The following is a 72,089-nucleotide window of genomic DNA, read 5'->3' as shown; positions in this document are numbered from 1 at the left end:
AAACATCAGAGTTTTTTCATTATAAATGCATCTCTTGCATTTGTAGTGGTTATAATTAGTGATCAATTCAGGCAGGGATATAAACAAAGCACATACCTTGCACAGCACTACAAATGTGAAATGGACATTTCTTGAATATACAAATTCTGATACCTTTTCAATACCCTTTCTTCTGGGCATGTAGAATCTTTGTCTTGCTATACATCAAATCTGACTGAACTAAGAAACACCTCAGATTAAAAAAAAAAAGATAGAATGATGCAAAACAATGTAATTTTAAGTAGAATAGATAAAATTAGAGGGGTAATATTGGATTTGAGGTATATATATTATAAAAAATAGAAGCATTAAAAGCAAAATACTAAAAAGCATAGAAAACACAAGTTTACTTGTTGAATATCTTTTAAAAATAATTTTATAAAAGGCCAATTTCTGGATAATTTTTGTATTACTTAACAAGGGATTATTTCCTTATCCAGTATTAACTATAGTGAAAATTTTAAGTGAAATTCTTGCTCTCTGGCCCCCTCCCCCAACTCTAATTCCTATTGAAAAGTGGATCTATTTTCCTCTCAGTTTCTTCTTTCCCCTTCTGTATCTGCTCTCTTACATAATGAAACACTGGCTTCTTCTAAGTTACCTGACATTTTCGAGTAAAAACATGCTCTCCATTGACCAGAATTCTCCTAGAGTAAAAAACAAGAGTGAATTCAAGGGAGCTTTCCTCCCATTTTTCTCCAGGTGGAGTCAGTGAATTGATGTACTGCCTGGCTTCACTGCAGGTGGGGTGCCAGCATGTCAGGTGTTGCTATGGTGCTAAAAGTCACATTCCCAGGGATCTTCCTCACCATGTCTGCATCTCGGATCTTAGGTACTCCACACTCATTACTAATTAACTCCTGGCTGTACACAAACATCTTCATATTCTCCCTTTTTCTCCCCCCCCCACCTTTAAGAATGCCCATCATTTTGTCTTTGGTTATTAATGTAACTGTAATTGTAGGCTTCTCCATCTGTCCTCAAAATGTATGCTGAATAAGACATGAGGAGAAAGGCTTAAAAAAAAAAAAAAAAAAGATAGCTTTTCCAGCCTAGGCAAGTCATTAGGTAAATTTAAATCAGAAAGCAGAGGAAAAATTTCCATACTGTAGAGTTGGCTTTGTTGCTTAGTCCCCTCACTACAAGGTGAATAAAAGGATGGTACATTACACCAGTATTATGATCAATGATCATGTACATTCAGGTTCAGAAAATGCTTTTACATTCAGACTTTGACTTTTAATGACGGAATTGAGTTTCATTTTTTTTTTTTTTTTTTGGTTCAGAACTCTGCTGACTTATAATAAGCACTTAATAACTGTTGTAAAAATGTCTAGTTCTTTTGTTACATTTAATCCTTTGCTTCCAATTGTATATATGTTTATATATGTAGATGTATAATTAGTATAATAATTAATACCTAGTAACACAATTCTGTAACAGCACTAATGATGATGCAGCTTAATTTTAGATGACTCGTTTCACCATATCTCATAGGTGCTTTACACAAATACACTAAAGAACTGGAGCTGTGTATTGCATTTTTCATTTAAAGTAGGATATCACTTACTCTCGCACATGACTTAACCATCAACATAATTGGTGGTCTTGTATATGGTGTAATGTTACAAGATATTTGAAGACCCCAATATCTACCCTGTGACTTTACTCACCCAGTGGTTAAAACCAGAAGTTTCAGTGTTGGACTCTCCCTTTATTTTCCCCTTTAGTTTGTCTTTCTTTCTATTCCTCTTCCTTGTTTCTTTTTCTTTTATGCCTTCCATTCAATCATTTATTTTTAATCATTTATTCTTATTCCTTTTTTTATTCATTGAGTAAAAACCAGAGGCTGCAAGGAGTATAAGGATCGTATTGGTAAACGGTTTTGTCTGTATTCACCACAAATTCTACTGGGAAGATGTTTATTAATTTAGCTGGTGTCAGTAACTGACTGCTCAGTATGACTAAAGGACATGGAAATAGGTTTTTAAAGTGGGTTATAGAAGAACATGAAGGTTTGGAATAGCTGGTTTGGGGAAGGAACACCCAAAGTGGCAACAAAGAAAGAAGGCCAAGGCACTGCAGCTAAAATGCATCAATTTCACTGTGTTGCCCAGAATTATTCCTTGGACTGGAAAACCTGGATTATTTGACATTATTGTAACCATTTCTTCATCTAGTAATTTTTAAATAAACATTGATATCAGAAACTTTCAATTTTCTATGTTTAGGACACAAATCTTTAGATTTCTGGGCAAATATATTTTCTACTCAACATAACTGTCTCATATCAGTTGATTTCTTCCTGTGATCCCCGTTGTTTTGAAATAAAAATAATAAAATAAATCTGACTAACTCAGTATCAAGGAGATATCAATATGACTCTTTTGCTTACTTTGCAAAATTAAAGAAGTCTGTTGTCCAGATTGGTTAGGTGGTAGATTGGAGGATGGCTTGGAGAGCAGAGACACTAGAAAAGCAGAATCTATTGCAATGCCTAGTTTTCTAAACTTAAATACTGCCTTCTCTCATATTACAGTTGGCATCTCCCTCTGCCAGACGTGAACACATTTTCCTCTAATCTGAGGTGTCTTTGGGTGGGTTACAACCACCAACCTTTTGGCTACTAATTGAGCACTTAACCTTTTGCTTCACCCAGGGACTCGTTTAAACTACATAAACCAGAAACCTGTCGCTGTTGAGCCAATTATGACTCATAGCGATCCTATAGGATAGAGTAGAATTGCCCCACATGGTTTCCAATGAATGCCTGGTGGATTCGAACTGCCCACCTTTTTTGGTTAGCAGCCGTAGCTCTTAACCACTACACCACCATGGTTTCCTTAAACTACATACTTGTCCTTTCATTGACAGAGCAGGTAGAGAAAACCATCTACTTCCATGTGTCTTCCAGAGTGGGAGACAGAGCCCTGCATCAATTACATTTTGAGGTTCCCATCAAAACAGGAAAACTGTTTGCATGTTGGTTAGCTGCATCAAAACAATGTGAAAATACAGATGAGAGGTGAAGCAAATGCCTTTTATAAGAAAACACCAAGTCAGATAGCAATTTCAGTGACTAGCTTGGAGTGACAGCTCAGTTGCAGAAGTTCTAACATCTAACATCTGTAGATCCTTTTTCTTTTCATCACATCACCATGTTTATCCACATCTGTAAGGAATATGGTAAACATAGTACATATTATTGTGTCTGGTATGAAGTTTGTGCTCTGTAAATCCTACGCCGTTTTTCTTTTTCTTGTCTGTTCTGAGCGCTGACTTAAGAAATGAAGGTTTTCCACTAACCTGCATTAAAGATTATTTTTATTATACTTCTAACATACACCTCTAAAAAATGACATCTGTGAAATTGTTATCTTACATTCACTGCCAGCATAAACTTATTTGTCAGTGAATTAAATAGGATCCCAAGGAGAACTTGGAGTCATCAGCTGTTTTAGGCATTATAGTAGACAGCTGATTTCCTGCTTCACTTGCAAGGAAAAAAAACCCTAAGTTTCTCAATTTGAAAAACATGATTACATCTAGTAATTCAGGAAAGTTTGAAAATTCAGTTAAGCTCTACTCCTATTTTATACAACTCAACATAATCTTTTTTTCATAGTTTGGTTCTCTTTTGCCCAGAAAAGAAAGAATTTGAAAACTAGATTTGAAATCATTACAATTTAGTTCACATGACAAGCAGCCCCACCATTATCATCAATTAAAAGGAATTATTTACTTGTGTTTACTTTTGGTAGCTACGGTGGGAGTGACTTGTATAATCATGAGACAGATGATTACCTTCAAGTGTGTTTGTTACAGGAAAACATATGAAGTATAAAGGTAATGCAAAGAGGGAAAGAACACAGTATTTCCTTTATTAAATATATACATAAAATATATATGTTTTATATGTATATATATACGTATACACATGCACATACACACATACTATTGATGTATTTTACAAGGCAATTGGATCAGGCAGTGTTTTATTCTGTTGTACATAGGGTCACTATGAGTCGGATCCGACTTGATGACACCTAACAACAACAATAAGGTAACTAAGGAAACAAGAGAGAACAATGTGACAAGGTAATTCCATCACATAACAACTATTTGAAAGATTTTTAAATGAAGTTTTTGAGTGTGTATCATTGATATATATCTATTCCTCACTCATTGACTTGGTTAGGTTCGAAAGACAAGGTAGTTATTCAAAAATTGGCATTGTGTGAAAATGGAGGATGACCATATCATATCACAAAACAGAGGATGACTACATCCTTACATAACTGCCAAATTACATCATTACATGACTGCCATATTACATCCTAATGTAACTGCCAAACCACTGAGAATCATGGCCCAGCCAAGATTAACCATCTCAGCCAGTGTTATTCCCACCTCACACCTTGGTGTTCATTATGCCAGACATATATCATTAACACGGAAAATAGGTGGATAGTAGATTTTTTACTGTTGTCATAAATGTGAAATGTTGGATAATGAGATAGTTGATAAGTGAGGAATAGGTGTGTATATAAATGACACGAGGTTAAAATGCTTTCATAAAAGCAAGTAACTTGTAGATTCTTACAACAGTGCTTTTGTATCTCTTCAATTTTCCCTGTTAAAACAAACAGAGCTAGTATAATAGGATAGCGAAACAAAAAAATATTCAGAAACTCTACAACAAAACCAGGAAACCAGATATTCCCACAGACGTTAAAATATGAACACAGAGATAAACTATTGACAGCAAGAAAGACCCACATGTGCTGCAACTATGTGCAGGATGCAGCAGAGATAGAACAAAGGGACTCCCAACGGTCCTGTGTGCCCAAGAATGCAAAATGAGCCAATGAATGCTCACTGGAAATCCAACTAAAGGAAATAATACAAGAGCAGAAGTCAAAACTGGGAGGGGCTTTTACAGGCTCAAATTATCAGGTGAGTGCAAGGGGATCATGGTTAAGTTTGGATGCTGGATGAGTCTGAGTTTTGTGAATTCTTGCAATTAACTACAAGATCCTTTCTAGGCTAAAATCCTGCACTGAGGAGAAATTATTGGGAGTAGAAACTATATTTGGCAGGATGAGGACAACAGGAGCAAAGAAAGGGGAGGTCCAGATATAAGCTGGGGAGAGGAAGAGAGCCAGCAGATCTCAGAAAGTGTGCACAGATATTTTTAACACTTCTTGGTAACAAAAGAAACCCTGGTGGGGTAGTGGTTAAGTGCTACGGCTGCTAACCGAAAAGGTCGCTCCTTGGAAACTCTATGGGGCGGTTCTACTCTGTCCTATAGGTTCCCTATGAGTTGGAATTGACTCAACTGCAGTGGGTTTGGTGCATATGGTAACAAAAGGCACTAGAGTCACAAAATTAGTTGAGCCAGCCTTGCCCACCCTCCTCTCCTACAGGAAATCTCATTTCACATATTCATGAGCAATAGAAAAAGCCTCTGGTTAAATCCTCTATTTAGTTAATACTTTAAAAAAGACATGCCCATGACAGGTAACACAACAGAGAATCCCTGATGGAGCAGGAGAGCAGTGGGATGCAGACCTCAAATTCTCTTGAAAAGATCAGACTTAATGGTCTAAACTGAGACTAGAAGGATCCCGGAGGTCGTGGTCCCTAGACTTTCTGTTAGCCCAAGACTGGAACCATTCCCAAAACAAACTCTTCAGACAAGGATTGGACTGGACTACAAGATAGAAAATGATACTGGTGAGGAGTGAGCATCTTGGCTCAAGTAGATATATGAGACTATATGGGCAGCTCCTGTCTGGAGGGGAGATGAGAAGGCAGAGGAGGACAGAAGCTGGCTGAATGGACATGGGGAATATAGGGCGGAGAGGAGGAGTGTGCTGTTTCATTAGGGGGAGAACAACTGGGAGTACATAGCAAGGTGTATATAAATTTTTTTTTTTAACTTTTATTAAGCTTCAAGTGAACATTTACCATTCCAATCAGTCTGTCACATGTAGGTTTACATACATCTTACTCCCTTCTCCCACTTGCTCTCCCCCTGTTGAGTCAGCCCTTCCAGTCTCTTGTTTCGTGCCAATTTTGCCATCTTCCCTCTCTCTCTATCTTCCCATCCCCCCTCCAGTCAAGAGTTGCCAACACCTTCTCCCGTGTCCACCTGATTTAATTAGCTCACTCTTCATCAGCATCTCTCTCCCCCCCACTGACCAGTACTTTTCATGCCTGATGATTTGTCTTCAGGGATGGTTCCTGTCCTGTGCCATCAGAAGTTCTGGGGAGCATTGTCTCTGGGATTCCTCTAGTCGCAATCATACCATTAGGTGTGGTCTTTTAATGAGAATTTGGGGTCTGTATCCCATTGGTCTCCTGCTCCCTCAGGAGTTGTCTGTTGTGCTCCCTGACGGGACAGACATCGATTGTGGCCGGGCACCAACTAGTTCTTCTGGTCTCAGGATAATGTAGGTCTCTGGTTCATGTGGCCCTTTCTGTCTCTTGGGTTTTTAGTTGTCATGTGACCTTGGTGTTCTTCCTTTGCCTTTGCTCCAGGTGGGTTGAGACCAATTAATGTATTTTAGATGGCCGCTTGTTGGCATTTAGTACCCCAGGCGCCACAATTCAAAGTGGGATGCAGAGTGTTTTCATAATAGAATTGTTTTGCCCATTGACTTAGAAGTCCCCTCAAACCAAGTTCCCCAGACCCCAGCCCCTGCTTCGCTGACCTTTGAAGCTTTCATTTTATCCCGGAAACCTCTTTACTTTTAATCCAGTCCAATTAGGCTGACCTTCCTTGTATTGAGTGTTGTCTTTCCCTTCACCCAAAGCAGTTCTTATCTACTGATTCATCAGTAAAAAACCCTCTCCCTCCCTCCCTCCCTCCCCCCTTTGTAACCACATAAGTCTGTGTTCTTCTCCGTTTTTTCTATTTCTCAAGATCTTATAATAGTGGTCTTATACAATATTTGTCCTTTTGCAACTGACTCATTTCGCTCAGCATAATGCCTTCCAGATTCCTCCATGTTATGAAATGTTTCACAGATTCGTCACTGTTCTTTATCGATGCGTAGTATTCCATTGTGTGAATATACCATAATTTATTTACCCATTCGTCCGTTGATGGACATCTTGGTTGCTTCCACCTTTTTGCTATTGTAAACAGAGCTGCAGTAAACATGGGTGTGCATATATCTGTTTGTGTGAAGGCTCTTGTATCTTTAGGGTATATTCTGAGGAGTGGGATTTCTGGGTTGTATGGTAGTTCTATTTCTAACTGTTTAAGATAACGCCAGATGGATTTCCAAAGTGGTTGTACCATTTTACAATCCCACCAGCAGTGTATGAGAGTTCCAATCTCTCCGCAGCCTCTCCAACATTTATTATTTTGTGTTTTTTGCATTAATGCCAGTCTAGTTGGTGTGAGATGGAATCTCATCGTAGTTTTAATTTGCATTTCTCTACTGGCTAATGATCGAGAGCATTTTCTCATGTATCTGTTGGCTGCCTGAATATCTTCTTTAGTGAAGTGTGTGTTCATTTCCTTTGCCCACTTCTTGATTGGGTTGTTTGTCTTTTTTGTGGTTGAGTTTTGACAGAATCATGTAGATTTTAGAGATCAGGCGCTGGTCTGAGATGTCATAGCTGAATATTCTTTCCCAGTCTGTAGGTGGTCTTTTTACTCTTTTGGTGAACTCTTTAGATGAGCATAGGTGTTTGATTTTTAGGAGCTCCCAGTTATCTGGTTTCTCTTCATCGTTTTTGGTAATGTTTTGTATTCTGTTTATGCCCTGTATTAGGGCTCCTAGGGTCGATCCTATTTTTTCTTCCATGATTTTTATCGTTTTAGTCTTTATGTTTAGGCCTTTGATCCACTTGGAGTTAGTTTTTGTGCATGGTGTGAGGTATGGGTCCTGTTTCATTCTTTTGCAAATGGATATCCAGTTATGCCAGCACCATTTGTTAAAAAGACTATTATTTTCCCAATTGACTGACACTGGTCCTTTGTCAAATATCAGCTGCTCATACGTGGATGGATTTATATCTGGATTCTCAATTCTGTTCCATTGGTCTATGTGCCTGTTGTTGTACCAGTACCAGGCTGTTTTGACTACTGTAGCTATATAATGGGTTCCGAAATCAGGTAGGGTGAGGCCTCCCACTTTCTTCTTCTTTTTCAGTATTGTTTTGCTTATTCGGGGGTTCTTTCCTTTCCATATGAAATTAGTGATTTGTTTCTCTATCCCCTTAAAGTATGACATTGGTATTTGGATTGGAAGTGCGTTATATGTATAAATGGCTTTTGGTAGAATAGACATTTTTACTATGTTAAGTCTTCCTATCCATGAGCAGGGTATGTTTTTCCACTTAAGTATGTCCTTTTGAATTTCTTGTAGCAGAGTTTTATAGTTTTCTTTGTATAGGTCTTTTACATCCTTGGTAAGATTTATTCCTAAGTATTTTATCTTCTTGGGGGCTACTGTGAATGGTATTGATTTGGTTATTTCCTCTTCGGTGTTCTTTTTGTTGATGTAGAGGAATCCAAGTGATTTTTGTATGTTTATTTTATATCCTGAGACTCTTCCAAACTCTTCTATTAGTTTCAGTAGTTTTCTGGAAGATTCCTTAGGGTTTTCCATGCATACGATCATGTCATCTGCAAATAGTGATAGCTTTACTTCCTCCTTACCAATCTGGATACCCTTTATTTCTTTGTCTAGCCTAATTGCCCTGGCTAGGACTTCAAGTACGATGTTGAATAAGAGCGGTGCTAAAGGGCATCCTTGTCTGGTTCCCGTTCTCAAGGGAAATGCTTTCAGGTTCTCTCCATTTAGAGTGATATTAGCCGTTGGCTTTGCATATATGCCCTTTATTATGTTGAGGAATTTTCCTTCAATTCCTATTTTGGTTAGAGTTTTTATCATAAATGGGTGTTGAACTTTGTCAAATGCCTTTTCTGCATCTATTGATAAGATCATGTGGTTTTTATCTTTTGTTTTATTTATGTGATGGATTACATTAATGGTTTTTCTGATATTAAACCAGCCTTGCATACCTGGTATAAATCCCACTTGATCAGGGTGTATTATTTTTTTGATGTGTTGTTGGATTCTATTGGCTAGAATTTTGTTGAGGATTTTTGCATCTATGTTCATGAGGGATATAGGTCTAAAATTTTCTTTTTTTATAATGTCTTTACCTGGTTTTGGTATCAGGGAGATGGTAGGTTCATAGAATGAGTTGGGTAGTATTCCGTCTTTTTCTATACTTTGAAATACCTTCAATAGTAATGGTGTTAAGTCTTCTCTGAAGGTTTGGTAGAAATCTGCAGTGAAGCCATCTGGGCCAGGACTTTTTTTTGTTGGAAGTTTTTTGATTACCGTTTCAATCTCTTTTTTTGTTATGGGTCTATTTAGTTGTTCTACTTCTGAATGTGTTAGTTTAGGTAGTATTGTTCCAAGAATTTATCCACTTCTTCTAGGTTTTCAAATTTGTTAGAGTACAATTTTATGTAGTAATCTGATATGATTCTTTTGATTTCATTTGGTTCTGTTGTGATGTGGTCCTTCTCGTTTCTTATTCGGGTTGTTTGTTTCCTTTCATGTATTTCTTTAGTCAGCCTAGCCAATGGTTTATCAATTTTGTTAATTTTTTCAAAGAACCAGCTTTTGGCTTTGTTAATTCTTTCAATTGTTTTTCTGTTCTCTAATTCATTTAGTTCAGCTCTAATTTTTATTATTTGTTTTCTTCTGGTGCCTGATGGGTTCTTTTGTTGCTCACTTTCTATTTGTTCAAGTTGTAGGGACAGTTCTCTGATTTTGGCTCTTTCTTCTTTTTGTATGTGTGCATTTATCGATATAAATTGGCCTCTGAGCACTGCTTTTGCTGTGTCCCAGAGGTTTTGATAGGAAGTATTTTCATTCTCGTTGCTTTCTAAGAATTTCCTTATTCCCTCCTTGATGTCTTCTATAACCCAGTCTTTTTTCAGGAGGGTATTGTTCAGTTTCAAAGTATTTGATTTCTTTTCCCTAGTTTTTCTGTTATTGATTTCTAGCTTCATTGCCTTGTGGTCTGAGAAGATGCTTTGTAATATTTCGATGTTTTGGATTCTGCAAAGATTTGTTTTATGACCTAATATGTGGTCTATTCTAGAGAATCTTCCATGTGCACTAGAAAAAAAAGTATATTTTGCAGCAGTTGGGTGGAGAGTTCTGTATAAGTCAATGAGGTCAAGTTGGTTGATTGTTGTAAGTAGGTCTTCCGTGTCTCTATTGAGCTTCTTACTGGATGTCCTGTCCTTCTCCGAAAGTGGTGTGTTGAAGTCTCCTACTATATATGTGGAGGTGTCTATCTCACTTTTCAATTCTGTTAAAATTTGATTTATGTATCTTGCAGCCCTGTCATTAGGTGCGTAAATATTTAATATGGTTATGTCTTCCTGATCAATTGTCCCTTTCATCATTATATAGTGTCCTTCTTTATCCTTTGTGGTGGATTTAAGTCTAAAGTCTATTTTGTCAGAAATTAATATTGCTACTCCTCTTCTTTTTTGCTTATTGTTTGCTTGATATATTTTTTTCCATCCTTTGAGTTTTAGTTTGTTTGTGTCTCTAAGTCTAAGGTGTGTCTCTTGTAGGCAGCATATAGATGGATCGTGTTTCTTTATCCAGTCTGTGACTCTCTGTCTCTTTATTGGTGCATTTAGTCCATTTACATTCAGCGTAATTATAGATAAGTAAGTTTTTAGTGCTGTCATTTTGATGCCTTTTCATGTGTGTTGTTGGCCATTTCATTTTTCCACATGCTTTTTTGTGCTGAGATGTTTTTCTTAGTAGCTTGTGAGATCCTCATTTTCATAATGTTTAACTTTGTGTTTATTGAGTCGTTACGTTTTTCTTGGCTTTTTTCTTGAGTTATGGAATTGATATTCCTCTTTGTGGTTACCTTTTTATTTACCCCTATTTTTCTAAGTAAAAACCTAACTTGTATCCTTCTATATCGCCTTGTATCACTCTCCATCTGGCAGTTCAATGCCTCCTATATTTAGTCCCTCTTTTTGATTATTGTGATCGTTTATCTATTGATTTCCATGATTTCCTGTTGTGTGTATTATTTTGTTTATTTATTTATTTTTTAGAATTAGCCTTAATTTGTTTGTTTTTGTGCTTTCCCTATTTGAGTTGCGTTGATATCAGGACGTTCTGTTTTGTGACCTTGTATTAGTTCCTTCTCCGTCTCTAAGTCTGTGCTTGTTGTTCAGAGTTCGTAGATTGTTATGTATGTGATCGATTCCCTTGTTTTTCCGAGTCTTTGTTGCAAAAGGGATCCACGGTAGTGTCCACCTAGTCCGCCATCTTGGCCCCGCCCGCTAAATTTTTGTATGAGAGACTGACTTGATTTGTAACCTTTCACTTAAAACACAATTAAAAAAAAAACATACCCGTATAGGGTTTGAAAAGTACAGCGTAATATTTCGAAAGAAGCTAAAATATTAAGGAAATGATAAAAGTATAAAATAACAGCATCAATTGGAAAAGAAAATACGCATTAGGTGATTAAAGAAAATGAAGATTTGAAAAGAAAGCTGTCAGAACTCTGAAAAAAATTGGAAATAAAAGAAAAATATATTTTACAAATGAATAGTAAATGAGAAGACACATCAGAAAAGTAAATATCATAGATTTTTCCTTAAGAAAAACAGAAAGTGGTTAGCAGCCATATTTGTTTCAATTACAAAAAGAAAAAATAAAAAAGTGAGATAAAGAGAATTTGAGTGAAAGTGATAGGTATAGAAAATAAACAAAAGCTGCCAAATGTATACATGATAGGAGTCACAAAGGAGAATGCTAACACGATGGAATAGCATCAATACTGAAAATCATAACCGGAGATCTTTCTAACAACAAAGAAGACTTAAAGCTGTGTATAGAAAGTTCACACCATATACCTGTGGGAATCAACTCAGCATGAATCTACATAGAGACATATTTTGGTAGAACTGTTGGAATACACAAAGAAAATAAGCCTTTGGCACTCAGACAAAACAACCCAGTAACTTCTAAGTGAGAGTAAACTAGATTGGTATCTTTGACAGCATTGCTTTATGCCTGAAGAAAATGGAGAAATTTATTTAAGAAATTCAAGGGAAGAAAGTGTAAGCCGAAGATTTTATTTCCATTCAACCTGAACTTAAAGTATAAAGGCTTCTGACAACTATTGTGAACATGCAAGAACTCAGGGAATATTGTTTCCATCAGCTGTTTCTGAAGAATCTTCTGGAGTGTAAACTTTAGACAACTAAATAACGGGAGAAATTTAGGTGCAAGGATTGGTAGTCAGCAGTCAGATTGTTTCCACATCCAAAAAAAATCACCAAACCTGTTGCGATCGAGTCGATTGCAACTCATAGAGGAGGTAACTGTCACATGACAGCAGAAAACTAAGATTAAAAAACAAACCAACAAACCTGTTACCGTCAAGCCAATTCCAACTCACAGCGAAACTATAGGACAGTGTAGAACTGCCCCATAGAGTTTCCAGTGAGGACAAAACAGAGGAGGTAACTGTCACATAACAGCCGAAAATTAAGATTAAAAACCAAACAAACCTGTTACCCTCAAGTCGATTCTGACTCATAGCGACGCTATAGGACAGTGTAGAGCTGCCCCATAGAGTTTTCAAGGATTGGCTGGTGGATTCCAACTGCTGACCTTTTTTGGTTAGCAGCCAAACTCTTAACCACTACTCCACCAGGGCTCCAAAAATCCTTAAGAAATACAGACTCACATTGAAATCTGTTATGTGCTGGGGAGAACTATAGGATCTACCTCACTGGAGGGCTTTTGTAATTTATGTTTATTTGTTTTTGGGTAGAGTTAAAAAAATCCATTGAGTTAGGCTACATGACATCTAAAGAGTCATCTTCCATTCCAAGGATTCCATGATGTTTTAATTTTAGCAAATATTTATTCCTCTCGACAAAATAAGGAAAGTGATGATATCTGTTAGGGACATAGTATTTTCCTGGGTTATGAATGAACCTTCAGAGAATTAGGTATTGCTCTTTTTTATGCACTTTTGAGCATTACTGGGAAATACATTTACAAAATCATTTCCTTTTAAATGAAATTAAAATGAAAATTTAAAATGAAACTAATTTGCCAACTACCTAACATGCCAAACATTTCTTGAAGATAAATGCTGTATCTCCATACCTCGCTTGGTGGTTGGCACTTAGATGCTAAATAAGCACTCACTGATGGAATGCATGAAGAATAAATGAATCTATAAACAACATAAAATTTAAAATTTATTTTTATACTTATTTTTTGATGTAGGTGCAGAAGGTATTTTGATATCATAATTTGTTTTACCATTTTTCAGTTGTTGACCACTTTAAGCATTTCCAGATTTTGCTCTTTGAAGTATAAAAGTTCACATAATATAAGTAGTTCTGCAGATACAGTGACATAGACAAGATTTAGTGGACATGTATTGGGTTGTCTACCAAAGCAATCATTATTTTCTGAGAATAAACATGTCTCCATCCATGTGGTCATGGACTCCTGACAGATATATCTGAAAGACATGAATTAAACTCTCAGGCCATAGTTGATTAATACAAATTCACAGGGAAGGGACTCTGATGGCTTAGCAAATGTCAAGTCAATTTGACAGTGGAAGTGAAAAATTCCAGCCTGTCTGATTGCTCTCTTGAACAGAAGATACACAAACTTAAAAAGCTCTTGTTGTTGACCATGGCCCATCTTCTGAGAAGGAAAGAAAAAGTAGCCTGTGTTCCGTGTAGAAAATTGATGGAAGACAAAGCCAAAACCAAAACACTTTTGCACGGGGTGATCATTTCAGATTTCAGGTTTCTGAATCTCTTAGTCTCAAGACTTGCAGTTGGGTTGTGTGCAACTTTCCTATGTCCTTACAATAATTCCCTTTTTTGTTTAAGCTAACTAGGGCTTTCTGTTAATTTCACTGAAAAGAGTAGTAACTGACGTAAGTGTTTGTGTCATCTGCCTGGGTAACAGGCATTCTTTCAAACAACCTTACAACCTGGTATTGGTTATACTGTTGAATCAGTATTGACCCTAGTCAGGGTCTGGTCTATAGCCAGGTAAGCTAAGATCCCCGACTTTTTTAAGGGGAAGATTAAAAATAGAGACAGATGAATCTATCTTTATGGGTTTCACGCTCCTGGTCATCACACTATCACACGGCGAAAGAAAAGAGACATTGACAGTTTCTTGGGCTTTTGTCTACTTAAGACTCAGCTTGTCAGTTATTGAACCGTTGGAAGTTGCCAGAGACTTTAATTACTTGTGTAGACCCATGCCTTCCAGCTTAAACTGCTTACCTCATCCCTTTCCCTAGAGTGGATTTTAAATAAAACTACCGTAATGCTTCACATCCTTATTCATTCAGTCTTCACTAGTAAATCAAGCCAACCATAAAATTCTCTAAATTTATTATGATTCCTGTTTCACTCTATCTCCTAAGTGGTTTCAAATTTCCACTCTTTCCCACCTTCTTACTACTTTCATTCTACTCTCTTTAATGCATTACCTTACATCAGCTTTAGTTCCTTTGTCTCATGTTATCCAATAATATTTTTCTTCCATCATACAGCAACCCACGCCCATTGCAATAGCCTTGTTGCATCTCCTTCAATTTCTTTATTTCAAGCATCCTATTCTCTGACTGCCATCTCCAATTCTAAGTCACTTGACCCAGTATTTCTACTTCAGCATTGAGATATGCAAGTCATTGATTCTATACCATTATACTGTCTTCATCTTTATATCCACATTTTTCTTCTTACCTCCTTTAGATTCTATGACCATAACTTTGGTAATCCCTTTATTGATCTCCTTTGCTCTTTTCTCCCTTTGTCATAGTCACATGGCAGATCCCAAACGTAGTCAAATCTATGTCTTATCTGCCCACTTGTTTCTGCATCAGCATGGCTGAACATTGAAAATAAAACACATAAACATGCCAATTAGTGAGCTGAAATGGACTGGTATTGGCCATTTTGAATCTGATAATCGTATGGTCTACTATGCCCGGAAGGACCACTTAAAGAGGAGTGGAGTTGCACTCATCATCAAAAAGAACATTTCAAGATCTATTCTGGAAGTACAACACTGTCAGTGATAGGGTAATATCCATATGCCTACAAAGAAGACCAGTTAATACGACTATTATTTAAAGTTACACACCAACCACTAAGGCCAGGATGAAGAAATGAAAGATTTCTACCAACTTCTGCAGTCTGAAATTGATCAAACATGCAATCAGGATGCATTGATAATTATGGTGATTGGGATGCGAAAGTTGGAAACAAAGAAAAAGGATTGGTAGTTGGAAAATATCGCTTTGGTGATAGAAATGGTGCTGGAGATTGCATGACAGAATTTTGCAAGACCAATGACTTCTTCACTGCAAATAGCTTTTTTCACCAACATAAATGATGTCTACACACATGGACCTCACCAGATGGAATACACAGGAATCGACTACCTCTGTGGAAAGAGACGATGGAAAAGCTCAATATCATCAGTCAGAACAAGGCTGGGGTAGACTGTGGAACAGATCATCAATTGCTCATAGGTAGGTTCCAGTTAAAGCTGAAGAAAATTAGAACAAGTCCATAAGAGCCAGAGTATGACTTTGAGTGTACCCCACCTGAATTTAGAGACCATCTCAAGGATAGATTTGACGTGTTGTACACTATTGACTGAAGACCAGACGAGTTCAGGAACGACATCAAGTACATCATCCATGAAGCAAGCAAAAAGTCATTAAAAAGACAGGAAAGAAAGAAAAGACCAAAATGGATGTCAGAAGAGACTCTGAAACTTTCTCTTGAATGTTGAGCAGCTAAAGCAAAAGGAAGAAATGATGAAGTAAAAGAATTGAACAGAAGATTTCAAAGGGCAGCTCGAGAAGACAAAGTAAAGTACTATAATGACATGTGCAAAGAGCTGGAGATAGAAGAAAACCAAAAGGGAAGAACACGGTCAGCATTTCTCAAGCTGAAAGAACTGAAGAAAGAATTCAAGCCTCAAGTTGCAATAGTGAAGGATTCTATGGGGAAAATATTAAATGACGTAGGAAGCATCAAAAGAAGATGGAAGGAATACACAGAGTCATTATGCCAAAAAGAATTGGTTGACGTTAAACCATTTCAAGAAGTGCCATATAATCAGGAATCAATGGTATTGAAGAAAGAAGTCCAAGCTGCACTGAAGGCATTGGCAAAAATCAAGGCTCCAGGAATTGACAGAATATCAATTGAGATGTTTCAACAAACAGGCGCAGCACTGGAAGTGCTCACTCATCTATGCCAAGAAACTTGAAAGACAGCTACCTGGCCAACTGACTGAAAGATATCCATATTTATGCCTATTCTCAAGAAAAGTGATCCAACCAAATGTGGAAATTATCAAGCAATATCATTAACATCACATGCAAGCAAAATTTTGCTGAAGATCATTCAAAAGTGGCTGCATCAGTATATCGACAGGGAAGTGCCAGAAATTCAGGCTGGATTCAGAAGAGGACATGGAACCAAGGATATCATTGCTGATGTCAGATGGATCCCTGACTGAAAGCAAAGAATACCAGAAAGATGTTTACCTGTGTTTTACAGACTATGCAAAGGCATTCGACTGTGTGGATCATAACAAATTATGGATAACATTGAGAAGCATGAGAATTCCAGAACACTTAATTGTGCTCATGAGGAACCCGTACATAGATCAAGAGGCAGTTGTACGTACAGAACAAGGGGATACTGTTTGGATTAAGGTCAGGAAAGATGTGCGCCAAGGTTGTATCCTTTCACCATACCTATTCAATCTGTATTCTGAGCAAATAATCTGCGAAGCTGGACTGACTATATGAAGAAGAATTGGGCATCAGAATTGGTAGAAGACTCACTAACAACTTGCATTATGCAGATGACACAACCTTGCTTGCTGAAAGTGAAGAGAACTTGAAGCACTTATTGATGAAAATCAAAGACCACAGCCTTCAGTATGGATTACGCCTCAACACAAAGAAAACAAAAATCCTCACAACTGGACCAATAAGTAACATCATGATAAATGGAGAAAACATTAAAGTTGTCAAGGATTTCATTTTACTTATATCCGCAATCAACAACCATGGAAGCAGCAGTCAAGAAATCAAAAGACACATTGCATTGGGCAAATCTGCTGCAAAAGACCTCTTATAAAATGTGGAGAAACAAACATGTCACCTTGAAGACTAAGGTGCATCTGATCCAAGCTATGGTCGTTTCAGTCCCATAGTATGCGTGCAAAAGCTGGATAACAAATAAGGACTGGAAACCCTGGTGGCGTAGTGGTTAAGTACTACGGCTGCTAACCAAGAGGCTGACGGTTTGAATCTGCCAGGTGCTCCTTGGAAACTCTATGGGGCAGTTCTACTCTGTACTATAGGGTCGCTATGAGTCAGAATCTACTCGATGGCAGTGGATTTTTGTTTGAAGAATTGATGCCTTTGAATTGTGGTGTTGAAGAATATTGAATATACCATGGACTGCCAAAAGAAAGAACAAATCTGTAGTGAAAGAAGTACAACCAGAATGCTCTTTAGAAGCAAGGATGGCAAGACTGTGTCTTTGGGTGTGTTGTCAGGAGGGATCAGTCGCTGGAGAAGGACATCATGCTCGGTAAAGTACAGGGTCAGCATAAAAGAGGAAGACCCTCAACGAGATGGATTGACATAGTGGCTGCAACAATGGGCTCAAGCATAGCAATTATTGTGAGCATGGCACAGGACCAGGCAGTGCTTCAGCATGTGGTACGTAGGGTAGCTGTGAGTCACAATAGACTGGAGGGTACCTAACAACAACAACAACAGAATTCAGAACCACAAATCTCAAATGAGCATTCAACATAGTCTTGCAATCAATCTTATTACACTCTCCAGAATGAATATGTCACAATTTTCTCTTTAAGCTTCTACATCAATTCCCTAGCCTTGATTTACACACATAGATAAGACCTTGTTTTACACTTTATTTAAAAAAAAAAAAAAAAAAAGCTCTCGTATTTCCCCACCTCCTAATAATCTACCAAGTTCCTGAGCCATGCAGATGCTCTTGGCTACTAAGCAAAAGATTGGCGACTCAAATCCATCCAGCAATGCTGTGGAAGAATGAATTGGTGATACGCTTCTGTAAAGTTTACTGCCAAGAAAATCTGTGCACACAGATGGTTACCATGAGTTGGAATTGACTTGACAGCAACGAGTTTGGTTTGGTTTGGAATCATCTACCAATTATTCTGCGTGTGCACACTTTCTGCCTTCTCTTCTGTTACTGTGCATCAAGTGGTCTTCCTTCAGCCACAAAGCTAGCACCTCTACTTATGGCCTGTAACCAATCCCCTTTTACATTCCCAATAAATTTATTCTTGAAATTTTCCTTCTCTGAGAAATTCCAGCTTATTTAGAACTAACAACTTGACATCTCCACTTTGAAATCTACTAGTAATCTAAAATTTAACGTCTTAAAAACATTATTTCCCTCAATATCACACCATAAATGTGTCTCTCCCTCAGTTGCCCTATCCTGATAAATGACACCACCATCCACCCAAGTTTTCAAGCCAAAAACATAAGAATCATATTTGATTTCTCTCTTTTCTTTAATTCCTTCTCCTTCATTCAACCCATTAGCAAGCCCTGTTGATTTATTCTAAATTGTTTCACTTTCTTTCATCTTCTGTTTTACTATCATTTCTTGCCTAGAGTTTTGCAGTAACTTTCTCTCTGGTCTCCTTACTTCCACTCTTATATTTTTCTAACTACGCTATATGTGTGTTTTTTTTTTTAACTGCCTCATCCCGCATTTTTTAAAAGGTATTTACTCTGGATTTAAATTGTAAGTTGGTGGGAGTTTTTTTTTCCCACTTTAGGCAGTTCACATATGTCATTCTATTGTATTCGAGATTGCACTGTTTTTTTTTCAAAAGTCAGCCCTCAGATTTAATGTTGCTTTTTAACAGTGATGTCATTTTTGTTTCTGTCATTTATCTCTGGCTACTGTTAGGACGTTTGCTTTGTCTGTGCCTTTCAGCATTTGAATTTTTATTTGCCTAGGTGTGATTTTCTTTTCAATTTTCGTTCTTGGGATTCTCTCAGCTTCTTCAATCTATGGATCAATATATTTTCATTAGTTTGGAAAAATTCTTAGCAATTATCTCTTCAAATATGACTTTGCCCCGTTCTGTGTCCCCGCTTGCTCTGTACTCCTCATGTTTGATATTTCCGTTCATCTGTCTTCTCATGTCTTGTAAGGTTTTATTTAAGGCTAGGCATTGTTTAAAAAGAACCATAGAGGCTTCTGGTTGTTCTGTTCCCCAGAAAGCATTTTCTTTTATTACGTTAGAAATTAAACTGTGTTGGTTATAAATGACAATTTTAGTAACACTTAGTCCACCTATGATTTGCCCCTATTCTTCACAGAAGAGTTTCTTGGATTTGGAATTTAGAGCTGTCAAGTTTCTCTCTCTTCAGCCCTGAAAGATGTGGGAAATTTAGTTTTGTCCTATCGAGGTGCAAACGTAACACTTTAGCATCTTAGTGTTTAATCTCAAATATCTTATTTATAAAATGAGAGAAACAATATTGTATATATATGTGTATATATGTACACACACATTATATATATCATAAGTTGTTATGAGGATTTTAATGATCTATGTATGTAAAGGAAACCCTGGTGGCCTAGTGGTTAAGTGCTATGGCTGCTAACCAAAAGGTTGACAGTTCAAATCTGCCAGCCACTCCTTGGAAACTCTACAGGGCAGTTCTACTCTGTCCTATAGGGCCACTATGAGTTGGAATTGACTTGATGGCAGTGGGTTTGGTTTTTGGTTTAGTATGTATGTAAAATATGTAGCACAGTGCTTCATGTATAGTAAGATCTCAAGAAAAGTAAACTTTTATTATAATTGTGGATGTTGTTTTTTTAAACTTGTATGGTTTGGTGAGCATCCTTTCAAAGAGCTTTGGTGGGTTGCATTTGCTTGCATTTGTGATCACATACAGGTGTAATTATATTGACTAGATGGTCGATTGTACAAAGAATATTAAAGACTAAATCTAATTCCAGGGTATGGCAGATTTAATTTTCCAAAGGTCTTATAATGATAACCATCTCATATGCTTTTCCTCCAATGTAACTTTGACTCTCCCCCCATTGTGAAGTTAGGTCTGTGCCTAAGTCCTTCAACTTTTTTTTTTTTTTTTTTCAGCCAACGAAGTATGTCAGAAGTAATCCAATAAAATTCATGGGATTAAATAATAAAAGGTGATGTAGCTCACACTTTGTTTGCTGGAATATTTATTCTTTAAGCCTTCAGGCACATATTAAGCAGTCTGACTGCCCTGATACTACCATGCTAAGAGGAAATTCAAGCCATTCTACATGAATAAATCAGTTGGAGAGGCCCTAAGACTACGTAACAAAAGGAAATGCTTATCTAGCCCCCAGCTGCTCCAGCCTCCCCAGCTGTTCAGCTCTTGAACAAGCTACTGGACAACTATAGCATCACGAGGGATCCTAAGCCAAAACCATCCTTTGCAGATTTTCCTAAATTCCTGATCCACAGAAATTGCAAGACATAACAATTACAGTTGTCTAAGCCACCATATTTTGAAGCGATTTGTTATGCAGTAATAGGTAACCAGAGTGAAGTTATCTAAAATGCTCCTTTGCCCTGAATGGCTCCTTTAAAAAGTTCATTCTCCTTTTTGGAATAATTATTCCCCCCTACGAGTGGGAAAGTTTGTGGTCCTCTATGCAATCTCAACATCCCACACAATTCCCCCATGCCTAGATTATGCCTAGACTTCCTCACATGCACTAAAATGGATCTATCCCACAAGGACTTGCAAGATGATTGGTGAACTATTAAACTAATTTTCTCTAAAGACTTAATGGTTATTGATGTCTTAATCCATTTCTGTTTCTTGAGAGCCATTCCAATATCTTTGAAAATCTTCTAAATTGGAATTCAAAATAGACTGACTAATGTTTGCATTTTAGATAGGATGAGGCTCTTTTGAGGGAAATATTTCTGAGAATCAAAGGGGAGATTGGAATGTTACAAGACGTTCAGTGCCTAAAAAAATCGCATGTGGTCCCTGACCTTGGCCCATTGTTTCTTTTATCCTTGAATAGCTAAATAAATAGCACAATGATAATCTCATTTTGCTGTTGGTTCTTCATCTAAAAATGGAGTTAATGGTTTTAAATTTTGCAAAGCATTCCAAATTCATTGTATTAAAGTGAACCTAAGAGGCAGGGTCAAGATGTCCGAATAGTCAGACACTTCTTGCAGTCTCTCTTACAATGTAGATCCCAAAGAACAAGTGAATTGTTTATATATGACAATCTAGGGGCCCTGAACATCAAAGACAAAGTAGCAGGAGCTGAGCAGCAAGGGGTGGGAGAGACTATTCAGAAGGCCAGACTTGAGCTAGCCAGCTACAAAACCCACCCACCTGTGCATTCTAGGGGACAAGGACATGCCTTCTATCTAGGCACTCAGGGGCAGCCATCAGACCCCTACCTTGCTCAGCACATTACCCCCTACTGTAGCCAGATACTTATGCCTGCTCCAATCTCCCTGTCTAGGGCTGTGGGTGAAAGCCTGCATCACACATTGAGTGACCAATGAGCTGAACACCTGAGCTGAATCCACACAAGAAAACAAATGGACTCCTGGGCTCACATGCCTAGTAGCAGCTCTAACCACCTGGTGACAGGACGTGAGAACTTCAAAGACACCAATAACCAAAGTAGCTCACACACTGAGCCTATTTGGGCATATCAAAACAAAACAAAATGCAAGGACATGGTAAGCAAACATACAATAAATAAACAACTTATTAACGGCTCAGAGGCAAAAGGCAATATCAAATCACATAAAGTAGCAGATCAAGATGGCTCCAACAAGTGACCAAGGCAAAGAACCAGGAAACCTTTCAGAGGAAGAGAAAGTCTTAGAATTAGTGGAAGTAGAACTCAAAAGATTAATACACAGAGCTCTTCAAGAGATCAGGAAGAAGATCAGGCAAAACTCAGACCAAGCCAAAGAACACACAGACAAAGCAATAGAGGAACTCAGGAAAGCTATACAAGATCAGTATGACAAGTTTAACAGGCTGCTACAATCCACAGGGAGACAGGAAATAGAAATCCAAAAGATTAACAAAAAAATTTCAGAATTAGACAACTCAATACAGAGTCCTAGGAGCAGAATTGAGGCAATGGAAGTCAGAATCAATGAGATTAAAGATAAAGCACTTGACAGGAATTTATTTGAGAAAATAGCAGAAAAAAAAAAAAAAATGAAGAAACCCTAAGAATTACATGGGACACTATCAAGAGGAACAACATATGAGTGAGTGGAGAACCAGAATGGCGGGGGGCGGGGGGGAGGGATAAAAGAAAATACAGAGAGACTTGTTGAAGATTTTCTGGCAGAAAATTTCCATGATATTGTGAAAGATGAAAAGATATCTATCCAAGAAACTCATTGAACTCCAGAGAGGGTCAATTCCAAAAGAAAGTCACCAAGGCATGTTATAATCAAACTTGCCAAAACCAAAGGTAAAGAGAGAATTTTAAGAGCAGCTAGGGACAAATGAAAAGTCACCTATAAAGCAGAGTCAATAAGACTAAACTCTTACTATTCAGCAGAAACCATGAAGGCAAGATGGCAATGGGACGACATATATAAAGCCTTGAAGGAAAAAAATTGCCAGCCAAGGATTATATATGCAGCAAAAATGTCTCTCAAATATGAAGGTGAAATTAGGGCATTTCCAGATAAATAGAAGTTAAGGGAATTTGTAAAAAAAAAAAAAAAAAAAAACCAAAATTATAAGAAATATTAACAAGAGTCTTACGGCTAGAGAACCAACAATATAAGATAACATCCCAAGACTAGAATACAGGAAAGAACAACCAGACATCAACCCAGATAGGGAAGTCAAAAAAATAAGTCAAAGTTAAACATTGAAAATAGGGAGGCAGAGACATCAGTATGTAAATGATGACATTAAAACAAAAAAGAGGGACTAAATAGTGTTATCATAGAATTTACATATGAAGAGGAAGTTAAAGAGATATCAAGAAATAAAAAGGTTGGTTAAAACTAAGAAAAATAAAGGTAAACTAACAAATCTACACATCAAGATAAAAAAGAAAAGAGACATAAAGACTCAGCAAATACAAAATCAATGATAAAGAAAAAGATGAAAAGAAAATACATAAAGAAAAATGACTCAGCACAGAAAATTAAATAGAACAAAGAAACTGTCAACACCAAAAAAAAAAAAAAAAAAAAAACTGACAGCACTAAACTGATATCTATCAATGATTACACTGAATGTAAATGGACTAAATACACCAATAAAGGGACAGGTAGTGGCAGAATGGATTTTAAAAAAAAAAAAAAGATCCATCTATATGCTTCCTGTAAACACACCTTAGACTCAAAAACACAAACAAAAACTTAAATGATGGAAAAAATAAATATCAAGCAAATAGCAATCAAAAAAAGAGCAAGAGTGGCAATATTAATCTCTGACAAAATAGACTTTAAAGCAAAATTTTCCACAAAGGATTAGGAAGGATACTATGTAATGATTAAAGGGTCAATACACCAGGAGGGCATAACCATAATAGGTATATACACACCCAATGACGGGGCTCCAAAATACATAAAACAAACTCTAACAGCATTGAAAAGAGAGATAGACTGCTCTGCAATAATAGTAGGCTATTTCAATACACCACTTTCACTGAAGGACAGAACACCCAGAAAGAAGCTCAAGAAACACACGGACGATCTCAATGCCACAATCAATCATCTTGACCTCATAGACATCTACAGAACGCTCCACCCAACTGTAGCCAAGTATACTTTCTTTTCCAATGCACATGAAACATTCTCCAGAATAGACCACCTATTAGGCCACAAAGCAAGCCTTGACAGAATCCAAAACATCAAAATATCACAAAGCATCTCTTCTTGACCAGGAATCAACAACGGAAAAAGCACGGAAAAAAATCATATACATGGAAACTTATCAACACCTTGCTCAAAAATGACTGGGTTATAGAAGAAATCAAGGAAGGAATAAAGAAATTCACAGAAGCAAATGAGAATAAAAATACATCTTACCAGAACCTTTGAGACACAGCAAAAGCAGCACTCAGAGGTCATTTTATAGTAATAAATGCACACTTCCAAAAAAGAAGAAAGGGCCAAAATCAAAACATTAACCCTACAACTTTAACAAATAGAAAAAAGTAGCAAAAGAAGCTCTTAGGCATCAGAAGAGACAAAATAATAAAGATCAGAGCAGAAATAAATGAAACAGAGAATAGAAAAATAGTTGAAAGAGTTGACAAGACTAAAAGCTGGTTCTATGAAAAGATCAACAAAACTGATGAACCATTGGCCAAACTGACAAAAGAAAAACAGGAGAGGAAACAAATAACCTGAATAAGAAATGAGATGGGTGATATCACAACAGACCCAACTGAAATTAAAAGAATCATAACAGAATACTATGAAAAATTGTACTCTAACAAAATTGAAAATCTAGAGGAAATGGACAAAATTCCAGAAACACACTACCTCCTACCTAAACTAACACAAATTGAGATAGAAAAACTAAATAAACCTATAAAAAAGAAGAGATTGAAGAGGTAATAAAAGATCTCCTAACAACAAAAAATCCCTGGCCCTGACAACTTCACTGGAGAATTCTACCAAAATTGCAGGTGTTTCAGAGTATAGAAAAAGACGGAATACTCCTGAACTCATTCTATGAAGCCAGCATAACCCTGATACCAAAGCCAGGTAAAGACACCACAAAAAAAGAAAATTACAGATCAATATCCCTCATAAATGTAGATGCAAAAATCCTCAACAAAATTCTAGCCAATAGAGTTGAACAACATATCAAAAAAAAAAAAAATTATCATGATCAAGTGGGATTCATACCAGCTGTGCAAGGATTTTTCAACATTAGAAACACAATCGATGTAATCCATCATATAAACGAAACAAAGGACAAGAACAACATGATCATATCAATCAATGCAGAAAGGCATTTGACAAACTTCAACACCCATTCGTGATAAAAACTCTCAGCAAAATAGGAATAGAAGGGAAATTCCTCAACATAATAAAGGGCATTTATACAAAGCCAAGCCAATATCATCCTAAATGGAGTCTGAAAGCATTCCCCTTGAGAACGGGAACCAGACAAGGATGCCCTTTATCACCACTCTTATTCAACATTGTGCTAGAGGTCTTAGCCAGAGCAATAAGGCAAGAAAAAGAAAAAAAAGGCATCCAAATTGTAAGGAAGAAGTAAAAGTATCCCTATTAGCATATGATATGATCTTATATACAGAAAACCCAAAAGAATCCACAAGAAAAATATTGGAACTAATAGGAGAGTTCAGCAGAGTATCAGGATACAAGATAAACATGCAAAAATCAGTTGGATTCCTCTACACCAACAAAGAGAACTTCAAAAAGGAAATCACCAAATCAATACCATATACAATAGCCCCCAAGAAGATAAAATACTTGGGAAAAAAACCTAACCAGAAAGGTAAGGGACCTATACAAGGAAAACTACAAGACGCTACTGCAAGAAACCAAAAGAGACCTACATAAGTGAAAAAATATACCATGTTCATAGACAGGAAGACTCAGCATTGTGAAAATTTCAATTCAGCCTGAAGCAATCTACAGATACAATGCAATCCTGATTCAAATTCCAACAACATTTTTTAAATAACTTTTATTGTGCTTTAAGTGAAAGTTTACAAATCAAGTCAGTCTGTCACATATAAGCTTATATACACCTTACTCCATACTCCCACTTACTCTCCTCCTAATGAGTCAGCCTGCTCCCTTCTTCCAGTCTCTCTTTTTGTGACCCTTTTGCCAGTTTCTAACCCTCTCTACCCTCCTATCTCCCCTCCAGACAGGAGATGCCAACACAGTCTCAAGTGTCCTCCTGATACAAGTAGCTCACTCTTCATCAGCATCTCTCTCCAACCCATTGTCCAGTCCCTTCCATGTCTGATGAATTGTCTTCGGGAATGGTTCCTGTCCTGGGCCAACAGAAGGTTTGGGGACCAAGACCACCAGGATTTCCCTAGTCTCAGTCAGACCATTAAGTCTGGTCTTTTTATGAGAATCTGCATCCCATGGCTCTCCTGCTCCCCCAGGGGCTCTCCATTGCACTCCCTATCAGGGCAGTCGTCGGTTGTGGCCGGGCACCATCTAGTTCTTCTGGTCTCAGGATGATATAAGTCTCTGGTTCATGTGGCCCTTTCTGTCTCCTGGGCCCATAGTTATAGTGTGACCTTGGTGTTCTTCATTCTCCTTTGATCCAGGTGGGTTGAGACCAATTGATGCATCTTAGATGGCCGCTTGTTAGCATTTAAGACCCCAGACGCCACATTTCAAAGTGGGATGCAGAATGTTTTCATAATAGAATTATTTTTGCCAATTGACTTAGAAGTCCCCTTAAGCCATAGTCCCCAAACCCCCGCCCTTGCTCCGCTGACCTTTGAAGCATTCAGTTTATCCCAGAAACTTCTTTGCTTTTAGTCCAGTCCAGTTGAGCCGACCTTCCATGTAATGAGTATTGTCCTTCCCTTCACCTAAAGTAGTTCTTATCTACTAACTAATCAGTAAATAACCCTCTCCAACCCTCCCTCCCTCCCCCACCTCATAACCAGAAAAGTATGTGTTCTTCTCAGTTTATACTATTTCTCAAGATCTTATAATAGTGGTCTTATACAATATTTGTCCTTTTGCCTCTGACTAATTTCACTCAGCATAATGCCTTCCAGGTTCCTCCATGTTATGAAATGTTTCACAGATTTGTCACTGCCAACAACATTTTTTAATGAGATGGAAAAACAAATCACTTACTTCATATAGAAAGGGAACAGACCCCAGATAAGTAAAGCATTACTGAAGAACAAAGTGGGAGGCCTCAAACTACCTGACTTTAGAACCTATTATACTGCCACAGTAGTCAAAACAGCCTGGTTCTGGTACAACAGTCACATAGACCAATGAACAGAATCAAGAACCCAGATGTAAATTCATTCACCTATGAGCAAATGGTATTTGACAAAGGCCCAAAGTCTGTTAAATGGGGAAAAACAGTCTTTTTAACAAATGGTGCCAGCATGACTGGATATCCATCTGCAAAAAAATAAAACAAAACCCGTACCTTACACCATGTACAAAAACTAACTCATAAACTAAAACAATAAAAATCATGGAAGAAAAAAGGACACTAGGAGCCCTATTACATGGCATAAACAGAATATAAACCATAACTAACAATGCACAAACACGAGAAAAGAAACTAGATAACTGGTAGCTCCTAAAAACCTAACACTTATGCTCACCAAAAGACTTCGCCTAAAGAGTAAAAAGAGAACCTACAGACTGTGAAAAAAAATTTGGCTAAGACACATTTGATAAGGGACTAACCTCCAAAATCGACAAGATACTGCAACACCTCAACAACAAAAAGACCAAAAACCCAATTAAAAAATGGGCAATGGATATGAACAGACACTTCACCAAAGAAGACATTTAGGCAGCTAACAGATACACGAGGAAATGGTCAGGATCATTAGTCATTAGAAAAATGCAAATCAAAGCTACAAAGCGATATCGTCTTACCCCAGTAAGGCTGGCACTAATCCAAAAACACAAAATAATACATGTTGGATAGGCTGTGGAGAGAGTGGAACACTTACGCACTTTGGAAATCAATTTAGCACTTCCTCAAAAAGCTAGAAATAGAAGTTCCATAGGATCCAGCAATTCCACCCCTTGGAATATATCCTAGGCAAATACGAGCCATCACATAAATAGATATATACACACCCATATTCATTGCAGCACTGCTCACAATAGCAAAAGATGGAAACAACCTAGTTGCTCATCAACAGAAGAATGGTTAACAAATTATGGTACATGCACACAATGGAATATTATGCAACAATTAAGAGCAATGATAAACCCTCAAAACATCTCACAACATAGATGAATCTGGAGGGCATTATGCTGAGTGAAATTATTCCGTCACAAAAGGACAAAAGTTGTATGAGACCACTATTATAAGAACTCAAGAAAAGGTTTAAACACAGAAGAAAGCATTCTTTGATGGTTATGATGGTGGGGAAGGCGATAGAGGGGAATTCCCTGACTAGATAGTAGATAAGAATCATCTTAGGTGAAAGGAAAGGCAACACAATACAGGGGAAGTCAGCACAACTGGACCAAAGCCAAAGCTAAGTTTTCTGAAAACAACCAAACAATTTGAGGGACAGAGTAGCTAGGGTTCGGGTCTGGGGAGCTTGGTTTTCAGAGGACATCTAGATCAGTTGTCATAACAAAGTTTATTGAGAAAATGTTCTGCATCCAAATTTGGTGAGAGGTGTCTGGGGTCTTAAAAGCTTGCAATCGGTCATTTAAGATGCAGCAATTGGTCCCAACCCACCTGGAGCAAAGCAGAATATGGAACACCAAAGACACAAGGAAAATTTTAGCCCAAGAGACAAAAGGGTTACATAAAGCAGAGACTCCATCAGTCTGAGACCAGAAGAGTTAGATGGTGCCTGGCTAACACCAATGACATTCCTGACAGGGAACACAACAGAGAGTCCCTGAGGGAGCAAGAAATGTGGAGCAGAAAACAAATTCATGTAAAAAAATCAGACTTAGTGGCCTGACTGAGACTGAAGGAGCCCCCAAAGCCAGGGTCCCCGGATGCTCTGTTAACTCAGAACTAAAACTATTCCCAAAGCCCAAGATTAGTCTGAACTATAAAATACAGTGAGTGTGCTTCTCAGTACCAAGCAGATACATGAGACCAAATGGGCAGCTCCTGTCTGGAGGCAGGATGTGAAGACAGGAAGGGGCAGGAACTGATTAAATGGACACAAGAAACCCAGGGTGGAGTGTGCTGTTGCATTATAGAGATTGCAACTAATGTCGCATAACAATATTCATATAATTTTTTGTATGAGAAATTAACTTGAGCTGTAAACTTTCACCTGAAGCACAATTTAAAAAAAAACCACATAATAATTGCAAGGTGTTATTGTCATTGTATAGACTTCCATACAGCGAGGGTCAAATCAACTCTTTAACCTTACTTATATAAGGATATAAGGATTTATGTAAAGTAATGCTAATTTTTTTTAAAAAATGCTAATTAAAAGGAGCTCTGGTTGCACAGTGGTTAAGCAAGTGTGGTTGTTTGGACCTACCAGCAGCTTCATAGGAGAAAAGTCCTGGCAATCTGCATCCCTAAAGACTACAGCTTTGGAAAGCCTATGGGGCAATTCTACTCTGTCCTATAGGGTCTCTATGAGTCCAAATTGTCTTGATGGTGATAAGAAAATATGCTTATTAATCTGATTGGCAATTGGAAGTTTTGTTTTGTTTTTCCTCTGGCATACAATATAACAGTTTGACATATTTTTCATGTTATTTAATAACTCTGTGACTGAGTTCGGTGTTCCCAAACCTGACCTGTATACTATACCTACAAAATGCTAATGAAATTTCTTCTTTATACTTACCTAGGCCAGAGTTTGAAGCATACATGACTTCCAAAGCAGAACAACATAAGCCAAGTAATTTGTATCACACAAATATTCTATAGGATATGCCAAGAAAAGGAGCCCTGGTGGTGCAACGGTTAAGTGCTTGATTGCTAACCAACGGGTTGGCAGTTCAAACCTACCCATGAGCTTCAAGGGAAAAAGATTTGGCGATCTGCTCACATGCGGTCACAGTGAGTCGAAATAGACTCAACAACAACATGCCAAGAAACTTATCCAGCAGGCACCGTGACTATCACCAAAAAGTCTTTTTTAGAGAGGACCTCCAAAATGATGCCAGGCATTTTCTTGCCTGTTCTTGGAAACAATTTTTGACCTAAAGCTAGGAGGGAAATGCTGACTTAAGAATCAACGTATTACCTATTCTCAAAATTCTTTCTCTAGGCTTGCAGCTTGATTGCTGTTACTTGGACTAAGGTATCTGGATGTCTTGTTGGTCTTACTAGATACACTTAGTCCCTCTCTCTGTTCACTTAGTTCTTTCCTGGTTTTCAAATGTACCTCAGTCTGTCCATCTTAAAAATAAACAAAATATAAACAGATACACACATGCACACACACACACTTTGCTTACGCTGCTTACACCTTAGGCGACATTACTGGTTCCATCATTTGTTTTAATATCAACCTCCTGTCCATGACATATTTGAATTCCACTTTGATTTTTCCACTGATTTCATCACCGGTGTTCACTCCATCACAAAGACCTAGCAATTTGAGTTTCGAATGTTCCTAGAAACTTTTTCCTTGTTATAACCACTTACGCAGGCATTGTCTATGCCCAGCATGTAAACATAAGAACAGGTGTGAATTTTACAGAAAGGGGGCCGTTACTCTATTGACTATTTTCTGTGGTGTTCCCGCTGTATTTGCAAACAACTTTGGACTATGGGAGAGAACTCAGGGCCTGTATTAGTTCACTGAGTTGTGAACTCTTTCTAGATTGCAAATTGAACCAAGTAATGAGGAATTATAACAGCTTGACTCTCCACACCAAAGCTTTTGCTGGAGACTATGATATAGTGAGTGAAGTTTTGCCTTTCCTTTGGGATTGAGTAAAATTGCAGTTTGCTTTCAGTAGATGGGGAAATAAAACAACCAATTTCTTTTTATAATGTACCCAGAGCTTGAATAGGAAAAGAAATAGTGAAACCTGAAAAATAAACTTTTTAGTTCCTTTGCGATTACTTCTTGAAAACATTTACAGTGACGTGTGTGAGGATGGGTACAGGTTGTAGGGTATGTTATTCTTTCAACAATTTTATTTTCCAAAATGTTTATTGCCTTAATATTACTTTACTCAGTGGTAATATACTTCCTCATTTACTAAAAATTAAAGATATGGTAGGATAGGAATTTCCCTATAAAAAAACAAAATATTTTTCAATTCGCATGTATTAAATATGTCTCAAAGACACACAAAAACAATTCCACAGCAGGAAACTCTCAAGTTTCAAAATGGAGGCTCATGCATCTTGATGCTGGAACATTCATTATGTAATCAATTATGTGTCCTGTGTCCTTCTTATTTATAACACGCACAAGAACTTCATTCCTGCAAATAGTGTGGCCTGAGATCAAGGTCTCCTAGACGTAAGCAAAACAAATTCCTGCCAGTCCAGGGGGATTGTTTTGGTCATAGGTCGGTTTGTCAGGTTTTGCCATAAAGTCTGTTCAAGACACAGAGGGAAAAAAGGAATTTTTCACTTGTAAATAATGGACCAAATACAACGCCCTATGAGCCTCTCCCATTATGTTTCTTTCTCGAGGCTGTTCATTCTGTTTTCTTTTTGCCATGGTTGGATTTGCTGGCATATAAAACAACACATTTTCAAGCATTCTTTGTGATGGATAATCCTATTAGTTTGGAAAAATGATTTTCCTGAAATTTGGAAAACAGGACAATTTACTTAATGCCACTCTTCATATACGCCATTATTTGATCACAGTACAGGTTTAATTGCCATAAAATAAGAGAGGTTCTATGTCTTTTTTTTTTTTTTTAAGTGTACCTTTATTCTAACTGGGAAGCCCAATTAGTCCAGATTGTATTAAAATGCTTTGTTTTTGCTGCTTTTGTCAGAGAGGAGTTAGAACATGATGCCTCTCCTGGTAGGTCACAGACTAAAGAAGCCTGACCCAGAGAATCACATGTCTGACCTGGCCTGACCCTCACCTCTACTTAAAATCAAGTCTTTATTTTTATTTAAAAACAGAGGTAGACTTCCAATGTATCTTTTTTTCTCCCTTGTTTCAGCTGCTAAGAAGAACCCACGGCTATTCATCTGAGAGCTCAGGGTGGGAAAGGAGATTTTCCAATCTTCCCAGTTCAGGGAATGGGTCTGGGTTTGATTTAGTCATCTTATCTTGTCTAGAAACTTCATGCAAGAGAAAGCAACAACAACAAAAAAAATGAATTGTGCAGTGTTGTCTCTCCCCTACACAGGAAACTTAAACATTTATTTCCAAGTAAACTCTTATATTGAATTAAAAATCATTCCTGATTATACTTCAACAATTAGAAGAGACAAAACATTTAAGGAGTATATTAAACAATTACAGTTGGTAGAACATTGTAAACAATGTCAAAGTTAATTTTCTGTTGCGGAATATAGGGGGTCAGGTGAGCTCTCTAATAATAATACTGTTAATCACCTTATGCTTTTATGCTCCCACTTTTGAGGTACATGATCAATAGCCTTAATTTTAGTCTTGCTTTTTTTTTTTTTTTTTTTATTGTTTGGCTTGGCGATTTTTTGGTGTGGTTGTTACAGTAAATTTAATTTATGACTGTGTAGGATGATGCATCTCATGGGTCATATCCTGTAATCTTTCATATGGAGAGATTCCCATGGAGTTATTCTCTGAGATTTGATGGCAGACTCTAGCTTGTACTTTAAACATCTTTACTTTTTCAGGAGGGAAGAATGAGTTTAGCTAATTCAATACATTTCAAATTACAATGTACAGAGCTTTTATTCACTCATTTAACATGTAGTATAACTCCACAGACTTGATGAGTAACTTCAGGGGTTCCTTCTTTCCTTAAATTCAATACTTCCTACTTCTGAAAAGGAAAGCTTCTTCATGCTTCACAATCTGGAATTTTCCCACTCTCCACCTCTGATTATCCTAGTACATTCAATTTAAAAAAAGAGCTAAGAATTTGGTATTGTAAAATCTGGCCTGATGTGTTATTTAGTGCATCAGCCTAATGTCGATCTTAGTGGTAATGTGGCTTTCATTTTTTAGAGCAAGGCACATTGCTACATTGACGTTTTCAAATTTAAGTACAGCAAACATGGTCACGGTTAAGTTGTTTGTGGAGCAAACATTCAACCTGTGTTACTTTTGCTTTGTTGATTTAATCACAAGTAGAAAGGAGAAACACACTAAACGTATCCTGGAAAGTGAAGGTGAGTTACTGAAAATGTCTCAGAATGAATATCATCTGTATTTTTCAGTTGACCTGTGTGAGGTGACTATAGGTTAAATTTCAAATATAAAATTGAATCTAGATGTACATGTTCTGATTTAAAATTATTGAAATACTGCAAAATTGAGAGGGTTTTCCAATTTGTGAAGTACATAAGCTGTGAGTCATGTACAGGACAATTCAGAATTATTCAAGCTCTTCAAATTTTCCAGAGTGCTTCAATTTGGAAGATACCAGGCTTCTAGGAGAAGGCATAATGCATAGAAATTTGAGGCTGCGGAAAGTGCTGTTTTTTTGTTTTGGTTTGTTTTTTAGAGAGCCCTTCACTTGTGTTCAGACATCTGGGCATGTGCAGACACTAAGAGATAACGTAAAATTGTTTGAGTGCTTCAATTGTAAGCGATTCAAAGAACTACCTCCATCACTCAGCACATGTTCAAATGGTGAACTTCCCCATTCAACAAGTGAGAGGAAAAGATAAAATCAAATTAAAAACAGTAATGGCCCAGGAATTCAAACATTTCTCAAAAGTAGGTTCCTAGATTTGAAATATGGGCAAGACCATACCAAAGAACAAAGTTCAATTAGGCTTTTTGTCGAAGCCTCCCTCATCTTAATTTCACACCCTGTTTGTGAACTAGCGTTTAAGCACCCTGTTCTACTTTGTCACTGTCTATTGCTGTGAGTCGATTCCAACTCATGGTGACCTTATGTATAACAGAATGAAATGTTGCTGAGTCCTGTGCCATCTTCGTGATCTTTGATATGTTTGAGCCCATTGTTGAGGTTATTGTGTCAATCCATCTCATTGAGGAATTCCCTTATTTTGATTGGCCTTCCACTTTACAAAACATGATGCCTTTTTCCAGTGATTGGTCTTTCCTGATGACATGTCCAAGCTAAGCAAGTCAAAGTCTCACCATCTTTGCTTCTAAGGAACTTTCTGGTTGTATTTCTTCTAAGACTGATTTGTTCATTCATTTGGCAGTCCGTAGTACATTCAACGTTCTTCACCAACATCATAGTTTGAATGCATCTATTCTTCTTCCGTGTCCCTTTTTTTCATTATCCAACTTTTGCATGCACAAGAGACTGTTGAAAAGCCCACGGCTCGGGTTAGATGTACCTTAGTCATCAAAATAACATCTTTACTTTCCAGGAGCTTAAAGAGGTCTTTGGCATCAGGTTTGCCCAATACATCATTGGGTTTCTTGACTGCTTCTTCCGTAGATGTTGACTGTTGATCCAAGTAGGATGAAATAATTGACAACTTCAATTTTTTCTCCATTTATCATGATGTTGTTTATTGCTCTGGTTCAGGGTGGCTATATGTACTAGCAGCCATGAAAGGGTTAAAAGATAGACAAAGGAGATTGAATGCCACTTGTGCAGTAATGGAGAGCTTTTAAAGCCTTTGAAGAGAAGAGAGACATGTTTATGGCCGTTTAGAAGTAGCCTGGAGGACGAATACATGGGCATGACTGGTGGTTGTTACGAGAGAGGCTCTGCACAGCAGACAGTAAGACAGGAGGCAAGGGAGAGAATTTGAGAAGAACAATTCTGTTATGGATTGAGCTGTGTCCTCCCAAATGGTATGTTGAAGTCCTAAGCCTTGGTACCTGTGAATATGACCTTTTTGGAAGTAGAATCTTTGAAGATGTTATTCGTTAATATAAGACCGCAATGGAGTTGGGCATGCCCTAACCCCATCTGAGTGATATGCTTATAAAGGAGGAAAAGTGATATGGAGATAGGGACACACACCATCTCAAAATGGAGGCAGAGATTGGAGTGATCTACAAGTTGAGGAACGCCAAGAAACACCAGCTGTCACAAGAAACTAGGAGACAGTCACGGAACAGATTCTTCCTTAGAGCCCTCAGAAGGAATCACTACCCTGATTTTGGACTCCTCGTCTCTAGAGCAAAGTCTCTGGATGATGCAAATGGTTAACAGACTCAGCTGTTAATCAAAATGTTGGAGGTTCAAGTCCACCTGAAGATGCCCTGGAGGAAAGTCCTGGTTATCTAATTCCAAAAAATCAGCCATTGAAAACTTCATGGAGCACAATTCTACTCTGACACACACAGGGTCTCCGTTACTCAGAATCAACACGATGGCAACTGTTTCTGTCGTTGTTTTTTTAGTCTCTGAATGGTGAAACAATAAATTCCTGTTCTTTTAAGCCACCCAATTTGTAATAGTTTGTTATGGCAGCCCTAGGAAACTGATACTCACTCCCAGGGCTTTATAACTGATGAGATAGGAAAGGAAAAATAGCCACGATAACCAGGTTTTTAATTTTCCAATGACTAGACTTCGCATCCCAAACAAATTATTTAAATCTCTCTGACTCTCTGGTCAAATGTACAGCCACTGGTATCAGTGTCTCAGAGACTATATAATAGAGGCATTAGGGTTAAAAGTAGAATGTCATATTTTACTTTTAATATGCCAGTTCTAAATATGTTATGTTTTCTCTCAGAATAAACCACATGGAGTATTTTTAAAATTAAGATATTTGCTAAATATCATAGAGGAATATATAGATAATTACTACAATCATAGTCCCTGTCTGCAAGAATTAGACATCAATCTGTAAGAAATAAATTAGGAAATTAAGAAAATGTGCTTATTTCTGAGGAATTAGGAAAACCAAAAGACCTAGCCATGCTAGTAAAATCCATGTAGTGTGTCAGGGCTCATGGACGTTAAATATCTACTTCGTCAACTGGATAAAAGGCACAACTTCCCAGAGTTTATGTAAGTTTTAGGGCCTAACCTCAAGGTATAAATCAGTGGTTCACAGACTTAGATTTCACGGTCCACAAAATAAGGAAGGAAAAAAAAATGTCATTTGACAGGAGGTGCCAAATTTATTTTGTCAAGTTTAAGAAAAAAACAAACAACAAAAAAGACCAACATCTCTTATTACCATTATTTAATTTAATAAAGGGATATTTTCAATGCTCCCAAAAGCAAAAGAATGGAAATAATCTCAAAATAAAGAACCACCTTTTAAATTGATTATATTTAGCCTTATGAAAATCTGACTACTTTTCACTATGGCCCATTGAATGTTTGTTACAAATAACCCAGATTGTAAAATGGTGAATTGGAACCCACTGATATTACTAATGTCTTCAGATCTACACTTATAATAGAGGAGTTATAATGGTATCAGGAACTTTGATTTATTTATCTTAGTACACTCCATTAGCTTATTACCTGATACATGTAGCAGGTGTTCAATAAGCCCTTGTTTCATAAATGAATTTATCAATTAATCATTGAAACCTCTGGTGAGAGAAATGTCTCTGAAGTTTTTGGCAGGAGATCTTCTTGGTGGACACCAAGCAATATAGCCTGTTAAAATCAGTACTGTTTGCACCTGAAGGTTCAGGAAGCCAGGCTATAAACAGATAATACTATGAAGAGAAGCCTCCAGCCAATAGTAAGTTCTAGAAGGAGGGAAGGTTTCTATACTTTGGATGACCGGGGAAGGAAGATAGCCTTCCCAGAACTAGAAGAATACAATGGAAGGGCGAAAGCTCACAAATCTAAATTCTAAAGTGCTAATGTCAATAAGAATAAACAGTAACTAATAAAATTAAAAGAGCTTCAGGGTATAGAAGAGTGAGATTAATTTTCAAATTGATATATATATAATATATATACACATATATATTTTTTTTTCCATTTTGTGATTTACTACCACTTATATAGGGTTGCTATGAGTCGGAATTGACTCGACGGCACTGGGTTTGGTTTTGGTTTTTGTATACATAATCAAACCACCCATGTCCACTTTGGGCGTGTTTGACATCCACCTTTTTTCCTCTCTTCACATCTAGCTCAGAACCACTGGTTCCTCCTTCCTACCCCTTTACCCTTCCTCAGTTCTTTTCCCCACGGTTCCTCTTTCCTACAGAGCTCATGAGGGTTTAGGTGGGAGAGGGTGTCTCACATTAACTAAGGACTTGAAATTTAGCCATTTTGATATTATCTCCAAATGACATAGATACAGTCTAGAGGTCACTGTCAGGTTTTAAAGAAGAAATTGGGCATTGTGCAGCTTTAAACACGGGCCCATTGTCCCCTTATGGGAAGATACTATCTAGGGTAGAAACTACGGATTAATAGTCTTATAAATCTAATTTTCTAGTGAACAATGCTGTGTAATTTGCTAAATTATTAAATTAACAAAATATTTTGGTAACCCTGTCTTGGCTATTTCATTTTGTTAATATACCCAGAGTTTCAGAAAATAGAAATGGCCTGGGACCTCTCTTGACCTGTAAGAAACACAGGCTCCACCATCCCCTGATCTTTCTGAATGTCTTTACTTTGCTTTCACCTAGGAAACTTTTGTAGGAGGGTGAGAAGAACAGGTATGGATCAAAAGGCAGACCTGTGGTTGAAGTGGACCTCAGGGGGGAAAATTAGCCCTGGGCACCATTCACCTCAGGCTGGACTGAAGGATCCGTAATATCATTTCTGTCCTTATCTCTTCAGGGCTTTTGGGTAATGTCAGACGTTGAACTTAGAAGAACATTTGACATAGGTTCAAAGAGGTGTGAAAAGAGCTGTTGGAAAATTTTCTAGAGCAGGCATAGCTGAGAGTTTGTCTTTTTTTTGCCGGTTTCCCACATGGTGCGACTGAGATGTTTTTGTGCAGGAAGTGACCGCTGTGAGACGGAGAACCAGAGGTACCACCTTCCCTACATCAGTTCGTGTAATTTTTTTATGAACAGGTTTAAAAGAAAACTCTCCTTCTATCAGAATTGGTATAAAATATTTACAAAGCATCTACCAATTTAGCAAGATAATTTGATGTTGCTCAATCAAAGTATGAACTTGTCAAGAAGAAAAGATACACGGTAAACATAGCCAGTTCAAAAGTACTGCATTATAAACCATTTCATTCTAAGGCAGGGTTCCTCCACCTCAGCGCTACCGATATTGTGAACTAAATAATTCCTTGCTGGAGAGGGCTGTCCTGGACATCGTAGAAAGTTCAGTAACATCCCCAGCCTCTGCCCACTGGATGCCAGTAACAATCCCCAAGATTTGATGAACAAAAACGTCTCCATACATTGCCAAATGCTTCTGCTTGAGAGTGATTAATCTAAGGCAATAGTTACTTGCATTTTAAAAGATTAATACTTAGTGAAGTCACTGTATCTGTCACAAACCTGTACCTTCACCCTTGACTCACTGCTGAAAGCCAGTCACTCATTCCTAACAGTTAGTCTGGCATTTTCACTCCACCTCAAATTCAGCATGCCTCTCCCTGCCTCTTCCATTTCCAATACATTCTCCACAAGGTCACCAAACTAATTTTCCTACTATGATAATTTCAGCACCTACTTAGACCCATTTAATGTCTCCTAATTTACAGAAGATAAAGTCCTTAATCCCATATTCAAGACCCTCCAATATATAGCCTCAGTCTGCCTCTCCAGCCCTCCCTTCCTGCCTATCCAAATTTTATCCACATCTGTAAGATTCAACTTCTTAGAATTCTTCTTAGACTGTTTTATTCCAAGAATTCATATCTTTCCCACTTTTTCTCTCTGTCTTTCACTCTTCTCCATTTCTTTCAATTTTTCCTTTCTCTCCACTCGTTCCTGATGACAGTCTCACCCACATCTGGACAAAGCATACATCCTAAATAGTTTCTTTATCGCTGTTTGAATTATTATTTACTTAATGAGCTTTTCGCATGTTTAGATTTCATGTGGACAATGAGATCTCCATCACTGAGGTCCTAAAAACTCAATCCATAGTAGTAGCTTTAAAAAAAAAAAAATTTTTTTTTTTTTTTTTATGTGTAAGGCTGCACTATATTCCTGGGAGCAAGGTATATATGACTCTAACAAATAGATAACAAGTTAATGCAAGATTATTTTTGTTTTTAAATAAATGATCATGGAAGAGAACTTTCCATGTGAGACCTATTTTCCCAAGTTGATTTATTATTATTTTTAAAATATTTAATCTATTCTATGGTAGGAAAAGGAGTCCTTGATTGGTACAAACTGTTAAACACTCAGCTACTAACCAAAAGGTGGGTGGTATGAATCTATGCAGCAGCAACTCAGAAGAAAGGCCTGGCAATCTACTTCCTAAAAATTAGCCATTGAAAACCCTATGGAGCATAGTTCTACTCTAAAACACATGTAGTTACCATGAGTCAGAATGACTGGACAGCAACTTTTTTTTTATGGTAGGAAAAGTCATGTGGTTATGACATGAATATTCAGGGTACACAAGGACCCAAGTTTCTATAACAATTCCACTTTGAAAGATTTGATACCTGAGGCAAATCAACATATTAAATTCAGTTAAGCATCCACAAGATACAGGTGATAATTCTAAAATATAATAATAAAAATAAAGACTTTTAGGCCAGGTGGACCTGGATTCATATCCTGGCTTTGTTACTTACTAGCTTTGTGACCTTGGGCCAATTATTAAAATACGTAAGCCTATTTTTTATATGTAAAATATAAAATAAGGACAATAATTAGTATGTGTGATGTTGGTGTAGAGATTTAATATATGTAATATCCATTAAATATGGTATTATATACACACTTATTTAGTGCAATTTCAGGCACACACTGAATACTCAATAAATGATAATAATTAGTAGTACTGGTATTTTTTGTTTACTTAGAATATATGAATAAATAAAACTAGGATCAGTCACACCTTTCTTCCTAGGACCATTTGATCCAATTAACCTCTCAAGTCACACAGAGTCTACATGTGCAAAGAGCTGGATATTCCAAAGAAATAGATTGGTGTATAGTCAACACTATTAAGTCAGTTGCTACTGTGTTGATCTGAGTCACTGTCAAACAATTCAGCTATGACAATTTGTAGTGAAAGTCAAGACAGCTGAAAATACGATATAATGCCCTTTAGTATATTTGTTCACATATGGTCATGGTAAATTGAGGAAATCGATTTAATAATGCATGTAATTTCTGTGTTTTGTACACTGAACAAGCCTGTGTGTATATGTGTTTAAACACATATGTTCTATTACAACAAATAATTTGATATAAAGATAAATTATAGCTTGGGTGTAAAATGTTTTGTGTATGAAAGAATACGTTTTGGAAGGTAACATTGAATAAGGTAAATTTAGTTTATATTTTCAGTTCAAGGTACAGTAATTGTCTTAGTTACCAAGTGCTACTGTTACAGCAACCACCACAAGTGAGTGGTTTTAAAGAACAGGAATTTATTATCTCACAATTCTGAAGGCTAAAAGTCTGAGTCAGGATTTGGCAGGCCCTTCTGTGGGCCTCTCTCTCCATTTCTGGTGACTGCTGGCAATCCTGGATGTTCCTTTCCTGCTTAAAGATGCATCTGTGCTGTCTTCTCCTGTGCGTGTCACTGTCTCTATTCTTCTCTCTCTCTCTCTTTTTTTTTTTTTCATTTGTCACCTTAAGTAGGTAAAGATTTTTATTGGGGGGGGAACACTAGTCATTACAATAATTGATTATTTGGGCTTAATAAACATTTAAAAAAAAAAAACTTATGTTCATCAAAAGAAACCATTAAGAAAATGAATAGAGAAGCCACAGACTGAAAACAGGAATTGAAATACATAAATCTGACAAAGGCTTTTTGTCTAGAATATATGAAGAACTTCCTTTTTTTTTAATTAGTTTTTTTAATTGTACTTCAGGTGAAGGTTTACAGAACAAACTAGCTTCTCATTAAATAGTACACATATTGTTTTATGACATTGGTTAACAACTCCATGACATGTCAACACTCTCCCTTCTTGAACTTGTGTTCTCTATTACCAGCTTTCCTGTCCCCTCCTGCCTTCTAGTCCTTGCCCCTGGGTTGGTGTGCCCCTTTAGTCTCATTTGTTTTATGGTCCTGTCTAATCTGTGGATGATATTCTTCTTTTTTATAAGATACCACTCAAGAGATTAGGCTTAGGACCCACCCTATTTCCAAAAAGAGTCATATTTACAAGTACAGTGGTTAGTACTTCAACATAACTTTTGAGTGGGGGGGGAACACAATTCAATCCATAACCAATACTTAGCCAAATTTTAGACTCTGTCTGGAATAAGCTTTGGTAACAAAGGATTAAGAACAAAATAAAAAGCCTTCTGGTAGTAATTTAGACAGTGATTTTATGTATAACTTTGGGTGGATTTGCATGGATATTAGTTGGATCATCTGTAAAATAAGAAGATTGACCTCAAAGAGAATTCTTCAGTTCCAAGCCCATAGATGCACTCTTGAACTAAGCAAGAGGAAGAATGAATAAATTATTTAATTAACAAATGAATGAATGAGTGGATAAATGGTTAGAAACCACATATGAAGACTGCTTCCCCCCGTATTTGTCAGGATACGTATGCCAGATCTATTTTAACCAGACTCAGGTTAAGGTTATCAGCTGTTTGTGCTCCTGCAACAACATTACTGGGTACTGCAGTGAGCCAAGAATGAAAAATGAAGGTAAGTTTGTGTAGGGCTATAGCTCTCAGCAAACAGTTGTCAGTACCCCGTGGTATTTTCATAAGTTTTCTTACTTAAACAGTAATTTGGATGAAGAGGAAAGGGTAAAATTCTATCTCAGGCCAGGTCTCCGAAAAGGTCCCCATTCCAGGATGATTTGAGAGAAAAATTTCTATGCATGAATAGCCCCTTGATGCATTATAGGTAAAGGGGCCCAGAGACAAAGGGATCCATAATTTATATCCCAGAGAGGTCTATGTGCTAGATTTTATAGGAAAAGGAGAAAGGGAGAAAAAAGGGAGGCTCTCCTTGACACATCTGGGCTCAGGGTGCATAACGGTCTTGGGATCATTGTCCCCAGCCTTGATGACATCAAAGGAAGAACATTCCCTCTCCTTCTGGGATCTAAGATTAAATCTTACACATGATAAGATTCAAACCAAGAAAACCAAAAACACATGATAAACATTTTGCACCCAACTACATCTCAGAGCCTACTTCCAGAGAACCCAACCTATAACAGCTGTACCACAGTAAGAACTGATAATGCAGGAATCATAAAAGTTGACACCTCTCCCATCTGTCTTTCTTCTTCACAGTTTCAACCCAAAACTTATGAGCTTTTGTGATAAGCGGTTTTGTTTACTTAGAGACAAATCTTAGAAAACTTAGAAATGTTGAGGTGTTGTCATAGAGGTAAGTGGCACATTTGTGGATCTCCAACTAACATTCCCCTTTCAGGACATCTATAGTAATGTTTAAGCAATTTACTAGATGCCAAAATTTATACACACCCACACACCCCTACACGAACCCAAAATACTCACCTTGCTGGCCAGCCACACTCATGGAAGATCCCTACATTCTTTTCACTGTAATGGAACATTTTATTTTGACTGGAACAACTCTTTAATTGTGCTTTCTAAAGGAAGTGTGACATAATTCCCAGAAAACACAGGGGGCAGATCAATGCCTTTATTTACCATTATCAAGTAGTTGAAATCTGGGGTAATTGGCTTGGCAGACATTCTCAGGGCAGGAGAAGGTTAGTAGAAAAGACTCTGAGAGGAGACAAATTAGATGCTGCAGTATGGTTGGGGAGCAGCAGATGACCTTGAAACAATAGGAAGAAGTTCCTAAAAGAGAAGAAAAAAGAAAGTTCAGCATTGGTTGGTTCTAAGATAGAATTCTAAATGCCTGGATAGCTTATTAGTGTATTGAGGAAATCACTATCAGATTGGGAAAAGCAAACTTTGTATCTTCCCAGGGAATTAAACTTTCACATATTTTTCTAAACAAAAATGTACACTCAAACTACTATTTTTACAAATGCAAATGATTCCGTGTTTTACCATCCTAATAATATGCAACTGCAGAGATTCACAGAGGAGGTCAGTATTGCTAGTTTTTATGGACCTTGTTCTCCATGTTGATAAAGATCACTTGGGAATAAAGAAGGTACAGCTTGGACATGTATGGAAAGAGAACTGAGATGGGAGATAAGAGATCCATCTTCTGACAGTTTTAAAATTCTGAATCTAAATCTGTATGTTTCTAAGGTCTCCCTAAACATAATATGTACCATGCAGTGGTGAGATTCAGAGCCAATACTGGAGGGATTTGCTTGAGGAAAAATTACACTATATGAACTCCCAGTCTTGTGAGTACTTTTAAGCATGTGAAATCAGAGCAAGCATCAGAAATCTTTTTGAATGAATATGTCACAGAAAGTCATCTCTTGCTGAAAGATGATTTGGATGGCTGGATAGCTGGGTATAAAACTATATTTACCTTAGTAATCATTGTTGAACGTATGAGCTTATTATATATGTGTGTGTGTATATATATATATTTAAACTTTAAGTCATTGTAAATAAGGTGGAATCATTTCATTTTTTCTCATCGGATACTACCTTGAATCTTTGCTCACTTGCATGAAATTTAGTGTTTTTATTTTTCCCATTCCAGAGTTGACTTTATTAAACACAGAGAAAAACAAAGTGCTTCAAAGGAAAAAAAGTAACTAACAAATTAGAAAGCGATACTTAGGGCTAGAGGAAGAATGAGAAAAATAGCATTTTTCTCACCCAGAAGAATAGAGTGTAAGTTTCATCAGAGCAGGAGTCCCTGAGTCTGTTTGGTTCATTTCTGTATCCCTTGTGCCTTTTTTTTTTTTTTTTTTTTGTGCCTACGACAGTGTCTGGAATGTGGTGGATCCATGTGGAGTCAATAAATCAAATTTAATTATTTTCCATAAAAAGTATGGATAAAATATTTTGGTTTTATATGCCCTCCCCCTAAAGTTCACCAAATAGAATGGAATAATACAGTTTTGCTGCAACAATTATTCACCATGGTTATGATTTGCCAGGAACTACAGAATACAAAAGGCTATTACAACAGAAAAACATGTTGGAAGCTTAGCCTCCAGGTAGGTAATGGAAATTTCCTACGGTCCTATATTCTTGTCAAGAAGATGACAGGATGGTAAACCACTTTTTATGATGGTATACTATGGAATTATTTGCATTTGTAAAACTAGTAATTTAAATATAGATTTTTGTTTTAAAAAAAGATGTGAAATTGTAACCCCATAGGAGGATAATAAATTCTGTTTCCTCCCAACCTGATAGTGACTTCTTCAAGACACTAATAACTTGTCTAGGCATTTAGAATTCTATCTTAGAACCAAAGCTGAACTTTCACTTTTTCTTCTCTTTTAGGAACCTCTTCCTTTTTGAAATAATTGGATACAGTCTAATCTTTCTAGTTAGAAACATGCATTTACTTTATAATAGAGTGAAAAATACTACAACATTCAGTGAAGTGTTTTTTTTTTACTGAAAGATTTTTAAAATATAGGATGAATGGTAAGCTTAAAAGTACAAGAAAAAAACCATGATGAAACAAGGAGCAATGCAAACTGGGCCTGGAGAAAGACTAAGCACAACAAACTTCTGACTGACCCTTAGCTGAAGCTCAGTTAAGAGGCTTTTTTGACCAAGACACATCTGTCTATAGCAAGGTGATGGCTCCAACAAATAACCAGATTATAGGGCTTCAAAAATATGTTTCCTGTGATTTTTATATGAAGATTTTAATTAAATATTCAGGGGACTTAGAGGGATCTTGAGCCAGAAACCAAAGTCAGAAAATATATCTGTTTTTTCCAAAGACTTTGAAAGGATTAGTTATGGTAGACAGTTTAGGGTAAGGAAGCTGTATTTATTTTATTTTTTAAATTTTTCAAAGGAATGGTTTAGTGTTAGTTCTTATAGAGAGAAACAAAAATGAAAGGCTTATTCATCGTGGCTAAAAATTCTAACTGTACTTCAGACAAAATGACGCAGACCTGCTTTTTTTCTCCCTACCAAAGCAACCTACTTTTTTTTCTTTTTAATAATGGCTTCTGTCAATAGTAATGTCTTCATTGCAAGTTGTCTTTCAACAGAATAGAGTGCTTAAAGCTATTCCCAAGCATTGCTAAGGTGATCACTACCTACTTGAAACACAGGGAAATAGAGAGGTAGACAAGTTGTATGATTTCTCAAGTATCCTATTACCCAGAAAAGGCAGCTGGTAATTTTACAAGGGAATGGGCTAACCACCAACCAGTGTTATCTCCATAGGAAACATTTCAAACTCTATGAAAAAATAAACAGCTTCTTAGTATTTAAAAAAAAAAAAAATTGTCTACTTGTTTATTTAACACATTTTTGGAGCATCTCCCTTGTGCTAAGAGAGTAACCACTGAAGAATACTCAATAGAAGAGGTTGCTTTGAAATAGAATTCCATATCAAAATAACTGTGAAACCCAGCATGTTTTATTACTTAACCTATTACCTGTAAAGTACTGCAAATTAACATATTGGGGATTCTAAGTCCTGCAGTAAATAAATCTGTTTAGGTTTGTTTAACTGAATGTTTTCCAAACATATTTTTTTACATAGTATTTTATAGTATTTTTGGTGAAAGTTTACACAGCAAATTAGGTTCCTCTTTAACTTTCTGCACAAATGGTTCAGTGACATTGGTTACATTTATCCATAACGTGTCAACATTCTCATTATTTCCATTCTGGTTGTTTCATTTCCAGGACTCTAGTTTTCCTGCCCTCTTACCTTCTCATCTTTGCTTTAGAGTAATTGTTGACCATATGATTTCATATAGATAATTTATTAAAAGAGCACAGTACCCATGGGTAATATTTTTTTATTTTATGAGCCAACTTGTTATTTAGCTAAAGGGTGACCTTGGGGGATAGTTTCAGTTCAAAGTTTAAAGAGTGTTTTAGGGCAATTGTCTCGGGGAGCCCTCTAGTCTCAACCAGTCCAGTAAATCTGGACCTTTTAGGAATTTGAGTTGTCTTTCACATTTTTCTCCATTCTATCAGGATCCATCTATTGTGGCCCTGATCAAAAGAACTGGAAATGGTAGCCAGGCACCATCTAGTTCTTCTGGTCTGAGGATAGACGAGGCCTTGTTTCATGTTTACTATTAGTCCTATTAGTAGACTAGTTTCTTCTTCGAGTCTTTGGTTTCGTGCTTACTTTTTTCCTCCAGACTACTAGAGACAAATAGTTGTATTACAGATGGCTGCTGGTGCAAGCTATTAAGACCCCAGACACTACACACCAAACTAAGATGTAGAACATAAACTTTATGAACTACATAATGCCAATTGACAAAATTGTCTGACAAAACTATGGTCCTAAGCCTTCGAACCCAGAGAAACCATTCCGTGAATTGTTTGGTTATGTCTAAGAAGAATCTGTAACTGTGCCCCCTATGTGTTTTATTATATATATGAATATATATGCTTGGGGACCTGGTAGTGCAGTGGTTAAGCATTTGGCTGCTGGCTTAAAGACTGGCAGTTTGAATCCCCCAGCTGCTCCTTAGAAACCCTATGGGGCAGTTCTATTCTGTCCTATAGGGTCACTATAAGTCAGAATAGACTTCAGGGAAACAGGCAGGTACACATACAATGTATATACATATATGCACACATATATACACACATATACATACCTGTATGCATATATGGAAACTCTGGTGGCATAGTGGTTAAGCGCTACGGTTGCTAACCAAGAGGTCGACAGTTTGAATCCACCAGGCACTCCTTGGAAACTCTATCGGGCAGTTATACTCTGTCCTATAGGGTCGCTATGAGTTGGAATCTACTTGATGGCAGTGGATTTGGTTTTTTTTTTTTTTTGGATGCGTATATACACACATATGTAACCACACAAAAAATTTTTGACTGTTGTTGCTCTTTATGCAAAATTATTTATGTAATAGCATTTACCAAAAGCATCCTTTTTTCTAGTGTAAAAAAAAAAATTTTTTTTTTTTTTTTTTTTACTTCTTAGTGACATCATTTACCTTGGTCAAGCTGTGCATATTTCACCCACATTTAGTGCTACTTTTCCCATCACCAAAAATAACAGATGTCTACTATCTAGAAAGTGATTCCCCCTCTCTGCCCATCCCTAATAACCACCAATAAACATTGTTTTTTTGTGTGTCTTTATAAAAGTGAGATCAGACAATATTTGTCCTTTTGTGAGTAATTTATTTCACCATGCATAGTGTCCTCCAGATTCATCCATGTTATAAGATGTTTTCAGGACTCATCATTATTCTTTATGGCTGCATAGTATTCCATTGTATGTATGTACTACATTTTGTTTATTCATTCATCTGTTGGTGGGCACATAGATTGTTTCCATCTATTTGGTATTATGAATGGTGCTGCAATGATCATAGGTGTACATATGCCTATTCCTGTCTTTTTATTAGATCTCTTCTAAAAATTCAACATTATGGTCATTAAAAGACTTCACCAAAAGAGTAAAAAGAGAAACTACAGATTGGGAAAAAATTTGGGGCTATGACAAATCTGACAAAAGTCTAATTGTAAAATCTATAGGAAAATCCAACACCTCTTACAACAAAAAGACTAATAATCCAATTAAAAATGGGCAAAGGAAATGAACAGACACTTCACCAAAGAGACATTCAAGCGGCCAACAGACACATGCAGAAATGCCTCAATCACTAGCCATTAGAGAAATGCAAATCAAAACCACAATGAGATACCATCTCACCCTAACGTTACCAGCACAAATTAAAAAAACAGAAAATAATGAATGTTGAAGAGGCTGCAGGAAGATTGGAACTCTTATGCACTGCTGGTGGGAATACAAAATGATACAACCGTTTTTCCTTAAAAAACTAGAAATAGAAATACCATATGTTTCAGCAACCCTGCTCCTGGGACTATATCCTAGAGAAATAAGAGCTATCATACAAGTAGACATATGCACACCCCTGTTCATTGCAGCATTGTTCACAATAGCAAAAAGATGGAAACAACTACATGCCCATCAACAGATGAATGGATAAACAAACTATGGTACATATACACAATGGAATACTACTCAACAGTGAAGAACAATGATATATTTATGAAGCATCTCACAACATGGATGAATCTGGAGGGCATTATGTTGAGTGAAATAAGTCAATCACAAAAGGACAAATATTGCATAAGTCTACTACTATAAAAAACTCATGAAAAAATTTATGCACAAAAAGAAATAACCTTTGATGGTTATGAGGGAGGGGAGGGATGGGAGGGAAAAACACTAAATAGACAATAGATAAGAGTAAGACAGTACACAACACTGGGGAAGCCAGTACAACTTGTCCAAGGCAAGGTCATGGAAGCTCCATGTATACATACAGACTCCCTGAGAGACCAAATTACAGGCTGAGGGCTGTGATAACCATGGTCTCAGGTAATATCTAGCATAACCTAGTTTATAAAGGAAATGTTCTACATTGTACTTTGGTGAGTAGTGTCTGGTGTCTTAAAAGCCTGTGAGCAGCCATCTAAGGTACTCCTCAGCAAGGGAGAATGAAGAAAACCAAAGACACAATGGGAAGATTAGTCCAAAGGACTAATGGACCATAACTACCACAGCTTCCACCAGATTGAGTCCAGCACTGACTCCTCTGACAGGGATCACAAGAAAGGGTCCTGGACAGAGCTGGAGAAAAATGAGGAATAAAATTCTTACACACACAAAAAAGAAAGGCCAGAATTACTGGTCTGACATAGACTGGAGGAACCCCTAGAGTATGGCCCCAGATACCCTTTTTGTTAGGTGCCACCAAGTCGGTTTCGAGTCATAGCTACCCTATAGCTCAGTAATGAAGTCACTCTTGAGGTTCACCCTTCAGCCAAAGATTAGACAGCCCCATAAAACAAAATGAGACTAAACGGGCACACTAGCCCGGAAGCAAGAGCAAGAAGGCAGGAGGGGACATAAAAACTGGTAATGGGGAACCCAGATTTGAGAAGGGTGTTGACATATCCTGGAGTTGGCAACCAATGTCACAAAAGAAATGTATATTAATTGTTTAACGAGAAGCTAGTTTGCTCTGTAAATCTTCATCTCAAGTACAATAAAAAAATAAATAAATGAATAAAAATAACTAGGAGTGAGGTTGCTGGATGATAAGGTTTTTTTATTTCTAGTTTTTTTGAAGAAGTGCCATGTTTCCATAGTGATTGTACCGTTTTCCAATCTTTTTGTTCATGTATAATCTAAAGACATCTTGCAGAACACTTTGATAAACATTGTGTTGAATTTGGAGGATTCAAAGATGTATGAAATAATATTCTTGGACTGTAGCTGGTGAGAAGGTCAGACATAGACACAAAAAGTTGTAGCAAAATGTTAACTCAGAAGGCGGGGCCAAGATGGCTGACTAGGTAGACGCTATCTCGGATCCCTCTTGCAACAAAGACTTGGAAAAACAAGTGAATCGATCACATACATGACAATCTATGAACCCTGACCATAAAACACAGATCTAAAGAGTTGACCTGAGTGACAGGTGAGCAAAAAGCTGCGCCCTGAACCAGTGACCGCTTCTGGATCCCACAACCCACTCCACAGCCTTCAGCCCTCGAGGTTCCCTGGTGCCGAGTGGCGGGGCTGATAGTGGCTTGCTGAGGTGGGGCAGGCACGGAACACAGCCCTAACACCTAGCCCCCTGGGGTAACCTCCACAGAGACTCAGCCAGCACAAGCAGGCCGCACACTGACGTGGCTAAGGAGAGAACGAACGCGCAACCACGGGTAAACAGTGACTGTTTTCGGAGCCTGGAGCCAGCATCCCAGTCAGAAAACCTTGGTGCCGGGCTTTGGACTGGGCACAGGGGAGCTGACATGGCATCCTGAAACGGCACAAACACAGGATGCAGCCCTAGCCCCCTGAAGTGACCTTGGGGGAAGCCCAGCCAGTGCACGCAGGCAGCGCAGCAATGCAGCTGACAGGAGAAGTCACCGGGAGGCAGCGACTGATTTTGGAGCTGGGAGTGTGGCATCCCAGCCAGGGAACCCTGGCGCTGGGCTTTGGACCAGGAGTGGAAGAACTGACCACAGCTTCTGAGACAGCACATGCACAGGACGTGGGCCTGACCCCCAGGGGCAGTCTCGACCCAGCCAATGCACACAGACTACCCGCCCCTCAGGAATCTCAGATAAAACAGTCCTCACCAAGCAAGATAAGTAACTTTGTCTATATTCCTGGGTGCTACTCTCTCCTATCTATCTGATCCCTTCCCTTCCCTTCCCAGGCAGCTTCATTAACATTGGAATTTCCTGGGCCAGAGAGTGAAGTGCTCTGTGATTGTTTTGTTTGTTTGTTTGTTTGTTTTGCCTTTTCCTAACCCATTCTCCTGGCCTGAGAGAAGGAGCTACAAAAAACCCGGGGACCGAGAATCCTTCCCTGACTTCCCGAAATTGGACTAAAAATACAGAACCAGCTCCAGCCAAGCATATGAGATCCACAGTCTTGGGCTTTCATCCCTACAGGGAACAAGGTGGCTATTATAATGCAAAGGCAATTCTGATAGTGATCTGACTTTAATTGTTTTAGCAGATTACTGGAAAGACAAGTTTCCCAGGTCTGACATCTCTACCTATTAAACAGAGCCCTCACTGAACCACAATGGGGAACTGAGGGCTGAAGCTCCACCCAAACCACCTAACCTCCTGCCATACGGGTCTGAGGATAGTGACATCTACCAATCTGTAGAGGTACATGCATTGGGTGCCTAAGGTACAGCTGCAGAGCCCACCCACCAAAGTGCTTTAGTAATAGAGACACACCCACCTCACTGGCACTTGGGGGAAGCCTGTCAGCATCCTACCCCCCCGGAGTGTGACTCCCCGCTGCTACTAGAATCTGGAGCACACAACTATCACCACTACTCCTCTAAGCGAATAGGTGACAGTCTACCCCACACACACATTTGGTGACCCAAAATCAGATTCTACTCAAGAATAGTGAATGGACTCTTAGGCTTATATTTCTGGTAATGGCTCAAACAAGCTGGTAAGAGGACATATGTGATTCAAAGCTACAACAATAAGACAGCGTAATCTAGTAGCACATCTACGTATATTGAAAGAAAACAAAACAAGATAAGACTCAGTGAACAAACAAAAATCATTACAATATCTTATAGATGGCTTGGAGACAGCAGTCGATATCAAACCACATAAAGAAGCAGACCATGATTGCTCTACAACTCCCCAAATTAAGAATCAAAATCTTTCCCAAATGAAGATACAATCCTGGAATTGCCAGATGCAGAATATAAAAACCTAATTTACAGAATGCTTCAAGACATCAGGGATGACCTCCGAAATGAAATAAGGCAATCTACAGAAAAAGCCAAGGAACACACTGATAAAGCAGTTGAAGAAATCAAAAAGATTATTCAAGAAAAAAGTGGAAAAATTAATAAGCTACAAGAATCCATAGAGAGACAGCATTCAGAAATCCAAAAGATTAACAGTAAAATTACAGAATTAGACAACTCAATAGGAAGTCAGAGGAGCAGAATGGAGCAACTGGAATGCACAGCGGGGGAGGTGGAGGATAAGGCAATTGACACCAATATAGCTGAAGAAAAATCAGATAAAAGACTTTAAAAAAGTGAAGAAACCCTAAGAATCATGTGGGACTCTATCAAGAAGAATAACTTGCGTGTGATTGGAGTTCCAGAACAGGAAAGGATAACAGAAAATACAGAGAGAATAGTTCAAGATCTGTTGGCAGAAAACTTCCCTGACATCATGAAAGACGAAAGGATATCTACCCAAGATGCTCATCGAAGCCCATATAAGATTGAATCAAAAAGAAAATCACCCAGACATATTATCATCAAACTTGCCAAAACCAAAGATAAACAGAAAATTTTAAAAGCAGCCAGGGATAAAAGAAAGGTCTCCTACAAAGGAGAATCAATAAGTTCAGACTACTCAGCAGAAACCATGCAGTCAAGAAGGCAATGGGATGACATATATAGAGCACTGAAGGAGAAAAACTGCCAGCCAGGGATCATTTATCCAGCAAAACTCTCTCTCAAATATGAAGGCAAAATTAAAACATTTACAGATAAACACGAGCTTAGAGAATTTGCAAAAACCAAACCAAAGCTACAAGAATTACTAAAGGAAATTCTTTGGTCAGAAAATCAATAACATCAGATAACAACACAACACAAGGTCACAGAACAGAACATCCTGATAGCAACTCAAATAAGGAAATCAGAAAAACAAATTAAGATTAATTTTAAAAAGAAAAAAATACTCAAAACAAGGAATCATTGAAGTCATTATGTAAAAGATCACAATCATCAAAAAGAGGGACTAAATACAGGAGGCATAGAACTGCCATATGGAGATGAAAACAAGGCAATATAGGACGACACAAGTTAGGTTTTTACTTAGAAAAATAGGGTAAATATTAAGGTAACCACAAAGAGGTCTAAGAATTCCATAACTCAAAATAAAAACCAAGATAAACATAACGACTCAGCAAACATAAATTCGACTACTATGAAAATGAGGAACACACAATTTACAAAGAAAAACATGTCAGCACAAAACAGTAAGTGGAAAAGTGAAATTGTCAATAACACACTCAAAAAGGCATCAAAATGACAGCACTAAACACATTCTTATCTATAATTACCCTGAATGTAAATGGACTAAATGCACCAGTAAAGAGACAGAGAGCCTCAGACTGCATAAAGAAACACAATCCGTCTATATGCTGCCTCCAAGAGACACACCTTAGACGTAGAGACACAAACAAACTAAAACTCAAAGGATGGAAAAAATATATATCAAACAATGACCAAAAAAGAGCAGGAGGAGCAATATTAATTTCTGACAAAATAGACTTCAAAGTTAAATCCACCACAAAGAATAAAGAAGGACACTACATAATGATTAAAGGGACAATAGATCAGGAAGACATAACCATATTAAATATTTATGCACCCAATGACAGGGCTACAAGATACATAAAACAAACTTTAACAGAACTGAAAAGTGAGATAGACACCTTCACAATTATAGTAGGAGACTTCAACACACCACTTTTGGAGAAGGATAGAACTTCCAGTAAGAAGCTCAATAGAGACACAGAAGACCTAATTACTACAATCAACCAACTTGACCTCATAGACCTATACAGAACACACCATGCAACAGCTGCAAAGCATACTTTTTTTTCTAGTGCACATGGAACATTCTCTCGAATAGATCACATATTAGGTCATAAAACAAACCTTTGCAGAATCCAAAACATCAAAATATTACAAAGCATCTTCTCAGACCACAAGGCCATAAAAGTGGAAATCAATAACAGAAAAATCAGGGAAAAGAAATCAAATACTTGGAAACTGAACAATACCTTGCTCAAAAAAGACTGGGTTATAGAAGACGTTAAGGAGGGAATAAAGAAATTCATAGAATGCAACGAGAATGAAAACACTTCCTATCAAAACCTCTGGGACACAGCAAAAGCAGTGCTCAGAGATCAATTTATATCGATAAATGCACACATAGAAAAAGAAGAAAGAGCCAAAATCAGAGAACTGTCCCTACAACTTGAACAAATACAAAGCGAGCAACAAAAGAATCCATCAGGCACCAGAAAAAAACAAATAATAAAAATTAGAGCTGAACTAAATGAAATAGAGAACAGAAAAACAATTGAAAAGATTAACAAAGCCAAAAGTTGGTTCTTTGAAAAAGTTAACAAAATTGATAAACCATTGGCCAGACTGACTAAAGAAATACAGGAAAGGAAACAAATAACCCGAATAAGAGACAAGGTGGGCCATATCACAACAGACCCAACTGAAATTAAAAGAATCACATCAGATTATTATGAAAAATTGTACTCTAACAAATTTGCAAACCTAGGAGAAACGGGTGAATTCCTAGAAAAACACTACCTACCTAAACTAACACAATCAGAAGTAGAACAACTAAATGGACCCATAAAAAAAAAGAGATTGAAAAGGTAATCAAAAAACCCCAACAAAAAAAAGCCCTGGCCGGGATGGCTTCACTGCAGAGTTCTACCAAACTTTCAGAGAAGAGTTAACACCACTACTACTAAAGGTATTTCAAAGCATAGAAAATGATGGAATACTACCTAACTCATTCTATGAAACCAGCATATCCCTGATACCAAAACCAGGTAAAAAAATAATTAAGACACCACAAAAAAAGAAAATTACAGACCTATATCCATCATGAACACAGATGCAAAAATCCTCAACAAAATTCTAGTCAATAGAATTCAACAATGTATCAAAAAAATAATCTACCATGACCAAGTGGGATTTATACCAGGTATTTATGCAAGGTTGGTTTAATATTAGAAAAACCATTAATGTAATCCACCATATAAATAAAACAAAAGACAAAAACCACATAATCTTATCAATTGATGCAGAAAAGGCATTTGACAAAGTCCAATATACATTTATGATAAAAACTCTCAGCAAAATAGGAATTGAAGGAAAATTCCTCAACATAATAAAGGGCATTTTTATACAAAGCCAACAGCCAACATCATTCTAAATGGAAAGAGCCTGAAAGCATTTCCCTTGAGAATGGGAACCAGACAAGGATGCCCTTTATCACCGCTCTTATTCAACATTGTGCTAGAGGTCCTTGCCAGAGCAATTAGGCTGGACAAAGAAATAAAGGGCATCCGGGTTGGCAAGGAAGAAGTAAAATTATCTCTATTTGCAGATGACATGATATTATACACAGAAAACCCTAAGGAATCCTCCAGAAAACTACTGAAACTAATAGAAGAGTTCGGCAGAGTCTAAGGTTACAAGACAAACACGCAAAAATCACTTGGATTCCTCTATATCAACAAAAAGAACATCGAAGAGGATATCACCAAATTAATACCGTTCACAGTAGCCCCCAAGAAGATAAAATACTTAGGAATAAATCTTACCAAAGATGTAAAAGACCTATTCAAAGAAAACTACAAAGTACTAGTGCAAGAAACTAAAAGGGACCTACATAAGTAGAAAAACATACCTTGCTCCTGGATAGGAAGACTTAACATAGTAAAAATGTCTATTCTACCAAAAGCCATCTATACATACAATGCACTTCCGATGGAAATTCCAATGACATTTTTCAAAGTGATGGAGAAACAAATCACCAACTTCATATGGAAGAGAAAGAAGCCCTCGATAAGTAAAACATTACTGAAAAGAAGAAGAAAGTGGGAGGCCTCACTCTACCTGATTTTAGAACATATTATACAGCCACAGTAGTCAAAACAGCCTGGTACTTGTACAACAACAGGCACATAGACCAATGGAACAGAATTGAGAACCCAGATATAAATCCATCCACATATGAGCAGCTGATATTTGACAAAGGCCCAGTGTCAGTTAATTGGGGAAAAGATAATCTTTTTAACAAATGGTGCTGGCATAACTGGATATCCATTTGCAAAAAAATGAACAAGACCCATACCTCACACCATGCACAAAAACTAACTCCAAGTGGATCAAAGACCTAAACATAAAGACTAAAATGATAAAGATCATGGAAGAAAAAATAGGGACAACGTTAGGAGCCCTAATACAAGGCATAAACAGAATACGAAACATTGCCAAAAATTATGAAGAGAAACCAGATAACTGGGAGCTCCTAAAAATCAAATACCTATGCTCATCTAAAGACTTCACCAAAAGAGTAAAAAGACCACCTACAGACTGGGAAAAAATTTTTAGCTATGACATCTCTGACCAGCTCCTGATCTCTAAAATTTATATGATTCTGTTAAAACTCAACCACAAAAAGACAAACAACTCAATCAAGAAGTGGGCAAAGGATATGAACATGCACTTTACTAAAGAAGATATTCAGGCAGCTGACAGATACATGAGAAAATGCTCTCGATCATTAGCCATTAGAGAAATGCAAATTAAAACTACAATGAGATTCCATCTCACTCCAACAAGGCTGGCATTAATCCAAAAAACACAAAATTATAAATGTTGGAAAGGCTGCGGAGAGATTGGAACTCTTATACACTGCTGGTGGGAATGTAAAATGGTACAACCACTTTGGAAATCTATCTGGCATTTTCTTAAAGAGTTAGAAATAGAACTACCATACAACCCAGAAATCCCACTCCTCGGAATATACCCTAGAGAAATAAGAGCCTTTACACCAACAGATATATGCACACCCATGTTTATTGCAGCACTGTTTACAATAGCAAAAAGATGGAAGCAACCAAGGTGTCCATCAATGGATGGATGGTTAGATAAATTGTGGTATATTCACACAATGGAATACTATGCATCGATAAAGAACAGTGACGAATCTGTGAAACATTTCATAACATGGTGGAACCTGGAAGGCATTATGCTGAGTGAAATTAGTCAGATGCAGAAGGACAAATACTGTATAAGGCCACTATTATAAGTTCTTGAGAAATAGTATAAACTGAGAAGAACACATTCTTTTTTGGTTGGGGGGGGCAGGGAGGGTGGGAGAGGGTTATTTACTGATTAGTTGGTAGGTAAGAACTACTTTAGGTGAAGGGAAGGACTATACTCAGTACACGGAAGGTCAGCTCGACTGGACTGGACCAAAAGCAAAGAAGTTTCCAGGATAAACTCAATGCTTTGAAGGTCAGCGGAGTAAGGGCGGGGGTTTGGGGACTATGGCTTAAGGGGATTTCTAAGTCAATTGGCATAATAAACTCTATCATGAAAACATTCTGCATCCCACTTTGAACTGTGGCGTCTGGGGTCTTAAATGCTAACAAGCGGCCATCTAAGATGCATCAATTGGTCTCAACCCACGTGGATCAAAGGAGAATGAAGAACACCAAGGCCACACGATAACTATGAGCCCGAGACAGAAAGGGCCACATGAACCAGAGACTTACATCATCCTGAGACCAGAAGAACTAGATGGTGCCTGGCCACAACTGATGACTGCCCTGACAGGGAGCACAACAGAGAACCCCTGAGGGAGCAGGAGATCAGTGGGTTGCAGACCCCAAATTCTCATAGAGACCAGACTTAATGGTCTGACTGAGAGTAGAAGAATCCCGGCGGTCATGGTCCCCAAACCTTCTGTTGGCCCAGGACAGGAACCATTCCCGAAGACTACTCATCAGACTTGGAAGGGACTGGACAATGGGTTGGAGAGAGATGCTGATGAAGAGTGAGCTGCTTATATCAGGTGGACACTTGAGACTGTATTGGCATCTCCTGTCTGGAGGGGAGATGGGAGGGCAGAGAGGGTTAGAAACTGGCAAAACGGCCACGAAAGGAGAGACTGGAAGAAGGGAGGGGGCTGATGTGTAAAAAAAAAAAAAATTGTATATAAGCTTATATGTGACAGACTGACTTGATTTGCAAACTTTCACTTAAAGCACAATAAAAATTATTTTAAAAAAAGTTAACTCATGTTATGTTAAATGATGCACAAAGAACTGAGCGATTAATTCTGCATAAAACAAATCAAAATCCGTTGCCATCGAGTTGATTCCAACTCATAGTGACCCTATAGGACACAGTAGAACTGCCCCACAGGGTTTCCATGGAGTGCCCAGTGGATTCGAGCTGCCAACTTTTTGGCAGCTTTGACTTTGAGCTACTACACCACCAGGATTTCCAATTCTGTGTAAGGTAGAGGGAAAGTTTCGTTGAGGGGGTGAGATGTGATCTGGGTCTCGAAGGATGAAGGGTAATTGTCAGGAGTACCAGAGGGGGAAGACCATTTCAGGAAGAGATACTGGAGTAAAAAAAAGAAAAATTCCAGGTTTATGAACTGACATACTGTGCTGCAACACAGCCACCAGTTGGGTGGTGAGTGGTGCTAGAGAGGGAACTGATAAGAAATGAGACCTTACTTACAGCTTTTTTTACAGCTAGCTTTGAGGGGCAATCCTGCATTGCTTTGAATATCACTCTAAGAAGTTTAGACTTTCTAATATAGTTAATGGAGCAGTGGTGGTTCAGTGCTAGAGTTCTTACCTTCCAGGCTGGTAGACCCAGGTTCGATTCCCAGCCTATTCCCCTCAGTGGAGCCACCACCTGTCAGTGGAGACTTGCATGTTGCTATGATGCTGAACAGGTTTCATCAGCTTCCAGACTGACAGGCCAGGCCTGGCAATCTACTTCTGAAAATCCTATGGATCGCAGCAATCCAATTCTGTTTTGTATTGGGTAACCGTGAGTTGAGGCCAACTAACAACAACAACAGCAGCAATACAGTCAATGGGAGACTTGGCAGATCCTCTGACTGAGTGAATAAATGGTTTCCTGGATGCCGATGAGATGTAAGGCTTATTTGCTTTGTGGTCTCATTCATATTTAACTTCCTTTTAACCTGTCACACAATTTTTCCACTGATATCCTAGCTCCTCTGGGGAATTCCTTGCAGGGGAAGCACCTGGAGGCAACACAGCAGAGCAGCTTACATAGGGCAGTAGAGTCTGTCACACAGTTTTACTGAGATTGGATGGATTCTTTGACGTTACATTATTTAGAGTTACCCATAGGCTCTTGCTCAATTTGTTTTCAAAAACATGTTTAAAAATATGACTGGGATGGTCATCTTGAAGCTTTTTAGAGGTAAGTAATGTGTGGATTGCCTTAAAATGTTAAATGTTCTTATGTATAATCTGTTCACAGGGGTTCAGAGAAGAATCAAACATTTACACTTTCAAGGAACTTTTTCAAAAGTCTCAACCTTTAAAGTTTGTCTATTTTTGATTACACACATCATGAAGTAGGGGTCTGATCTTTTACAAAGTCAAGTTCATGATCAAGTTTTGCACTACGTTGGTTTCTAAATAGACTTTATTTGAAAGGTCCTCCCCGTTTTCTGAAGACAAAGTAGATATCTTTTGCTGCCTGAAATTTGGCATTTCTGAAACTCTTTCAGCATATAAATATTGATCGACTCCAGGAACTTGTGCCCATGTTTCACAATTTCCTAGAAATGTGCTCACTCCTAAGCAACGTGTTCCGGCTATTGCTCTGCTATGGAAGATTCCCCTCCCCTGAGCGAAGGGCAGAAAGACGTCTCAGGACGCGGGCAAGGTCATCGGCTTTTGTATCTTTAGTTTCTGAGAGTTTTAAAGAGTGTGTGCACGTGAATATTTTGGAAGTTAATTAAATAATATTATTAGCGTAATTTCAGATCAAAACTTGATTTGAGGTTAAATCAGAGGGTTTTCTTTCTCAGCTTGGTTGAAAGTACTAAGTCATGAATGTTTCCTCTTGCCAGCTAACTCTAATTAATAACCCACACCAGTTGGGTTTTTTTTTTTTTTTCCAAATATCAACTACTTCAAAAAAAAAAATTTTTTTTTCTTGTGTAGTCAATTTTGAAGAGATCCAAAAGGATCTAATTATGCTGAAAATTTAACCCACCATATTTTTGTGAGTGGCATGTATTTGGCAAAGGGTTGTTAGCTGCCATTTCTGTTGTAAATCACATCTAAAATAGAACCATTTTTGCTTTATTCTAATTTGTATAATAAAATGAAATTCAGGAGTACCTGGGAAATTATAAATGCGATCTTTTAAATAGGGAACATTGGTGGTGCAGTGGTTAAAGTGCCCAGCTGCTAACTGAAAGGTTGGCGGTTGGAACCAACCTGCAGCTCCACAGGAGAGAGATGCAGCAGTCTGTTCTGTGAAGGTTTACAGCCTTGAAACCCTATGGGCCAGTCCTACTCTGTCCTATAAGGTTGCTGTGAGTTGAAATCGACTCGAGGGCACACAACAACAGTGACATGTTGTACCTAATTCTACAGTGATACATTGAAATATGTGCTTATTGATTTGCTATTCTTTATATGTTTAATAACTTTATTATCACCTGCACTTATCACTCAATGAAGTACTGGCCAAATGAATCAGATAAAGACGATTGACCTAGTGCACGCACTCCCTGATTAATAGAAAAGGCTTGGGATAAAAAAAGAAAACCCTTATTTCCAAACAGGGTCATATTTACTACCACGGGGTAAAAATTTTAGCACATGTTTTGGCAGGACTTTGGTTGCCCATTGAGTCATAGGCTATCTCAGTTCAGATGTGTTACATTGTGAGCCCTCTCCCCTTAATTTCTATTTGTTGATCCATTCTTGTTTTTGTTTTTCTATATATGGCACTTTTTAAATTTCACGAACAACACAGGAATACGTTTTCACAAAGCATTCAAGGAATATGAAGTTCAGGGGAAATCTTAAAGATGATCCATTATTTTACCCTGCCCAATCACTTGGTGCACTCCACAAAGTTAATAGTAGTGTGTATATTTTATAGACCTTTTCCCCCGTATGTATTTAGTAATATATATATGTGCTCTATATCTATATATATATATTACACACACACACACACACACACACACCTCCTGATCTGTGATTTTAACATAAATGAGGTCATATTATAAGAATTTACTGTGCCTTGCTTTTTCTTAACGACTCTTCTTCGTTGGGATATATGTATGTCTTGTTAGTTTCTGTCAAGTCAATTTTGACTCATGGCAATCCCATGGGTCAGAGTAGAACTGCTCCTTAGGCTATGACCTTTTGGAAGCAGACCACCAGGCCTGTCTTCTGAGGCACCTCTGGTGTCTTTGAACCACCAACCTTTCAGCTAACAGTTGAGTGCTTAACTGTTTGTGTGTGTGTATGTGAGTGTGTGCATATATATTTATGTACGTATGAGCCCTGGTGGTGCAGTGGTTAAGAGTTTGGCTGCCAACCAAAAGGTCGGCAGTTCGAATCCACCAGGAGCTCCTTGGAAACCCTATGGGGCACTTCTACTCTGTCCTGTACTGTTGCTATGTATATAAACTTTGTTTTAGGATAGTTTTAGATTAAAAAAAAAAGTAGCAAGAACAGTATAGAAAATTCCTATATATATTCCTCATTATTGTTTACATCTTCCATTACTATGGTGCATTTGTCACAACAAATGAAGCAATATTCATATTATTATAAAAATCCATACCTTATTTAAATTTCCTTATTTTTACCTAATGTTCTCTTTCTGTTCCATGACCTCATACAGAATACAATAGTATTTTTAGTTATCATGTCCCTTAGACCCCTCCAGACTGTGACACTTTTTCAGGCTTCCCTTGCTTTTGACTGCCTTGACAGCTCGAGGAGTACTGATGTGGCACTTTGTAGCATGCCCCTCAATTTGGCTTTGTCTGATACTGTTCTTAGGTCAGGCAAGGGTTACGGGCTTTGGGGAAGAAAACCACAGAGGTAAAGCGCCCTTTCATCACGTTATACCAAGGGCGACCAGCTGCTGCTGAGTCAGTTCTGAGTCATGAGGACCTGGCCATCATGAGTCAGGATCAACATGACGGCAACAGGTTACATCCAGGGTACATGTCATTAAAATGTCTGATCATTGATCGTTTTAACCTTGATCACTTGATTTGTCAAGTTTCTCTCCTTCAGTCCTTTCTACCCCCCATACCCAGCTGACACTCAAGGGTGGGGAGTTCTAGTCCACCTACTGCAGAGGATACGTAGCTTTTTTAATGACAATAATTATTCCATAGTTTGAATGAACTATAATTTATTCAGTTGTTTCCATATTTAATCATTTAATTATTTCCAATTTTTCAATGTTAAAAGCAATGCTGAAAATGGGCACTTAATGCATAACATTTTTGTACGTATGAGTTTATCTGCAGGATAGCTTCATAGCTTCAAAGGGTCAAATTGCTGAGGAAAAGTGATGTGGGCATTTTCTGTATTGACAGAATGGTGTCCTCAAAAAAGGCTTTAATAATTTATATTCCTTTAAGAGTTTATGAGTTCATGAGTGTGTGTTTGGCTTATGCCTTTCCAAAAAAGAATCTTTCTTTCTCACAAGATTAAATTCTTTATTTCATTCTAATAAGTATTAATTTAATATTTCCATTCATTTTTGATAAATGAAATATATTTGCATTTGTGATTTGAGGGAGAAACTTAACTATACTATTTTACAGAAACAGCCACTTCTCTCAAGACTAATGAATATTTCATCTTTACCCAGTGATTAAAAACACCACTTTTAGCATGAAGTAACTTAATACTTACATAACTGAGCTATATGTCTATACCTGTGCCAGTGCCATACCGTTTTAATTATTAGAATTTTTGATATATTTTGACAAATATCTGGTAAAGCCAGTACTTTATTATTTTTGATTATACTTATATGTTACTTCTTAGAGTTTAACTTAAGAATCAGGTGTTGAAGTTCTTTAGATAGTTGGAATGTGGATTGGGATTTCATTGAATTCTTTAATTTGGGAGAAATTAACCATTTAACAATATTGAGTCATTCAGTTCAGGAATATATATTTCTCTCCAATCATTCAGATCTGCTTTTATCCACTTGTATAAAGATTACTAATTTTCTAGGCATACATCTTGCATATTTTTGCCAGTTTTATTCCAATGTTTTATGTGTTCATCAGGCTAACTTACTAAGCTATATCATTAGCTCATTTTTTTTGTTTAAGTTTATTCTCTTAGATTTTTTAAGATAATTGTGTTTTTTGAGAATAGTACCATCCATACCTTTGCTTCCTTGTCTTTTTCTCATTGAATCTTAGTGCTACGTTGAACAGTAGTGGGTATGTCCTACGCTTTACTTTAATGGTGATATTTTACCATTATAATGCTGTTTGCTGCCATTTCTTTCAGATACCCTTTATAAATTTAAGGAAATTTTGTCCTAAGCCTTTATCAAAAAAAAAAAAAAAGCCTTTATATATGAATTAAATTTTGTCTTTACAAAATACGTGTTGGAGTCCTAACACGTAGGTGTAACCCGGTTTGGAAATAGGGTTTTCTGTGTTATAGTAATTAGATCACACCCAAGTAGGGTGGGTTCTAAATCTAGTCACTTCTGAGTTATAAAAAGAACAGAATAGACAAAAGACACATGTACATGTCATGTGAAGGTCCTCTACAAATTAAGGAAACAAGGAACACCCAGGACTACCTACAAGAAAGGAATAGACACACTTGAAACCCTGATACGGGCTTTTAGCCTCCAGAATTAAAAGAAAATAAATTTCTGATCTTTAAAGCCACCCATTTGTGGTATTTGTGTTATAGCAGCAATAGGAAACTAAGCCTTGTTCACTATTCATTTGGAAACAGGAATGGCTGTTAAAATATCAAACATATTTTGGCTTGATTTCTGACTTACGTTTTTCCAAGTATCTTTTATCTAGTGATTATTACCTAAGGTTGAACCATTTTTTGTGTGTTTGTTTCTGAGATTAACCTAATTTGATTGAGATATCTTAGTCTTATGATATACTGTTAAATTACTTTTGGTAATGCCTATGTAAAGAACTAGAATAAACATACTATGTAGTTTTACTGGACCCTTAGAAAGTTTAGCATGCTTTTCTGTGCATTCATTGACATTATACAGGAATTATGTATGTTTAATGTTCTGTAAGAAATTTCCTAAAAGGCATCTAGAATTATTGTTTATTTAGGAGCAAGTCTTTGGTTACCTTTCAATTTCTTTTATGTGTACAAGTTTCTTTGTCCCTTTTTCTGGAAGAGTTTTGGGAATATATAGTTCTATTATATTTTTATTTATTTATTTGGTGAAAATATACACAACAAAGGATACAGCATTTCAATAAATTCTACATATACAAATCAGTGATATTGTAAAATAAATTATTCATTTCATCTGAATTTTCAAATTTATTTGTTGTTTTTAGGTACCATAAAGTCAGTTTTGACTCATATTGACCCTATGTACAACAGAACGAAACACTGCCCTGTCCTGTTCCATCCTTACAATCATCGCTATGTTTCAGCCCATTGTTGCAGTCGCCGGGTCAACCCATCTCACTGAGGGTTTCCCTCTTTTTTGCTGACCCTCTAGTATATCAAGAATGATGCCCTTCTTCAGAGACTGGTTCCTCCTGATGATATGTCCAAAGTACGTAAGATGAAGTCTCTCCATCCTCCATTCTAAGGAGCATTTTGGCTGTACTTCTTCCAAGACATATTTATTTGCTCTTTTGGCAGCCCATGATATATTCAATATTCTTTGCCAAGACCATAATTCAAATTTATCAATTCTCCTTCACCCTTCCTTATTTATTGTCCAGCTTTGACATGCATAAGTGGCGACTGAGAATATCATGGCTTGGGTCAGGCTTGCCTTAGTCCTTAAAGTGACATCTTTGCTTTTAAACACTTTAAAAAGGTCTTTTGCAGCAGGTTTGCCCAATTCAGCATGTTGTTTGATTTCTTGACTGCTGCTTCCCTGGGCATTGATTGTGAATTCAAGTAAAATGAAATCTTTGATGACTTCAATATGTTCTCCACTTATCACGATGTTGAGTATTGGCCCAGTTGAGATGATTTTTGTTTTCTTTATGTTGAGGTGAAATTCACACTGAAGGCTGTAGTCTTTGATCTTCATCAGTAAGTGTTCCAAGTCCTCTTTACTTTCATCAAGCAAGGTTGTGTCATCTGCATATCACAAGTTGTTAATGAGTTTTCCTCCAGTCCTGATGTTGCATTCTTCATATAGTCCTGCTTCTGGGATAATTTGCTCGGCATACAGATTGGATAAGTATAATGAAAGGATACAACCCTAATGTACACCTTCCCTGATTTTAAATCACACAGTATTCCCTCATTCTGTTGGAACTCTTGGTCTATGTACAGGCTCCTCACGAGCACAATAAAGTGTTCTGGAGTTCCCATTCTTTGCAATGTTATCTATAATTTGTTATGATCCACACAGTCCATTGTCTTTTCATAATCAATAAAAAGTTATTTGCAATGAAGGAATCATTGGTCTTGCAAAATTCTATCATACTATTTCCAGGGTCATGTCTATCATCAAGGCCATATCTTCCAACTACTGAATGTTCTTCTTTGTTTCCAGCTTTCACATTCCAATCGCCAGTAATTATCATTGCACCTTAATTGCATCTTTGATCAATTTCAGACTGAAGAATGTTGTAGAAATCTTCCATTTCTTCATCTTTGGCCTTAGTGGTTGGTTCATAAATTTTAAAAAATGTATTAACTGGTGTTCCTTGTAGGTGTATGGATATTATTCTGTCACTCTCAGAGTTGTACTTCAGGCTAGACCTTGCAATGTTCTTTTTAACGATGAATATGATGCCATTCCCCTTCAATTTGTCATTCCAGGTGTAGTAGACCAGGTGATTATCCAATTCAAAATTGTCAATACCAGTTCATTTCAGCTCACCAATGCCTAGGATATCGATGTTTATGTATTCCCTTTCATTTTTGAAGATTTCCAATATTTCTAGATTCATACTTCATACATTCCATGTTCTGATTATTAATGGATCTTTGCATCTGTTTCTTCTCAATTTGAGTCATGCCATATAAGCAAATGAAAGTCCTGAAAGCTTTAATCTACACCGTTAAGGTCAACTCTACTTTGAGGAGGCAGCTCTTCCCCAGCCATATTTTGAGCGCCTTCCAACCTGAAGCACTCCCCTTCCGGCACTGTAACAGACCATAGTCTGCTGCTATTCATAGGGTTTTCACTGGCCAATTTTTTTCAGAAGTACACAGCCAGGTCCTTCTTATTCTGCCTTAGTCTGGAAGCTCTGCTGAAACCTGCCCACCACAGGTGACCCTGCTTGTTTTTGAAATACTGGTGGCATATCTTCCAGCATCACAGCAACACACAAGCCATCACAGTATGGCAAACTGACAGATAAGCAGTGGTCCAAGTTATTATTATGAATTTTATACACAGTGTTAAGTTGGAATTGATTCATAGGCAACTGGTTCTAGTATTGTCCTGGCAATGCTGATTAGAAGACTCGCGTGTTATCTTTACCTCTTTAAGGGAACTTTATTCTTTCTCTTACTTTGAAAGTTTCAGGACCTTTTCTTTTTTATTAGCATTAGGAGGAAATTCTACTGCCAATCTTTTTCCATTTCAAATTGGTTTATTATTCTGTTGAGCTGACTTTTTTAGCTCACTTTACATTTATTATTATTAATCAGGAAATGAATTCAAATTCATAAAAGGATATTGGGTAGATACTATAGTCCTCATTTCTGTAACTGTTCCAAAGGCTATAGCTGATATTTATGCTTGTTTACTATTTGTTTCATGTTCTACTCATTTTCAAAAAAATCTTTCAGGTTGTCAGTGTTCTTTATCTGGAGAGATGACCCAATTTTTCATCTTTTAAAGGATCAGAACACTTCGTGATCCTGCATATTCGGGATTTCTATACTCTTCTATTAACTTTTATCACTGTTCACAAATTCATTAGAATCTTTTCTGCAGATGGGCCATTTTGATTATGTCTTAAAGTTAATCTAGACAAAACTCCTGGAATCTTCATTCCTAAGTGTTGCTTTCAGTGTCTGTCTAGTTCAGAAACTCTTGGTGGCTTTATTTAACAACAAACTTCTATCCTTCTGTCTTTCCATCTAATTATAAGCAATCAGTGAGTTACCCAAACACACATTTCTTTATACTTCTTATTTTACTCAAACAATGTACATAAAGACAGTAATCTGTTTCTCTCTCTGCAGGTTTGAATAGGCTCTTTTTTCTCCTTTGGTTTCATTCCTTTTTCTTGCCTTCAGTTCTGTCTTTCATTTCCTTTAAGTCCTGGGATGGGCGCTGGAGAGACAATTCTTTCAGGAAACCATACATTCTCATCCCTTCCTTTCAATATATCTTTTTCAGGGTAGTTACCTCAGCATGTAATTCTCAACATTTGTTACCTTCTTTAGCCAGACTCTGTTGCTTATCTACTCCTGGGCTGACTATTAATCTTCTTGAGAATAGGTACTACATTCCACTCCTACAGAATCTCCCTGGAGGACCAACAATAAACTGTACACTGGAGGAGTTTGGTAAATATTGCTCACACCTTCAATGACATTCATACAGCAAACACTTACAGAACACCTCCTGTAGGCCAAACAAAGGTTTAAGTACTGGGCTACAGAACTGAGTAAGGCACAAAAGGTCCCTGTCCTCATGGAGCTTATATGAAAATATTTCATTATATAATGTTCTATTCTATTTACACTTAGGCCAAATTTTTTAAATTCAACTTGCTGAGTACCTATTTTATGCACATTAGTGTATTAGGCTCTCTGTGGGGAGAAAATGATGAAGATATGGCCCAGACCTTAAAGTTGTTGACAATTGAGTGAAGCACTTACTACTTTATGGAGACACAAACAAAATGAAGGAAGGCCTTATATGTCAGGGGTTAAGGCTTTGCAGGGAAAAGAATGATGTTTTCATGGAAGAAACAGCATCTGAGTTAGCTTCCAGGATAGAAAGAACCTGAGTAGGTAGAGTTGAGGAGATGACAGAAGAGAGTGAGCAAAGACCCTCAACTTATAGGAGGATCCTCTCCATCTGTCACCAATAACAGAATTTCTGTGTGTTCATGACAGTCCCTGGTTGATGCAAACCATTAACACTCTGGGCTGCTAACTGAAATGTTGGAAGTTCAAGTCCACCCAGAGGCTCCTCAAAAGAAAAGCCTGGTGATCTACTTCTGAAAAATTAGCCATTGAGAACCCTATGGAGTGCAGTTGTACTCGGATACACATGGGCTCACCATGAGTCAGAATTGACTGGAGGGCAACTGGTTTACCGGTGTTTAATTCATTACAGGGAACAGCATATTGACCTCAGGAAATGGTCAGTCCTAATGATTGCTAAGGCCAAGAACTTAACTGTCCCTGTCCCAGTCTAGAACCACCAGATCTATATGCACCTCCATTTGTAGCTCTACTTATATGAAAGGGTCTCTGGGAAATTTATTTATGATTTTCTGTCTTCAGAAAGAACATGTTTTGTGTCACATTTAAGTTGTCTCCCCATATTTTTGGAAACCCTGGTGGCATAGTAGTTAAGTGCTATGGCTGCTAACCAAGTGGACGGCAGTTCAAATCCGCCAGGTGCTCCTTGGAAACTCTATCGGGCAGTTCTACCCTGTCCCATAGGGTCGCTATGAGTTGGAATCGACTTGATGGCAGTAGGTTGGTTTTTTTTTTTTGTTTTCCCCATATTCTTGCTGAATTCCCTTCAAAATATCCTGCCTATCTTATGAGAGCTACTTTTAAAGCCATGAGGCTCTCTTGCCTTTGCTCTCGTTTTAAAATAAGTTCACAAAGCCATTAGAGTCATAACCTAGAAAGGAATTTTTTCTTCCTTTATAAAAGTCTGCCTGAGCCCCTCACAAGCCTAATGAGCAAATAAAGTCCTGGATCTGAGTTGTTTTAAGAGAGCTTAAAGGCGTTTTTTTGGCTAATGTTCAAGGTTCTCTTTAAATATTTCACCATAAAGTCTCCTGATTGCTTTTCTTTGTAGAACTGAAATGACATGTTGAGAAAATATGTATTTTCATTTAAAATAGAAAATGGGCACATGGTCCAAGCTTTTTATCCCAAGAAGCTTGAATTACAAGCTCCCAGCTTAAGCCTCTTTTGAAGTTTTAATACCTTTTCTAATAAAGAACACAGCACTGACTATGGAAATATCCATACGCAGGAACTATGGCTGATTCAGACATCAGTAACTTTGACTTCGGAACACTTGAGAAAACAATCAGTATTATCTGAGTGTGTCCTATTCTTTGTACTACGATTAGGTCTTTATAATTTTTAAGCCCTTTATGATGTAAACTAAAAATAAACAACGAAATTAAAAAACAATAAAGATGGTGCATTTTAATTTATCCGGGGGCTAACTGCTCAGTTTTGGAAATATTTGAGCACTGATATTTTGCATCTCACTCATTTGATTCTTGCACTGTTTCTCAGAATCCTTGCATGAAAAGGGATTAAAATGAACAAAACCCAAATTAAAGCTATTTTTGATTTTTTTTAACGTGTAAGCAAGCTTGATAAGGGGTTTGGGGAGAATGAGATTGCAAATAATTCAGCAACTTAATGGTACCTGCAGATGTGAAATAATTCATGCTTCTCCCCTTATTACCTTAGAAAACATGAAAGCTTCATGAATCGATCTGAAAATGAAGACACCAGCTTACCTGTTATATGGAACCCAACGTATTTTCTACAACCTCAAGAAAGGCATAACCCAGAATATATGGGAAATATGTCTATGCATTCCAAGTAAATGTAATAATAAAGCCAAAATACTCATTTAAATATAACTAGCAAAAAGATCTTTTGAAAAATCTGCTGTGTTCTGTATTCTAACTTCAACAAACACTTCAGAAGCTAAAGTTAGTTTTTGACTAATTTTGATCCAGTTGGGAAAACATATATTAAATATTAATTTTTTTTTACACATTCATTCCAAAGATAATTATTGAGAAAATCCTGGTGCCAGGAATTATGCTCATGCTGTGGTGGCCATGAACAAACAGAACCATGCTCAAGGTAACACAAAGGAGATGGAATTCATCTTAAAAACTGCAGTTTTCTTCAGTTAGGCTACATTGATCTTTATAATCTGATTTCCCAAACTCAAGACAGGCTGTGTTTTCGTTTTGTTTTGCTTTTTTTGTTCTTAATTTATGTATTAATCTGAAGCTATATCACACTGATGGGTATTTCATGATAACACAGAACTTCCCTAAAGGGCCTAAAGGGGCAGGCTTGGAAACCTGGGGCAGGATTATGCTCATGAAATTTTAAATCTGTTCTGAAACTCTGACCTCATTTCCACCAAAATAGGTCTATATTCTATAAAATTTATGATTTAGTGACATCCCTTTAATCTGCTGTGTCATTTGAATATGAATACAGGCACTTTCTTACACAGTACAACAATGGCCTTTTCTTGTTTTCCTTGATCAGTGCAAGCTTCTTGTGTTTAGTTATGCCAGGTCACTAAGAGTGCTTATTTTATAAGCTGCTAAATTGCTAACAGTTTGAGATCACTCAGTGTCTTAGTATCTAGTGCTACTATAACAGAAATACCACAAGTGGATGGCTTTAACAAGGAGAAATTTATTCTCTCACAGTTTAGGAGGCTGAAAGTTTGAATTCAGGGTGCCAGCTCTAGAGGAAGGCTTTCTTTCTCTGTCAGCTCTGGGAGAAGGACCTTGTCATCAAACTTTCTCTGGTCTAGGAGATTCTTAGTGCAGGGACCTCAAGTCCGAAGGGCACGCTATTCTGACTCTTGTTTCTTGGTAGTATGAGGTCCCCATGTCTCTCTGCTTTCTTCTGTCTTTTATATCTCAAAAGAAATTAGCTTAAAACACAACCTAATTTTTGGATTGAGTCCTACATCATTAACATAACTGCCTCTAATTTTGCCTCTATAACATCATAGATGTAGGATTTACAACACATAGGAAAATCACGTTAGATGACAAAATGGTGGACGGTCACACAACACTGGGAATCATGGCCTAGGCAAGTTGACACATATTTTGAGGGGACACAATTCAATCCACGACACTCAGGAAAATTTAATTCATAAAAAGTTTTTGATCAGGAATTAACTCAGTAAATTCTTTCAAGAGATTCCTTTACTTAGGTATCTGTTTAATATTTTCCCCATGGAATCCTTCACTATTGCAACTCAAGGCTTGAATTATTTCTTCAGTTCTTTCAGCTTGAGAAACGCCAAGCACGGTCTTCTCTTTTGGTTTTCCATCTCCAGCTCTTTGCACATGTCATTATAATACTTTACTTTGTCTTCTTGAGAGGCCCTTTGAAACCTTCTGTTCAGTTCTTTTACTTCATCAATTCTTCTTCTTGCTTTAGCTGCTCAACGCTCAAGAGCAAGTTTCAGAGCCTCCTCTGACATCCATCTTGGTCTTTTCTTTCTTTCCTGTCTTTTCAGTGACCTCTTGCGTTCTTCATGGGTGATGTCCTTGATGTCATTCCACAGCTTGTCTGGTCTTCATTCCATGCATCAAATCTATTCTTGAGGTGGTCTCTAAATTCAGGTGGGATATACTGAAAGTCATATTTTGGCTCTCGTGGACTTTCTCTGATTTTCTTCAGTTTCAGCATGAACTTCCATCTGAGCAATTGATGGTCTGTTCCACAGTCAGCCCCTGGCCTTGTTCTGACTGAGGATATCAAGCTTTTCCATCATCTCTTTCCACAGATGTAGTCAATTTGATTTCTGTGTGTTCTGTCTGGTGAGGTCCACGTGTATAGTTGCTGTTTATGTTGGTGAAAGAAGGTATTTGCAATGAAGAAGTCATTGGTCTTGCAAAATTCTATCATTCGATCTCTGGCATTGTTTCTATCACCTAGGCCATATTTTCCAACTACCGATCCTTCTTCTTTGTTTCCAACTTTCGCATTTCAACCACCAGTAGTTATCAATGCATCTTGATTGCATGTTTGATCAATTTCAGACTGTAGAAGCTGATAAAAATCTTCTATTTCTTCACCTTTGGCCCTAGAGGTTGGTGCATAAATTTGAATAATAGTCGTATTAACTGGTCTTCCTTATAGCTGTGTGGATATTATCCTATCACTGATAGAGTTGTACTTAAGGAGAGATCTTGAAATGTTCTTTTTGACAATGAATGCAACACCATTCCTCTTCGAGTTGTCATTCCCAGCATAGTAGACTATATGATTGTCCGATTCAAAATGGCCAATACCAGTCCATTTCAGCTCACTAATGCCTAGGATACAGATGTTTATGTGTTCCATTTCATTTTTGATGATTTCCAATTTTCCTAGATTCATATTTCATACATTCCAGGTTCCAATTATTAATGGATGTTTGCAGCTGTTTCTTCTCATTTTGAGTCATGCCACATCAGCAAATGAAGGTCCCGAAAGCTTTACTCCATCCACGTCATTAAGGTTGACTCTCCTTTGAGGAGGCAGTTCTTCCCCAGTCATCTTTTGAGTGCCTTCCAAGCTGGGGGGCTCATCTTCCAGCACTATATCAGACAATGTTCCGCTGCTATTCATAAGGTTTTCACTGGCTAATGCTTTTCAGAAGTAGAGTGC

Source organism: Elephas maximus, chromosome 18 (genome assembly GCF_024166365.1).
Source record: "Elephas maximus indicus isolate mEleMax1 chromosome 18, mEleMax1 primary haplotype, whole genome shotgun sequence".
NCBI lineage: Eukaryota > Metazoa > Chordata > Mammalia > Proboscidea > Elephantidae > Elephas > Elephas maximus.
The sequence above is the reverse complement of the archived record's forward strand: the minus strand, read 5'-3'. Positions refer to the sequence as shown.